This window comes from Onychostoma macrolepis, chromosome 07, assembly GCF_012432095.1.
Source record: "Onychostoma macrolepis isolate SWU-2019 chromosome 07, ASM1243209v1, whole genome shotgun sequence".
NCBI classification, from domain to species: Eukaryota; Metazoa; Chordata; class Actinopteri; order Cypriniformes; family Cyprinidae; genus Onychostoma; species Onychostoma macrolepis.
The window spans coordinates 27,566,236-27,636,584 of NC_081161.1; the positions used below are offsets into that span (position 1 = coordinate 27,566,236).

Here is a 70,349-nt window from a genome sequence, read left to right on the forward strand (position 1 = left end):
TAATTAAAATAGTATTAGTGCTACTACAACTAATAATAATAATAAACACATTTTTTCAATCTTTTATAGTAGTATTTATATACTATAAATACAGATTACAAACAATCAGTGTTTTTATATATCATTATTACCCTTTAATCATATACAAAAAATGTCTACTACCACTAATAATAATAATTAAAGAAATATATTAATTCATGAACTAATTTCCAAGAGCTAATTACCAAACACATGTACACACAAACAAGGCTAAAATGTGAATTTTTGCAGAAATGTCCCAGGTTAGAGATTACCTTCTTTTGCAAAAGTGTGTTTTATAATACAATTTTTCATCAAGGGCCACGGGAAGACAGGCCATGAATAGGAAGCTTGACACTGAAGGACACACAATAATGACAATTGCATCTTTTTTCCAAGCCTTTTTTTTTTTTAAACTGAAAATATATGGCACAGGAACTCAAAACCCAATAGCCACCAGGCTGTGCCAGCTTCAAGTTTGCTTATTTATTTTTTTAGTACTACAGAATGCCAAGACAAATTGTATTTACATGTTTTGGAGGAACAGTAACCAATGCCAGCACAGCATCATTAGCAGAAAAAGGGCTGTGAGAGCAGTGCTTCTTGAAAAGTTCACCTCAGCTGAATTTCTAAATAAGGTCCTTCATGAAACCGCCGTCATGGGTGGGCCGAGAGCCTGAGGTGCTTGGCCATGAGACAGCTGATCACTAGAGTGGGTGTAAAGCAAGCCCAGGGAGGCCACTCAAATAACCGCTTTGTTGCCGAATAAATGTCATTTGTAACTGGGCTTTCAATGGACCATTTGTCAACATGTTTACAGCGACAATTCCCGACAAATCTAAAGAGTGTGCTGGAAGAGCAGAAAGGGACTTAAAGTGGGGAGGAAAGAATGGCAAATGAGGGACAATAGTTCTGATTAAATGTTTACGAACAATTAAGAGGTTATTTGACAAAGGGCTGCTGGTACAGATGGAGAATACTTGAGGCATGAGTGAATATAATCTGCATATATGTATACATCTGCATAAATCTATAAAATGTGTGTGTGTTTGTACGTACTTGCAGCCAAGATGGACTACTTGAGACCACTTGAATTTCTTCAAACTCATTCTTAATGAGACATGTGTGTCATTGTTCAGTCAGCACACCATCAGATATTCTAGAAATCCTCTTCTTAATTTAATTTATGAAAACAATTGCTTGCATTTCTCATTTAGAGAAGTCTGTCCTGACTCATTCCTTATTCTGCACATATAACTCAGAGCCAAACCCTGGCCATTTTCATTTAGTCTTAAATTACATTACTTCACTCCTTATTTTATTTGCACGGCAAACACATAAATCTGGACTAACTAACCTACAAACTCTGCATGTGAGGTTATATTTTCCTTTCTAATGTCTATCCAAAGTATTCTTCTTGGATAAACATCATATTAGGGTGTAATAACAGCAGTTCATGGGACATCAATTCTTATATCATCAAATTAACCAAGTTTCTTGAAAAAAAAGTGCAGCGTCTGAAATATCTTAATGATTGGCATTAACTTAAAACACAAGGTGTTTTGCCAAAATGAAATGTATCAAATCTTAAAAGAGGCCAAAACAACAGAGAATCTTAAGCTGGTCTTGGCCTTGATCTAGTCTACCGTGACCATTGACCATTTTGGCTGTAATTAGAAATAATTAAAACAGGGATTAGAAATCGTAATGCCGGAACAAAGTGCAAAGATGTCCAATCAAGATAAATCCTTTTAAACAGCTGTTCAGATGATATTCACAACGAGAAAATCAAGAAAAAGTTCTCATTAAGCAGCAACCTCATACTGCAGCCTTTACGAGGCTCAAGGGATGAATTGATTTATTTTGCTGGACTCACAGCCATGAAGTGGTCAAACATATTTACTTTGACATTTAGTACAGCAGTTCTTCACTCCGACTACAGATGACTACAATCTGACTGATGCACTGTAAAAAATAAACTGCAGAGGAAAAAGTAAAAAATCCAAGGCTACTTTGTTAAGTAAATGCAAAATGCCTCACTCAGCCAATAAATTCATCACAATAACAACACATTTCTTGTTAAGCAACATAAAACATAAAATAATTTATTGTTTTGATAGCCATATATAGTCTCATTGGACACTTAATATTTCAAGTGAACTATTTTTCTGAAGGAACTACTATACCAAAAAGCAGACATATCCAGGATATAATTTTAACTGGTTGAGCAAACTGTAGGCCTCAACATTTGCGACATAAACCTCAAGAATGGTGACAATCCACAAATGTAAAAAGATGAGCTCTTTACATCACAATACAACATATAACTAACAATAATGACAAAATAACAATAAGTTTAAGTTAAATTAGTAAACAGCAAAACAATAACCCTGTTTTTTTGTTTTTTTTTTGCTGTTTTTTTTTATAAGTGAATTTAACCATCACAACATATTTTTTAATGAAACAAAAATCTAATAGTGTTAAATTATTAGTGAATTAAAGATTAACTGCAAGTCTACATTAACATAAATGTAAACAATATGAAAACATATATAAATCAACAGATCACCACAGTTTGATATTTTGGATGCCATATAAAAAAGTACAATTCTAATAGTTTAACTCTCACCCTCTTCATTCTCACTAACTTGTTCCGTATCTCCTGAGAGGATTGGTTAAAAAAAAAAAAAAAAACTACGTGTGTGTGTGTGTATGTGTGTGCATTTGCATGTGTGTGTATGTGCGTATATTTACATAAATGCACACACATACACACACTGATTTGACTGACTGCAGTCAGTGAGCATGTGAAAGGTGTCCTGTGATAGCACTGAACTCCCTCCTCCAGGCAAACAAGGACAAAGCTCTGCTAAACGCGACACTTCTCTTGGTGAACGGTTACTGAAAGACAAGTCAGTGGCAGTAGACAAAATGATTCCTGGGAGGAGGAAAAAAGGGAGTTTTCTCAGCAAGACAGGAACACGTCTCTTGATGTGTCTCAGTGCTCAGGTTTCCCTTGCACACAGAGGTGGAGACACTGAATGACAGCAAATTAAATTAATATTTCACCCCGAAATGAAAGCTCTGTCATCATTTACTCAACCGTGTAACTTTCATCCTTCAGTGAAACACAAAAGGTATATATTTGAAGAATATCATGGCCAATCATCTGAATAAGGACAAACAACACACACACATTTATAAAAGCATAATAAAAGTGCTACTGTATATTCCAAGTCTTCTGAAAATAAACTGAAGTCTAAAAGTAAAGTTTGAATTGATTTAAATCCACTTAAATATATAAATACTTAAATCTTGCCCTGTTCTTTAGATGAAGCTATTGTATGGCCACAGTATTCTTCAAAAATTCACCAAAGTCAATCAAACAGGTTTGAAATGACATGAGGCGGATTAAATGATTACAAACTGGTGACCATCTTCAACATAAAGTCATATGTTATTCATTAAACCGACAAACTTTGGTGGATCTTGAATGAAGGCCTCAGGCATTCCTGTGAAACTGTCTGTCCTTCGCCACAAGGCATCTCAGCTGCTCTTTTATACGCTGACCGTAAAATAGCAGTCATCTCCGCAATCTGCTGAGACGAAAGTGAAAGTGGCAAAGTAAAAGAAGAGGATGAAGAAAAGGAAAAGACACTCGCACAAGGATTAGGAGTCCTGCGAAGGATTTGAAACTTTCCGTCTGGAGACAGCAGACTGATGCTCCGTGTGTGTGTGGTAGGGGTCACAGGAGGCCACTGGGAGAAACTGAGGGACGCTCTCCAGGGCTTAGTGATCTGATGCCCCCCTTCCCTTTTAATCAAAGTCACACAAACCCACAATCAGGGCAGATTACATCAAGGGGAAGAGCTTGGCATTATTGTGTGGTTAATATTCCTGATTAGTTTCAATAAGGATCTGTGTTTCTATCCATCCTTCTGTCTCAGACTTCTCCATTTGTTTAGAAATAGCTCCCCTTACAGGGACCGCAGTGACAGGGAACATCACCCCCCAGTAATTGAGACGGACAGGCCTGTGCATTTTACTGCATCTCAATTTTATCATTACATATTGAATAAATATGACGGCACTACGAACTTGTTTTCCCCATAAATTAGGATGGGTGAAATGATATAATAATACATGAATGATAATACAAACACTGTCAATCCCAGTCCCCCCCCCCCCCCAAACAAGTTAATGCATGTATTATTATTTTTTATTCTTATTAGTCTACAATTAGTCTTTCTATTGTCCAAAAGCTATGTGCTAAAAAGCCCATTTCCACATTTGAGCAAAACATAATCAGATGATTGTGAGTTAAAGTGTGAGTTAAGTTGCAATTCAAGTTGCATGATATACAGAGTCACATTGTGAGAGTTAGTTGCATTATGAAATATGCAATAAATAATCATTTTTGGTATGTTTTATAAATTAAATGAAAACATAAAAACCCTCAAATTAATTAAACAAATAAAATATTGACAAATAAATAAAATATATATATATATATATTAAAATAATAATAAAATAGTTTATTAATATAAACCAAATCTGAAAACAATATATAAAAAAACTAAAATAAATAAATAAATCTCTCTCTCTCTCTCTCTCTAAAGTGAATTGGGCTTCCCACTAAAAGATATTGTGAGCAAATCTGAGAGCAGGAGTACACATTGTCCAATATAACCAAGATAACAGAGAAAAATCAGCAGACATCAAAGAGGCCTGCAGGCAATGCATGGTTGTTAATTTCGTAGAGTGAGAGAAAGGCAAAGGGAAAGAGAGGGAGAGAGAAAGCGATTCAATCACTTCAAAGCCAGCGGAGGCTTTAAAAGGTTGGTTTGTTTTGACGTGGATCTGCAGAGGTGAATGAGAATCAAGCGGCGAAGGCAAGACCACTTCAGACGTCAGATTCATTCTTAACCCGCCTCCACTCCGTTCTCTCCCTCTAACACACACATACACAAAACCAAAAAAGGACAACAAGAGAATTCAATAATGCCTTGGAGAATCAGGATTATCTGACAAGAAACAAAAAGAGAGAGAAAGAGAAAAGAGAAAGAGCGAGAGAAATCTCCTATGCTCTCGTACTGAATATTAACAGCTTTCTTTGAGGAAACGGCAAGTAATTAACCCATATAGTCCAATTCCAGGGATTTCTGCGGATATGACACTTTTTTGGCAGGAGACAAAGACTGATTCAAGGCAGTGTGCGTGTTTGTATAACAACAGGCTACTCCATTCAATACAGTAATGATGATAGTTCCCTTTTTGAAAGAGACAACCTATTTCTGTCAGTCTGAGGCTAAAGTAGGCTAAATCTCCAGAGAAGAGGGCAGCTGTGCAATGCTAGCAGGGTTAGTATAGCGCTGCTGGAGCCGCTCACTCCCGAGGAACAATACTGCTGTACTAAGGGAACAAAAGCGAGACGGTCTCTGTGTGAATTTTAATTAGGCCATGGGTGAGGCAGTACAATACTGAGGTCTTTCCCCATTTTGGATGTGTTTGTGTGTCACTCCTCCCATCTCAGTGCTTTGCATAAAAACAAAAACAGAAAGAGGAGAGTGGAGATCTCTCTCAAGACACCACAGAGCCTCAGACGCTGTTGTGAACTTTTCTCGACGGCTCATCATCCTCTGAACCAGGACAGGAGCAGAAATCTATACCAAAAGTTATCTAACAGTGCTAATTAATTTAGTGGTGTTATCAAATCAATATGCCATATATCAAATCCAATTCACATACAGGTAGAGCGGTGATGGAAAAAAAATAAAAAACAGATGTAGTGGCTATGATTTACATCTAATAACTAATTAGCCAATAGTTTAACTTTACTTTAACTTAACATCATTTAATAAGTTTGATTTTAATGCAAATTTCTACATATCTCTGTATTTAACAACAAACAGTAGTGTATGTATTAATCTGTACATATAACACAGTGTACTAAATTCATATGAAGGAATTCCCCCTATTGATTTTTTTACAGGTGTGTTTTAGCGTTGTTTTTTAGGGTTAACAGAAATGTCCATAAAATTACTGGATAATGTCAAAATAAAATGAAATAGTTACTGTACAGTCACAAGTGTAACCTTTTAAATTAAACTGGGGGGGTGGAAAATGTACTGCTATTGTCTGCCAGAGACATTATCCAGTAATTTTATGAACATTTCTGTTAACCCTATACAACACAATGAAGTGCAAAGTTCAAAAATATGGAAAATTCCTTCATATTGTGCCCTAATTTTACAGTGTATTTAATGCTAAAACAGACTTTTAGAATAAATCTTTTGTGTTCAAACAACTCAAACAATCAACCCCATGACTGTACATTATTTTTTTTCATAGTCTCCATATTTGATGCATGTTTCACCAACACATGAAAGGCATCAATCCCAGTACAGAAAAGCTTTTTGAAACTGATGTCCGAAAACAGAACTGTACTTAAACTGAGCTGATGGGATCTTTCAAAAGGTGTTGTTACCTTATTGAAATGCCCTTGCAACAAACAGAACATAATTCTGTAAAAAAAAAAATAAATAAATAAAACAGTAAAAACTCGTTAACCAATTAATTGCATGTTAACATCATATATGTAATTTTACTCTAAAATACTGTCAAATGTATTGTTTTTTTGTTTTTGTTTTCAAGAAAAAACTATAAATGACCATATAATTTATGGTGAAAACAGTAAAAGGATATTCTCCAAAGTCTCTGCGTGACACCACAAATTGTTATATTTTATATAAATAGTTCTGCATTTTATTTTTGCCTTATGTATATTAAGGTGGTTTGTGTTGCATTTTATATTATTTATTTGTATTTTTTTATTGCACTATTTTGGTGTTATGCGTTACCCTCATGGTGTGTGCACGAGTGGCCTTGTTTTATGGACAGGTGACTTACAATGAACTCTTATTCATGATATGGTTTTCTATTGTACCACCTATATTATTATGGTGGTTATGAGTAGATTTTAAGGTAAAAAGCAAGATTTTGGTAGTTCTAGTAGGCTGGTAAAAGAAGGCACCAATATGCCCTTCCATAAACATTGTCACCATATTTATTTATTTTTAAATTTAACAGGATTTATTTTTTACAATGCCACTCCATTGAGCAAAACCACCAGTAACATATACAATACATGCCTGAAACATGCCTTCATTTGCAGGCTGTCCAACACTCAAAACTCTCTAAAACACACATACATATTCCTCCAGTCACATCAGTGTGGTTTATACAGATGTCAGAAAGGCAAGAGACAATGTACAAAGCTGCTTCAAACAAAACCACAAACAAATATTAAGATCACAACATCTAAATGGAAGAACTGTGCTGCTCTTCAAAACGGGAGCAAACATCACACTTTCAATTCTGTGTCTTCGTCTGCCAAAGAGCAATGGCTTGACATTCACAGAAGAATCTCGCAGCTTTTCATTACCAAAGAGAGTTGAGAGAGTTTGTGATCTTGGCGTGATATTGTTGTATAAGGGGATTTCGCTCCACCCTCCCCTGGCACACAGACAGATTACACAGTGATTATACGCAACTCAATATTGCATGACAACCTCCAGCGCGTGAGGGGTTTACCATCATGTTTCATTCATTTGGCTTGAATGAAGCCTCATTTGAAGCATCGGAAAGCTTAAGATTTATGTGAAATTCATAACGGAACAGATGTCCTCTCGAATTTGCTTCTCCAGAAGAAAAAAAATACAAAAATTCTGAAAATAAGCCTTGATTGCCTCAAAAACTTAAACATGTTTAGGTCTTAACCCCAGAGGGCTTAGAGGTTATTTAGTTGCACTAAGAAGCAAAGCACCATGGGGAATATCCAAATGACAGATTTATATCAATGCCCTTATTCTGCCCTGCCTCAGTGCCTTAATCTGACTTTCATAATGCTTGTGTGCGTGTGTACCTTTGACTAAATTTTAATGAAGAATGAGAATCAATTAGTCAGTATATCTTCCTCCTTTCAAACATTTTTTTGAGAGCTTTGGGTGTGATACTAGGACTGTTGCCGAAGGCCAAAACCGAACATTGGTTCTTTTCATAGCATCTCTAGAATGAGCCTACTGAGAGTTTGATACCGTGACATCACACACAGGATGAAACTGAAACTAAAAACTGCTTTTTTCCCTTCTCTTCCTTTATTATGCACGTCTACACAAGGTGTCATCTATCCCTCTAATGATTTTAGTGAAAGCGAGATTCACTTTAAAAGGAGTCAATCCCTCTGGTTGGATTTTGTTTCAGCTAAAAATTCTTCTGTCCCTTTCTCTTCTGCTGTTTAAGTGTGACTGGCATTTTAATTACCTGCACAGATTGTTATGCTCATCAATCATCTCTCAGCAACTGAATTGTGATGACATCACTGACAAATCCCTAAGTATGAGATTCTCACTTCGAGCTTCATAAAGTCCTACATCAAAAGATGAAGTGGTCACTGCAACCAAAACAGTGCCGGCTTTGCTCAGGATGTTAAGAAATATCAATTTAACATGAAGGATGGTCAGTGACAAGTGTGACCACCCATAATGCACCATCAGTTTAAAGCCCAACACGTAAATAAAGAAAAACTGTGTGTGTGTGTGTGTGTGTGTGTGTGTGTGTGTACGTATGTCTGCTTATATTTGTCTGTGTTTGGAGAACAGCGGAAGCTAGATTAAGAATTTGAAGGGCATATATTGTGATGAAAAAATGACTAATACTTTAAATAAAGGCAGGCAGTGGAAAGGAACAGACTGTAATAAGCAGTAGAGATAGATTTATGCCTATTCCGAGAAAGGCTGAAGGCTCTTATTGAGCACATTAAAAGCCCTTTTAGCCTATATCTAATATGCAGTCTCTCCATAATTAATTTAATCCAATAAAGAAAATGATTTAATATTTTCTGCTGCTTTCCATGAAGTGAACTATGAATCCAATTTCAAGTCTTCTGATTGAGGATTCTCTGTATTGCAGCTAGCACACCGACCTCATTCTGGACGTCTTTGTTAACACTGACTGTGGAAAGAAGCGCATCTTTCTCTGCCTATTAAACAGCTAGCGAGCGCCTAAGCTCCGGAAAGGAGTAGAATGAAAATAGAGAAACAATAAAAGAAAATGCGAGTTACTAAATCACATATTGAGGTAATGTATAATCTCGGCTTGTCTGGTTGGTTCCTGCCAGAATATCTTTGTTTTGCCAGTGTGCGGCTCGACTCCAGTAATTGAAAAACCAATTCAGTCTGTTATTTATTTATTTATTTATATATTTTCTAATGAAAGTCAAAGTCTGCTCAGAAGGTGGGTGAGTGGATAGAAGGATAAATGAAAGGTGATGAGGAGAACCACATTAATCTTTGTAAAATTACAAAGAAAAATAATATTTATCTCCATAACACCATTCAGAGTCCTGCATACAGCCTGCACCCAGTTTTCAGAGAAAGAAGAAGTAGTGCCATCTTAAATGATATCTCCTTTGAAGCCTTAAATAGTTTTTAATTCACAATGATCTCGCAATCTCTCCGCTTCCTTGTCTCTCTCTCTCTCCTTCTCACTCACTGGTTCTTTCACTCGTGTAGAAACACTTGAATGAACCCATTAGCCCGGCCGGCTCTAGTACTGAAAGGAGCTGGGTTGAATTTAACGGAGCATTGTGCGCAATCGGCCTTTAATCGACTCTCTTCAAATACGGCAGCTGTTTTCACCGTGTCTAATTCATAATTACATCTTCACAACAAGTGCTACACATTCTCTTGCACTCATTCATCTGAACTCTGAGTATTACATCCAGCACAGGTTCAAAAAAGTCATTAAACCCATCTTTGAAATACCTTGTAAATGATTATTTTATTATTTCGCTCCCCCTTTAGCCAAACGAGGCGACGGTTGAGGGTACCGTGGAGCATAGTGATGAAGGTATGCGTGCATTTCCCTTTAAGGGTGTTGATTTTCTAATAAATGGAAGTGGAGGCAGGGTCAGGAGCCGGGGAAGGGTGTGTCGGGTTGAGTTAGGCCCGAGGGGTGAGGTGAGAGGTGAGAGGAAAGGAGACTACAGGCCTTGGCCCAGAGCCAGGGTTAACTGTACCTCTCCATTCTCTTCAGACCAAAAGTCATCCATCTCTCCCTCTCTCCGCTGACACCCTGTTTATTCCCTCATTCATTTGTCATGTCCCCAATCAGCTGGATGAATAGAGGCACTGCCTCACTGATGTATGGTCTTTCTAACTAAGACCAAAAGAAAAGATCTGCGACTCAACTTCTCTCTTGTTTTTCCTCTGTCCCTTCTTTTCTAATCACCATGAGCAAGTTGTTTTGTTTTTTGTTTTTTTTTTCTGACCAAGAAAACGCTCTTTTCAGGCAGGATCGCGGCTGTAGGTCATTTACAAAGAGAAAGAGAGAGACAGAGCAGTCTGGCACCCAGGATGCTTTGTTTGTTTATTTGCGGTGTTTAAAACAAAGACGGCATGGCGTTGAGAATCTCATCAGCAGGAAACCCCCTTAGAGACACGCAGCATATTCAAAGGCATGCAAATGACAGAGCTCAGAGCGGGGGCTGGGTTCATTTTGGAACTGCTTAATTACCTCATTTCTAAAATAACTTGTGCCTTGTTTATGAATACAGCGCATGTAGGTAATGGCTCTGGATTTTTTTGCATTTCACATTGTTACACTATACAGACAACACCCACTTCTGCCCTGGCTTTGACACCATAAAAAAACTACTTGGAAGAATTAACAAGAACAATGATCTGGTGAGCGAAAACCTTCACACTGTAGATAAAAAATGAAATATTATTGTACTTGGGTAAAGGGATGGAAAGTTTAGGGAGCACTGACTGATGCAGAACTTACTGTAAATACACATACATTAATGATTCTTTTGTTAAAAATATGCCAGGATAATTTCACATAATATACAATAAATCTGCTCTGTATGTTGTAAATATTTTGCATAAACATGAGAACAAAAGTTATTAAAATTCTGTAATTATTTACTCATCCTAATGTCATCCCAAACCTCTATGAATTTTCTTCTTTAGCAAAACACAGAAAAGGGTATTTTGAAGAATGTTCTGTCTGTTTTTGTTCATTGAATGAACGTAAAAAGAGTGCAAACTAACACTAGACCTGCACTGATTTTCATTGTATATGGACAAAATATTTTCAGAATATCGTCTTTTGTGTTTTACAGACTAAAGTGGGTTATACAGGTTTGGACTGACAGTGAGTAAATGATTACAAAATTTTCATTTTAACTAGCTATTAGGAGTCAAAACCTAAAGAAATAGGCAAATGTATAATATTAAACAGTGTTACACTCCAGTGCTTCGCAAAAATGCACAAGAGAGAAAGTGCGAGTGATATAGAGAGAGGGAGGGGGAGGTGGTGAAAAGTGAGAAGACACCTTTGAAAAGAATCAATTACAGTAAAACGCATCAGAATCACTCGTGCATTTAATACATCTCATATCTGAGCGTTTCAGCCCGTTCCCTCACGCCTGCTGCATCAGCCTGGCCCATCTGCGCTGCTTTGCAAAGTAGCAATATTTTAAACTAATATCAATGCATTATGAGCCAACAAATCCTTTAAACAGCACATTAGGATGAATTGTTGCAAGGCTGTGATATCAAATAACAGGTATCAGCAGCACAGAAAGCCCCTCATTTCTCATCTCTGTACAACACAATAGCACATTTGGCAAGGTGAGTCAGAAAGAAAGAGCGAGAGAGGCAAAAATATGGCTGTGAAAGTAAAGTGATCCTTGTTTTTGCATTAGCTAAACCGACAGCACTTGTAAATGAGTCACATGGGTGAGGATTATCTTCCAGTGTCAGGATACGTTTACAAAATATGTTGTGCTAGCTGCTGTTTACAATACGTTTGATAGAAGGGAAAAAAAATATTTTCGGCTGCCACTCGCCGACGTTTGTGGAATTTTCCCCAACGTCCCAAAAATGATGTCTGCCCACGGTGACCCCAATCAGCTGAAAATACATGTTATTTAAACTAACATCCCTAATCCAATGTCAAAAAGAAATAACACAAATAAGTAATAAAAAAATAAAACCCGCAGCCGCTGACTAAATCTTCCTTTTCATGTCATCCGTTAGAGGACAAGTCATGTTTATTACCGACTAACAAGAAGGAGGACAGGGATCAGAGCTGTGACCTCAGAATAGAATGACAGTTTTCATGCTTTATTCACACTGTAGACATGCTGTAAGCCTGTAGGGTCCCTCACCAAAGGCCTACAGGAACACTTGTTTGTTCTTACCCACGTCCCTGGTGACACACAAATATTTACCCTGATACACATTTCAGACACTTGCTAACGGACAATGTCAACATGTACGACAACCAGGCAAAAAAGGGAAAACGTGATATAATGCTATTCCCTCTCACTAAGTAGGGGAAGATGGAGTGCACACGCATTGAGACGTACATGCAGTTCAGAAAAAGGACGCCCGTTATTATCAAACAACTGCCGCCTAGCATCCAAGCCGATCCACGGCGTCTCAAAATTAAACTAACTGATCATTCATTACCTGCCCGCAGCTGTCAAAGCAAACAATGAAGGTACGGTGGAGAATTGATGACTATTTGGAATGCATATGGGCAAAAAGGCTTCAATTTAGTACTGTGGTCTACGTGGATGAAATGACAGTTGTGATTGATTTGACACAGCAGTCCAGATTTATCTTGCAAATAGAGTAATGGCCGTTGAGTGGTATGAGCGCGATCTGGTGCCGAGCTGATAGCGCACAGAAAGAACAGAAGAGCCGAGTCCCAGCGGCTCTGAGGCACATCATGAGGAATCTTCGCTAAGTGTCGTTGAACAGATTGTCTTGGTCAAGGTTATGATGCTCTCATAAGTCTTAAGGAGTGTGTGTGGCACTTGGCTGCCTCCCCCTATCACGCACCCACCCGCCAGACGACCCTCCTTACAAGGTGACCTGAAGAAGGGGATAGAAAGTAAAAGACTAATCAGCATTTTCCATGGGAGGCGTTGAAATTGGGACAGAGAAAATTAAGTGGATGCACTTGAGAAGTGTGGCTCGTAGCAGGAAGGAAAAAATTAAACTCGTCCAGTATAAACAAAACACACACACACACACACAAACCAAACCAACCATTTTCCATTTACTGTTCACTGAACTAGCTCTGCAGGGCTGAGGATTGTGACACTTTTTTTTTTGGAATAGAAGAATTAACGCACACACACTTTCACACAAAAGAGTCACATGCAAATGTACAGCATGTCGTCTCAAAAGAATGAATTTCCATCACACACCATCGCCCCCTAGTTCCGCTCGGTGAGTTGAACAGGCTTCTCTCAATACATTTATAATTGAGGGAGTGTTTCTTCACGAAACAGCACAAAAAAAAATCTTCTCTCTGCTACATTTTAGTCTTCTTCCATGTTTTATTGAATAACGGGGGTGGGGCAGAAATGGCAACACAAAAGAAATAAAAACAGAGGATGGCAATCCATGAGTGCAGCCATTGATGATGTTTTGTTTATAGCTTCAGCTCCTTGAGAATAATCTCAAGTGTCTGAAGGGAGAGTGAGTTTCACTGGTATCTGTCATTCGGGTGTCAATCCAACTGGCACATTTTTACACTCCGCTGGCACACAGGCCTCACCTGCGGACACACACACACACACACACACACACACAGCACCCACTGACTGGCAGCATTTATACAAGAGCATGCTCAATCCATAAAAAGTGGATTAAGAGAAAACAAAGAAAACGACATTAATTCTAAACATCTAACCGCATATGATTTATTAAGTGTACTGTTTATCTGAACTAGATGGTGGACGATCTGTATCAATCTAAGACTCGTTGTGCATGTTAATACCGTTACGCAGTTAGATGATTTAGGCGAAAATGAATGAGTCATTGAATCATTTATTTAACTTATTCATTCAAACACAGTGATTCATTAACAAAACATATGGATCTTCATTCAAAAATACTTATTAATTCAGGAACAAAACACCACAATTGCGTGCAAGGATGCTAACTGTAAAGTTTTAATAATCATTCTAATTCCATGAGAATAGAGGAGTTCACGTCACAGCTATAACAATAACGACACAGAGGAATAATATCGTTGAGTTTGAGCATTTAAAGTGACAGACAAGGGGTGGGCGATATAACGGCAGACACAATTAATCACTAGAAATTTGTCAGCTGATCTCTATTGTGGTTACACGCTCACGTGACGTTGCTGTGCTACGTGGTCATGAAAACGTATTGTTATTTTTGCTACTTAATAGGCCTTGAACGGTTAAATGCACACACTTGTATGTGTCAAAATGTCAGTCTTTGCAAGTATCCATGTAAACACGGTAATTTAGGCCTTAAGTGAAAGCAAACAGCTGAGGAAGAAAACGTGTAAAAGTATATTGATCCAAACAGCTCTTAAAGTGACAGCTAAAACACTTTTATAACTTTAATAAGACGAAATATATATTTAATTTATACAGTGAAGACATTTGATTACTTTATACAATGTATAGCATTACTTATTTGTTCTACTGTAGTTTTTTGTCCTATTGCTTGTAATTTGTTTCTTATTCTTATTTAATCACTGGCTGTTTACTTGTCTTCAATGAGCTTGAGGTTTTGTTTGTTTTTAATTTAGGTTTTAATTAGTTTTTTGTGATATTAACACTGGTTACAAAAAATATGAAATTTTTATGGTATCAACATATTTGATATCAAGACCTTATTTAAAGGGAAAATAACTAATGTCATGATATATACCATTACCGTGAAATAAAATTCCTCATATAGTGATGTTGGTCATATCGCCCACCCCTACAGACAACAAAAATGCAATGCATGCTTATAATAAACAGAATGTTGTCATCTGTTGGTGTAGTTAACATTATAGTTGTCTATATAGTTATCATGGTGTGAATGGGCTCTAAAAGATGAAATTGTCATAATTTTACAAGCTTTCAAAAACACAAATAATCCATACTAAGAGCATGAACTAGACAGATTAGTATAACACATGTTGTTAACGTTAACGTGCATATTAATATGTCATGAGAATCATAAGGGTGATTAATGGAAAGGTTCTCAAACAGACTCAAAGCTCTACAGCAGGCTGTGTCGTGATATGTTGCCTACTGATGAGACCCTGCATGTTGCCTGCTTGAGTCTTTCTATCTGTCTACCTGTCTACAGAAGCCTTTAATGCATAATATCCAGCCTCTCACTGAGGTGTGCAGGCTTGTCTCTCTCTGTCACATGAAACAGGCACGCAGCTTAACCAGGTCAACTTAAACCAGCTTTACTCCTCCTTAGATTTCCAATGCAGGCACTCATCACACCAGTGCTTTCAGTTTCCTCCTTGACTTTCTCTCCTCTACCTCCACACTTATGCTTTGTTTATGAGAAATATGGCATCAGAGGCCTCACATGAGCACGGCTGTTCCTTAAAGCTCCATCTCGACCTCCGTCTCGGCTGGATTTTTGAGCGAGACAGGATGTCTACCTCTGCGTGAATCCTGTGTAGTACACTTAATTCCCCGCAGAACACGGCGAGCAGGGGCGCTTCGTCAGGGGAACAGAAAGGCATTTGAGAGCAGATTAAGAATATGAACAGCAATATTCCCGTCGCGGCATCTGCATGCGCTCAGGATTACAGGGTTCTGAGGAGATTACTGGCAGGGGAAGAGAGGTTACAGGTTCGGAAAACTTTTCACTCTCACCTACGGTATGGAGCACTCACACACACAGACATCCACGAGTTTCATTTTCAGATTAATTTGGGTTTGATATCACTTCTTGAGTTTGTGTCATGCCACATTCCCAGTATGATTTAGGCCCCATCCACAAAAATATGACATTTCTCTGCATTGTGGCCTCCCATTCACATAAACAGTGTTTTAGGTCACAAACAAGCCAAGACTTTTCAAATCACTGTTTTCCATGATGCATATGGACAATATATGAACACAATTTGCACATGGCAACAGCTGTTTATAAATAATGCTTTGGAGTTTGAAATCGACAGCGAATGCTGGTTTGTTGTGGTCAATGGTTACAGGATCGTTGGCATTTACATGACAAATCAGTTGATTAATCATTACACTGCTATACAGAGACACGTACTGTAAAAATTGGTGTTTTTATGTTTGTTTGGGTTTTTCTTTTCTTTTTTAATAAAAGTTTTACGACATAATATCGCCTATACCTGGCCTGGAATGAAAGATCTAAAATGCTGTTGGCATGGATAGGATTTCATTAAATTCATTCATTCATTCATTAAAAAAGTAACATTTTCAGAAATATCCTTGGAAAAGTATGTAGCCCTGCACATGACTTGCAGGTAAGAGAAATATACAGTATACATATTAACGATTAATATCTTTTCAAATGTAATGTGTGGGGCTCCATAAGAAATACTTAGAACAAAGTATTTAAATGACAAATGTAAATGTAAAACTTTTTTTTTTTTTTAAACAAAAAAAAACATGTCTAATATTTTTTACTATTTTTGAAATTTCTTGGTTTATTATTAAAGACAATAGTTTTCTACCAAGCCATCACATTCATATTTAATCTGCTTTCACCAAAAACATCTGTAAAAGTGGTGGTGATATCTTTAGATAGTCCCTTGACATACAGATCAGACGTGGTTTCAAAAGAACTTTGGAGATCAAATTTCAGATGTGGCGATTACTTACAGCCATCCGTCATCTCACAGACAACAAAGAGTTTGTGTACATCACGACATAATTGCACACACATGTCCAGTATGAGAAGTTGCCTGATCTGTCGGCCTCACTTTCTCTCTGAAAAGCCAGTGTTTTTTTGTTTTTCACCTTTTCTAGTTTTGCTTAAACTCATTTATAGGTTTGAAACACTATATACGTATGAAAAACTATGGAAAGACATCAAGTGACATTTTTTTTTTCTTTTTCTCTTGTGTACATGGAGATTGTGCCCATTTTTTCCAAGACGTAACTGTCAGCTTTAATTGTATTTTCTGGCATGTGGTGTTAACTTCACCACTGGCCCGTCACTTGGCCAACAGCATGCCACGCGTGCAAAGCAAGCACAGGAAATCTGTCCCCCCAGGAGACAGCTAACAATGCTACGACCAGGCAATTCCCCTCTGCACCTTTCGTGTGAGGGAGCATACACATATCACATATTCAGCCGCCATGTGCAATCAATTACAAGTCTTAATGAATGCCAGCCGGGAGTCACGATCTGCACAAAAGTGTGCGCGTGTGTATATGTTTGAACAAGCACTTCGCCATGAAGTCTGTAAGAAAATGAAGGCCCCAAAGGCTCATAATTAAAAACTTATTACAAGGAACAAAAAGAAAACTAGATCACGAATTGATTGGTCTGATTTCTAAATGATAGAGGTGAGACAGAAAAACAAAGATGCAAAAATAGGATTCGCACGTGAATGAAGACAGACAGACAGACAGCAGGCACTGCCACTCCCAAGACACAAGTGTTAACCTTGTTGCTCATAAGGAGGCCATATGCATGCTGAGAGGAAGGAAGGAGGGTGGGTGTAACCCAGTCACTCCATGCAGGGTTGAAGTGTCCCTGCCAGTCTTTCAGCATTCAATGAGAGGCCCAAGAGACACTCAACAGGGACTTTCCTGAGGAGTTTCCGTGCCCTCGGCTTCCGAAATGCACCCAGTAGTCATCAATTAGCCTGACAGGCCAGATCTAAACTTGAGCACGCACATAAACTAAGACAGTGTTCAACACAGACTGTTCCTAATGGGGTTCGATAACCTTAACTGATACTAGTAAGGTTCCAGCAAGCATAACAACATGCATTTTAAAGCTATTCTAAATAAAGAACTATTATGTCCAATTTGGCATGAATTATATATTTTTTATTTATAAAAATTTTATTTAAATAGCCTACTGCATACAAAGGAATAATTAATATTTCAGCATATTAGAATGTTTTCTGAAGACGTGACACTGAAGACTGGAGTAATGATGCTAAAAATCTTTAGCTTTACCATCACAGGAATAAATTACATTTGAATATGTTTTAAAACAGAAAACATTTATTTTGAAATTGTACTAATATTTCACAATATTACTGCTTTTACTGCATTTTTAATCAAATGAATGCAGCTTTGTTGAGCATAAGATTTTTATTTTTTTTTTTTTTCAAAAAACAAAATAGATAAATAGACAGACAGACAGATAGATAGAATAATAATAATATAATTTCTTACATAGGCTATCATAAATTGCTCTTAACCATTACAATTAAATTCTGTGGTTACAGCCCCTCCTTAATTATCCGTAGGATTAGAGGGCAAAAGTGATCCAAAACCCTTCCTAAATAACATCCAAAGCTCCATCAGCTGATACATCTCTTCTCATAAAGCCACGAATTTATCATTATTGAGATAATACGGAGGATGAATTACCCAGCGTGCATGAGCCTTGTGGGGCCTGACCCGAGATCAGTCCCAGATGAAAGGAACTGGAGGGCTCAGGAATTCATTTTCATATTGCAAATGGCCATCCTAATCAGTATGCCTAAAGTGCCTCCGACAAGACGTTTATATCTGCTAGAGCTGCGAACTGCAATGAGAATATTAGTATACGCACATGACACGTAACAAGAGACCAGACTTGAACAGATTTGACTGACACCAGACTTATGCTGTCGCTCGATCACTTTACGCTATGAATGAGAAGCTGATTTGCTAATCGCAAAAGACCTGGTAATGCAGCAAAGGACAGAGGTCACAATTGGATTGACCCTTGCTTTCTTTCTTTAAACACCTCCAGTTCCCCCATTTCTCACACATGCATACATACATCTATGCACACTTTCCTGTCAAGACGGATCCCCTTTCAAGGGGAAGGAGCTTTTAAATGATTTAGCACTATGATCCAGAGACATTCCAAGCAATTTCATACACCACTGATATTCACAGTGCTGCTCTTAGGAAATGTCTGGGCATATGCTACCCCCACCATTCACACACACACACACACACACACACACACAATAGAAATTGTGACATTGGCGTGAGATATAAAAAATAATGCAGGGGATTATGTCCTGATACTAGGCCTTATTTACTCATAGATGTATTAGGAAAAACACCTGCCTCCTACTCCAATAGGATCAAGAGATTAATCTTACTGAGACTTAATACATACAGATGGTCAGACAGGAAAAATTAGAAAAATATGAAATGTGAATACATTCGTCTTGTATAATATGAAATATGATTCATCTATTGCAGAGATTATAGCTTGATGCATTGGTGTACTTAACAAGGAGACAAAGTTAATTTCTTCATAGGCCAAATGTTGCTGGCAAGATCCTAGAATAATAATGATTCTTTGGGGAATATTATATAAATTAAACTTAAGCCGTCTTCTCTGTTTGCATATTAATGGCTGCTGGTGCAGGGCTGCTTTTGATTCATAGGCTGTCAGATCCTCGTGCAGCTGCCACACAAACATCTGACAGCTCGGAACACAACATTTATTTATTCAACACAGAAACACACACACCTTTAATTCTGGAGACACCCTACACAGCTCATAACAGGGGCCTTTTTCAATCTGGGTCTTTATTCTACATCTAAAGGGAGATTACAGTTGAAGAACTGATCTCCTTTTACTTTACTGATCTAAATCTAAGATGCTGCAGTGACACTGATCTACTGCCGTTGCTTACGGTGTCTTATCGGTGGAGACCCGCTGAGAACTGAGATTTACTGAAGTACTTCTTCAAAAGAGCAAATATAGTATTAGTAGAAAACACACAATTGCTTAAGGCAAGCATTTTCAAACTTTTGATGGCAAGGACACCAAAATATGATGATCCCATAGAGATTTCCTAAAATATAACGGCAGTTACATATTGTTATGTACAACAACCCAATTATATTGTGTGCAGACAACTGTGTGTAATATTCTAAAGACAGCATGTTGTCCCTTAAATAATTAACTGTTATATTGTCTCTACACTAAAGCATTAAAGTATTAAAATATTAACAATTCATTATCCATTTTTAGATGTATAAAACTGAAAAAAAAAAAAAAAAAAAAACATTTACAATTTGGTTCAATGTAGGTTTATGGCACTTTACACAAAAAATATCACATTTTCTAATATAAAGATATTAACTTTTTTAACCTACAAAATATTTACATGCTGGATGTCATAGTGGTACAGAAAAAAAATAGCAAAAGTTACACCAATACAAACTATTTTGCATGTATTACACAATGTTGGAAGGAATATTTACCAACAAAATTATGCAGATATATATATTTCAATTTTTTATTTTTTCAAATTAGGGTATCAACGGAATAAAATAATTACAAATCAATCTCACGACTTCTGACTTCAGTCTTTAGAAAGCAGAATGAATCAATAATATTGAATTCTATAAATGTGTTAAATTATTGTGATGAACATTTCATCAATATCTTCAGTTAACATGCTAGACAGACCTAGAAAAAAAAGTCATGGTAACACTTTATTTTAGACCTCTCATTACACTCCTTACAAAGCCACTCTATCAGCACTCTTTCACCCATAAGTCTTTGGTACCTGTGGTCTGAAAAGTTAAAAGTGCATCTGTTTTACCTACATACTGAAATGTGATCCACTAGTGTTGCTTTGTGTCTCTCTACCCCCGCCCCCGCCCCCACAACACCTCATGGGCCTCTACTTCCTGACAAAAGTCCTTCTCAATATCCTGAAGAGAGAAATAGAGGGTAGCGAGGGCTGTGAGTAAGTGAGAGAGACAGAGAGAAATCAAGAGCGAGAGGGAGAGGAAAGGAGAGAGATGGCGTGCCAAGTAGTGCTCACAAAAAACGAGGAGGCCGTTTAGATCACAGGCAAAAGGAATGAGGGGAGGCAAGATGTCTGTGTCCATATAATCAACATCCTTACTCCCTAAACACATGCACGTATCACAACAGAGGTGCTAGTTTTATGCAGACGCCACACTGCTGTTTTCAGTCCACACGAAAACCACTAGCGTGACTTACTCGTTCCTGTACCATAAAAGCACCCAAACTACAGCCTCTAGGCTGGATATGGAACAACATCCAACAAGAACGTACTCTGGTCCCATTAAAAAAATCAGCCTAATAAAGTGACAAACCAAGAAACTTCCAAGAAACAGAAACTAAAAGATGTACTTTAGATTGCCGCTAGGGGGCAACACTCATTCAATTCAATGACTTGCCAATCAACATGTTACATATCAGATATGATGAAAAAAAAAAAAAAAAACATACATTGCACAACAAATCTACTATTAGAATTCAAATATGTAAAATAGAATTTGTAGAATTACATACGCTGTAGAATTTTGTTCTTTTTTTAATCTTCAGTCAATGTTCAATGAAATTTTTCGTTTTAAACCAATCTTTAGTTATAGTCAATGTAAAATTAAATATAGATTGCATCTCTGCATAGTTTTTATAAATACAAATATTTATTTATTTACTTATTTTCCCCAGTTGTTTGTATATTTCACAAAGGTGATCAACAGTTATATCTCTCTTTGTATTAGTATTAAGGCTTAGGTTTAAAAAAAGTGTACAATGTTGTAAATATTTCTTCATAAGCAAGTTACATTAAGCAAGGTAATTCTGAAAACACTGTAACTGAACTTGAGTGACAGTATGAACACACAATCTGAATTTTGTGTTTAATCCTATCATAATTATCAGAACAGTAAAGTTCCTGGTTTAGACACAAATATAAGAAAATAAATAAATGTACTTAAATGTCAAATCCATATTTGTACACATTTATGAAAATCTGCTCTTTGGTGTAAGGCCATCTGCGTGACAGATACAAATCACATCAAATGAAATCCAGCTCTTACTGCAAGCACACAGCCAAAGCTGATTAACTGTGCTTACCTGAACATATTACAACAGCCCTCAATCAAGGACAGCAGGACTAAGCAGAAATAAGACATTTTAATCTGTGTGGGAGACAAACGTGCTGCAAACTAATCTAATATCACACATAAACATACACAGTTCATGTGTGAATACTTTAACGCCAGGTAGGTATTAATGTCAGGTAGACATTAATGTAGTTACAGCTAAGAACAAGCGCAGAGTCCCTGCTGAGAGAATACACACCTCCAATACATGCTGGGGGAGATATTTCTGAGCACTTGAGCACACAGAATGGATGGGAAATAGAGAATCAGGATGGACTGACATGGTAGTGCTGCCTCTAGAATCTTTGGTATTGCATCCCATTTAAAATGATATTTCACTGATTCTTGAGTACTACTATAAAAAAATTTAAAAAAGAAAAAAAGTTCTAAAAATAGTGCACAATGTACTGTATTAATATAGGGGATATTCTGTATTTATTTATTCATTTATTATTATTTTACAGGTGTTTTACCCTGTATTTTGAATTTTGCACTTCACTACGTTGTGTTTTAGGGTTAACGGAAATGTCCATAAAATTAGGCTGGATAATGTTCTGGCAGAAATTACCAGTACATTTTCAAATTTTTTCATTCATTCATTCATTCATTCATTTTACAGTTTAGGACAAGACAGGATACATAACTATAAAATCTTAAAATGAAAATATAAAAGTTTTTGAATTAAGGAATGGTGTTCCATTCATTATTTAGGCTATTTCTTCTTATTAAAGGAATAGTTCACCCAAGAATTTAAATAATGTCATCATTTACTCACCTTGTGCTGTTCCAAACCTGTATAAGTTTCTTTCTTATGTTGAATGCAAAAGAAGATATTTTGAATACCCAAACAGTTGTTGGTCCCCACTGACTACCATATAGGGAAAGAAATACTATGGAATTCATTGGGGACCAACAACTGTTTGATTACCAGAATTCTTCAAAATATCTTCTTTTCTGTTCAACATGAGAAAGAAACTCATCCAGATTTGAAACGATATGAGGGTGAATAAATGATGACAACCATTTTTGGTTGAACTCTCTCTTTAATATTGTCAAATCTAGCAGTAACTTCAATAATTCAATCTATAGATTAAAAAGTAAATTAAGCAACTGCACATTTTGATTAAACACAAATTTACATAATTTTCACTTCTGACACATCTTTATATGATGTGATAAATGAAAATGAGCAGAAGTCAATCTGTTCTGTCAGCATGGTGGGGGAAAACAACAGTGTGAATATTTTAAAGTAACTAAAAGCAATTTGAGGTACATATGAATATTTCATCCAAATGTTCACACACATCTTGATATCTCTTAGAGTAATTTGTATGAAGCTTGTAAAAACATCAATATTTCAAACTGGTAAAGGTTTTTTTTTTTTAAAGGGTGATTGGGGATGGTAGTCAAACCTATTCACACCACCATCTGCAACAACAGCACATGCTCTATTATGAATATGTCTGAGTTTGAAGTACTGTTGATGAAGCACTGTTGCCTACTAATCTAAATGTCAGTTCCGGTCTGATTGCTCAGTGATGGATAAGTGTATATGTGTGCACGTGGAGTGTTCCAAACAAATGCACAGACTGCAAACGCAAAGCAATCAGTCGAACTTGTTTCCACACACGCCGGTAGAGAATACGCACACGCGTGTCCTATAAAGACACAAATCATTTACATGCTCGTCTCATCAAAGGCAGCTCCGCTCATCTCCGCCGAGATTTTCCGCCGATCAGAGTGCTCCGGTTGCATCTCCAAGCGCGACGAGCTAACCTTTGCGACTGCCAAGAAATGTGATTAATTTTTTAAATACAGCTGTTGACCTATTATTGAGACGGAGAGACGCCACAGGAGACACTCCACGCGCCCACTCTGTCATTATGGAACGCGTTATTCCATCAGTGTTTACAAGTTCGCGCTCAAAAAGAAACGCGCGCGGGAAAAAAAAGTGGTAAATCAAAATGATTTCACAAACGCTGTTCTGGGCCATTTTCTTCAACAAAACGCCAATCAAACAAAAGCCCGTGGAATCATCCTTTCAGAATTAGCTTTTGAGAGTAAAATAGTAACAATAATAAAGAAACAATCACTCCAAAGCGTTTGAGTATAGCTTGTTAATGCGCTCATGAATAAATTACGCTAGAGATAATGGGTTTATGATCAATAATTCATCCTAGTGTTTCTAGCTCTGCTCTATAATATGTGTCATGCAAATATAAGGGCGTGTACTTCACGAAATTATCTTAAAAGATACATAACAAAATGCGCCAAACCTGTTTATTCATTCAAAGATTTCGGAGTCCTTTTTGGTATTAACAGGCATCTTTCTGTTAGCTGAGGCGGCTCTGAGGTGGTTCTTTGCTAGCTCTAAATTCTATACAAAGAAACAATGCCTTATAAAAGCTACTGAAACCTGTACAAAATATATAAATTAATAAAATCTTAAAATGCCATTGACATTTTTCCCAGTTATTAAATATTTTAGCAGGTAGCCTATAGAATTTGAGTTATCAATTCCATTTTATTAGATGGAAATTGAAAAATCAATTTTTTTCAAAATCCGGTAAACCACAAACAACTAAAGAAGTCATGGGGCCTTCAGATCTTATCTTGGACAATGGGGGCTCCTAGAGTCAAAAAGGTTGAGAACCACTGCTTTAGGCATTAAAAATGGCATTATTCACCTACAATGTTCATTGAAACAAGGACTGATGAGAAGTTCTCTTTAAAAAGTACTTGCTAGTGCACAAAACCCTCTCCGAATTGACGAGTATGCGAGTGCGAGTGAACTGCCCTGAAATTCACTTTGTAGGTCAGACTTGTACACTTGCCCTTCATCGAAAAATTAATTCACTCTGTTGTGAGCACTTGTACACTTTTACATCCAAATTGGAACAGGACCACAAATGTCCAATGTAGCAGGGGTAGGTCACAGCTCAGTGGCACATATGAACACGGTCAGAACATGTCCCAAACGGACTGATGTGTTGACAGATCTTCTGACATGACCCAGATGAATCCCCAACACCCTGCAGTACCCCCTCAGAATCAGTTGGGCCTGTTGACTGGCCTGATTCAACCAGCTGGGACGTCTGGAGTCAAGAATCATACTGGTGGTTCAAGAGGAGAAGTAAGGGCCAGCTGGATGTGAGAGAAAGAGGGGACGAGGACAGTCACCAGCCTCATGTAGCATTCCCCTTACACTAGTGACAACACGGAAAATGTGAGAGGAAAAGAGAGCGAGATGGCCCTTGAACAGACACAGACACTGGCCCTAAGGAACTAACTAGAGAGAAATGCCAGACAGAGTGAAATATGATGTTTTCACTTTGTCAAAGGATTTTCCGACTCCTACAGAGTCATCTTATGAATGTAGCCTATTTAGTTTTAAACTCTGCCAGGGTTGTTGATTAAATGTTTTATCAACCAACAGATGAATCAGTTGTGCATTTGCATTCTGGTGGAGGAAGCGATGGGGGTTGGGGGGATGGGGGCGTTGGAAAGCATCAGCGAGAGAGAATCAGAAAAGGAGAGAGCAGGCTATAAGTAAAAGAGCTCTGGCAGCCAACAAATGCAGAACAAAAGAAACAATTTGCATACAAATCAAAGTTTATCATCTCAGTCTCCCTATGCCTGTTATGCATTCATAAGCGCAGATGCTTTCAAAGCCCTGAGAGAACAGGACACCTCTATTCGCTGATACAGGCCAAATGTGGATTTCGTCATATAAAAGGAGGAGGGAGAAAGAGGTGAGAGAGGCACAGCCAGACAGAGAGAAGAAGAGAGAACGAGACAAGTGGAAAATGGTTTCATTTCTGTTTACGTTCCTGAGCATGAAATGAGATGAACACTTGCGCATCACAGTCAAATGAACATAACACTCTTTCTTTCCATCTGCAAACACCCAGCGATAAAAAATTAACTCCTCTCAGTGCAAGAGAATTGACAGGTGAGATATGCAGTAGAAATCCTTTTTGAGAGCGTTCAGCCTGTTCGATTTCAATGCTAAGTCCTCCAGCTTTCTCCTATAAAGAGACCACATCAATATTCTGTCGACTTTAATCCCTCCAATGGAGTAAAAGAGAGACGTCAAGAGGAGTTAGAGGAAATCCAGGGGCGAACTGCAGGCCTGCTGAAGCTCAATAAACCCCACTGAGGACACATCAAAGTATGTGAAGGCTTATGTCTGCCACCAGAGGGCACACTTACTAAGGTTTTGATTCACAGATCCCTCACAGTATTTTTGTAACATTAATACCAATGTTAATATCCTATGATTACCATTAGTTACTAATTAGTAATAGAAACATTCAGGTGCACTTTATACCAAAAAATCTGCTATACAAAAATACAAATGACAATTGACTCAAAATAACAGCTCATACTTAGACTTAAAGGTTACAGAGAAAAAAAGAATGTCCGGCTTTAATTTTTGTCATATGCAAAGGAGAGGAGGGAAAAAGTTGGGGGGGGGGGAGGGATGGTGCTATGAAACTTTTCATTTCATCATGTATTTTTACGAATACGCCACCAGAGGGAAGACCTTTCCTTTCTTTGAGTCATTGAACGTGGTCAAGCCTGTCTGTCAAAATCATTACAAACATGAAAGTACATGAACTCACATGAAGTACACTTGTAATAAAAAACTTTTCTAGATGGTACCAAATAAGTGTTCCTTGGCTTATAACAATAGCAGAACCCTTTTTGCTGCTAAATAGAACCCTTTTTTATAAGATTCTATGAAGCAGCATGCTTTGAAAGTGCTATATAGGACCTTAATATTGCTATAAATAACTTTAATAATATATTATTTTCATTAATATTAGTATATTTGTATTATTAATATCAGTATTATTTATATCATTACATTTACATTTAGCAGACGCTTTTATCCAAAGCGACTTACATTGCATTCAAGTTACAGTTTTTACATTTTATCAGCTCTTGCTTTTCCTGGGAATCGAACCCATGATCTTGGCGTTGCTAGCGCCATGCTCTACTATTTGAGCTACAGGAAATATCATTTTTATATATATATTATGTTTTTAACCCCTCTATTTGCCTGTTCTTATCTTGTAGGCTCTATTAGGGTTTTGAATACATTTCCACTTTAAGTTGCTTAAAAACAGCAGTTGTGTCAATTAGGTACTTTTATTGATTGATTGATTGATTGATTGAAATGTGAAATTTTAGCAAAAATGGCAAGTGCTATAACAACAGTTATAAGTACTTCAATAAATGACAGTCAACACTGAACATGAATAATGCATAGAACAAGAAATAAAAACAAAAAATAGATAAACAAAGTTTCAGTAAAAGATTTGCACAATCCTCTATGATGCCTTTAAATTCATCAATATGTGTGAATTTTGGTGTAATTGAATGGCATTTTCTCTCTGCAGATGATGAGGTTGTGGGATGTGACAGCATCTGAAATGCAGTGTGTCTCTTCCATTTGTTTATGTAAAAACAGTTTTGTTTATGAAGGTCAAAAGTAGCAAAACTGGACAGTGTTTGATCCCTTCGCAAAGGTGAAAGTGATATTAAGTCATGAATTAACGTTAATGTTTTTTTGTTGTTGTTTTTTTGTGACAGGGTATGTTTATGCATAAATCCAATTTATCTTTTTTTTTCCTTTTTTTTTTTTTTTCAATCTGACAATATAATATTGAACTTGAATTCAATATCTATGTTACTTACTTGAAGATACAGACATGCTGAAGATGTTAAAAAAAAATAAAACAGGTAGGAAGCCAGTTAGAATTTGAAATGTTAAATTTACTAGCATCTTAAGAATGAAATAATTTACCTGTTGATAGCGTGCATGTAGCTGGATGTTCGAGTCCCAGCAAATCGGTAATGAAGTGGCTTTGACAGTTACAGATTTGAAAAACAAAATGCAGGATTAAAAGAACCCTAAATTATAACACAAGAAACCATTTCAACAAAAAAGGGTTAAAAAATGACTGATATTGTGTGGTGTAGAAAATGTACTTGCCATGCAAAAAAATCTTTCTCTTGATTAAAATATTCAAATAATCGTAGGGCCCTTTATAAATACAGGGTGTCATTAGAAAGTATGCTAAATTTGCTAGATTAAGGGGGCAGCCACACTCACTGACACATCTTACCCCATGGTCTGCTGTGCTAATCAGACCTAGGATATCTGACATTACTCAAACCAGTTATACACAATATGTAAGGCCTCCACCACAGCCTTGTCCTCCATGTAGCCTACACATTTGAAAACCTTTAGCAAAAAGAAAGGGCCTGCTAGTTTCAGCAAAGCATATGTAAATTAGATAGGCCACTGTCTTACAGCTAATAATGCAGGAGACAGAAAATTGTGTCAATACACATCTGAGGTTTAATCTGGTTACCCAAGTTTTCTTTTAAGAGCAATATTTCCCAAGAATCTTTTAGCCACGTTTGGTCCACGTTCAGGCCAAAGCACGATTTCTCAAGCCAACTCGATAGCTACTGCAAGGTTACAGCCCAGTTATTGAGCAACAGACAACCAATCATAAACTATGCAATTCTTACCTCACTAAATGTTCATGTTTTCTTTGTACACTCTGATGAACTTTCACGCGCTCTTTAGTTTCAGAATCTGACAGGAAAAATACTCCCAAAGTGACAGCAAACAAATCAGTTTGTTGATTGTTTCTGCTGTATTCATTTACAGGAATTCACTCGCTGGAAGACGCTGTGCTGTTTGTTTCCAGCTGCCGCGGTAAATCACTTGCTGCACCCCCATTGGTAGTCGCTGTATCTTCGCTGCTTGTTACTTTGCCACATCTGAAATGAGGTCTAGTCTCTTTGTAGCTGTAAATCGGTATGAACTCCCGTTTCGGAGAGTTAATTGCACTTTTGCAAAGATACACTTAACAGCCGTTAAAACAGTATTTCGAGGATTCGTCCAATCAATTTCATGACCTTATAAATTATGCAAATTATAACGTTATGCCTTGGGTTGCAAATGTACAGTATAAACTCTTGAGAATAACCAGGGGTTAATTATTTGCCCAGGGTAAAATGTGAACAGTATGAAACACGAAAACTCAGAGTAAAGAACACAATTTCAAGTGTTTAAAACCGGCTGGCCTAACTTAAAACTTCAAGCCTCTCTGAGTGGATCCATGATGCGCGCGCGCGCGCGCGCTCCCGCTGGTGTCTCCTATTTCACTGCTCTCCCAAATTCTTGGATCCGGAGGCTGCGCAGTCTCACTGTCTCAGCTCAAGCCCCAGCATCAGAAAAGTGCGTGTGCAAGCAGAACCTATTCCACAGACCACGAAAGCAGGATGTGTCGCTGAGGAAAAGAAAGAACGTTTGCAGTGCAGTCAGAGAAACTTGGAGCTCGGAGAACACGTCTTCAAGGCCTGTTCCTCACCTTATTTTTAACACACGGACATCTCGGAACCGGACCAAAATGATGTGCTTTAAGTTTTTCAGCTGTAGGCATGTTGTCCTCAAAGTTTTCCTCGTACAGTTTCTTGCTTCCTTGCAAACTTTTGCTGCGCCCTCACCCATCATAAAGTTTCCAGGCGATGATACTTCTTTCACAGACAAAGAAGTGGCTCTGGTGAGTGTATTTTCATTTCGCTGAAAGAATAAAGCAGTTGGATAGTTAGCAAGCTTATTGTTTTTCTTGGATAGGCCTATGTATAATAATTATTTCCTTTAACAAACACATATACATATATATATATATATATATATATATATATATATATATATATATATATATATATATAATACATTTGAAATATATATATTATTAATTATTATTATTATTATTTTTATACTATATGTTAATTCTGGGTATTTGCACATTATTTATTCAGCCTTTATTCACTGTTGCAATATCTATAGAAAATGTAAAGCACAAGTACACTATATGTTTACATGGTGGTTGCGAAAATGTGGAATGTGTTAAACAGTTCCAGTAAAGTTGACACATCTCTCTCTCTCTCTCTCTCTCTCTTTCTCTCTCTCTCTCTCTTGCTCTCTTTCTTTGTCTGTCTATCTATCCTTACTAATCTTGTTTACAGCACTACTTAAATAAGTTCTATGGCTGCCCAAAAGACAGGTGTAATCTGATGGTGTTGAAGGACACACTGAAGAAGATGCAGAAGTTTTTTGCCTTACCTGAGACTGGAGAGATTGACCAGAAGACGGTAGAGATCATGAAGAGACCACGATGTGGAGTTCCTGATGTGGCCAATTACAATTTCTTTCACAGGAAGCCCAAATGGGGACAGAAAAACGTTACCTACAGGTGTGTGTTTACCTCAGACAGTGCTGAGCTAAGTCTTCTTACTGTTTGTAAGTCACTTTAAACCTTTAATATGCATTTACAATCCTGCCAACACCAATGTTTTAGTATTAAAAGTGTGATATTTTATTAGTTAGAGAGTGAGAGGTTTGTGATTGCAAAAAGATTTTTAAAAAGAAACATATGGACCATGTTTGTGTGAGTCAGTAAGCCAGTCAAAAACAGAGAGCACAATTAACATATCTTTAAAGAATGTTCCCAGCGGGACCTGTGTTGTGGCTGTGTTGAAGGTGGAGCTTAAAAAGGAACAACAAATCTAAATGTATTAGGTTATAAAGTTGTGCTGACTACAGGAAATGCTAGAAATGTTTGGCCATGAATGAATATTTACTGTCATTGAAGGAACTGGCCAACAATCAAACACAAACAAGTGACTTTTGTAACAAAAAGGACAGAGTTGGGATCTTGAGGATATTTACTGGCCTACATGTCCTCACAGTGTTTAAATGAGTAATGACCACAACCATTATGTTACTTTACCAGTAAAGTTTTGAGGCTCCCTATGCTAATTTGTGGAAGAAATGGCTCAGCCTTAGATTTTCTGCCAGTGTCAGCGTTGCTAATTTAACAGGTATTTAGATTTAGAGTCTTCATAAAGAAGTTTATAATAAGCCTAGCTCCTCATTAAATGTTAATTAATATTGAACAACACAATTAACATAATAATAATAATAATTGTAATAAAAATTGTATAATCAGGTTGGCATTTGCAGACAGTTTATCATACATTGTTCTATACATTAAGTGAAGCTGTGAAGCTTCCTACCTGTGAAACTAACCAACTCTGATTCTCTGTCATAATTGGTTTTCAGTTTCAAACTTAGGTATGCTGCCTTCAGTATGTGAATATTCAAAATATCGTGCTGTATTGAGGTCACATCTAATTTTCACAACTCATGTTTTCCCGTTTTTGTCCACTGGAAATATTTTTTTTTGGAAAGACATATTTTCAGTGTTTCATCAGCTGAACAGATTGTACTTATATCCCTCACAACCTTTTCATTTGTGGAAAATTAAAGGTTTGGTTTGGTTTCTTCCACGGAAGAAAGAAAAGCATACAGATTTGGGATGACATGAAGATGAGTAAATAATGAATGCATTTTCATTTTGTCTCTTTGTTTTATCTAACTAAGGTCCATAGGCTGACTATTTTGTCTCTTTGTTTTATCTAACTAAGGTCCATAGGCTGACTATTTTGCAGGTTGAGTTGTAGAATGCCATTGTCCTTGTAGATTGTGCTGTGGTTTGGCACTAGAAAATAGCATAGCTGTAGTATTTCATGTGTCTAAGATACATGCTCTGGTAACTGCCACAAGTGCATTTAGCATTTGCTAGTTGCTTTGTGCACCTGCAAAAAATATTAAAGGGGTGGTTTATTGCAATTTCACTTTTTTAACGTTAGTTAGTGTGTAATGTTGCTGTTTGAGCATAAATAACATCTGCAAAGTTGCAGCGCTGAAAGTTCAATGCAAACAGAGATATCGTCTTTCAAAATTATGGAAGTTTAATGCCTACAAAAATGGCTGGTAAGGGACTACAACGAACTACTTCCCGGGTCTGATACGTCACTGACCCAGATAAACCCCGCCCTCGGGAACATGTAAGAAGGGGGAGAGGCCATGCTGCGCTGCTTTAGAGAAGAGGAAGAGAAAACTAGGGGTGCACATAAAAATCTATTCATATATGAATCACGATTCTGTCTTCTAACGATTCTAATGGATTCACAAGTTTCAAAATCAATGTTATAAAACAGCCGTTCTTAATACTGTTCCTCACATCGCCCTGCTCTGCATCTCTCTCTCTCATTCACATCGTCAGATCAGCTCCATTTTCACATAGCAATGAGAAGCGTTATGCATGGACGCGTGTGCGGTTGCCGTACTGTATTAAAGCTTTAATCAGAATAAAGCCGTATATTAAAAGCTAACATAAGTAGGTAGCATTATAACAGCGTATCTAAACATATGAGACAACAAACAAACAAACATACCATTAAGAGCCGTGCTTGCACAGGTTCTGTGCGATCCTCTTCACTAATATCCTCTGCGTCTCAATCGGGCTCAAATTGATAAGCAATATAGACGTTTCTATATTGTTATAAATCACTGTTTACAATACAACTGGAGCACATGCCGCTGAGCTGAGGGGCGGGACATTTAGACGCACGCTCGGCGGTTTAGTGAATCACAACACGCTGAGCCAGCTAACCAATCTGAGCCCATCACGTATTTCTTAGGGAGGGGCTTCATAAAAACAGGAAGTAATCGAGGCGTTTGTCAGAGAAGGGACAGAGCGGTGTGGAATAAAGGTAAATTATATGAAAAATAATGCGTTTTTAAAAAAATGAAGCATGAACACATGTTAGACTGCACCCCATAAACACAATCAAGCCTAGAAAAAAAAACAGTAAACCACCCCTTTAAGCATTTCATGAAGTTCTTCAATTTCTTTTACAACCTAGGCTGCCAATTCCTTATTGTACATTGTAAATGGCTGTGTTTTTTGTCAGAGGCTAGCAGTATCATCTGTGTATTCCAGGGTGGTCAGAATAACAGTGTTTCACCCCATGCTGTTCTGGGACTATTGAAGAGCTTCTCATACTGATTATTATTAGAGAACCTTTTTAGTTTTTGTACCTGCCAAATTTGTTTGATGTTGCTCCATTTTTCTGTAGGGACCATTTCAGACTGCCTTGTAATGCCAGAACAGGTTTGGATTTGACAGTCCTGGTTTTGGTTTGAATCGGAACTCCCTCCCAGAAAGAAACCAGACCATGCTGCACACCAGCAGGTGATCAGTGTAACCAGCTGTCCTCTGATCGCTGTGTGTGAGTGATCTGTAATAGCTTGATGATGATTGGACTGAGCTGGGAGCTTGGACATCCCAATGTCTCTTTGTGATCCAAAAAAGAGTTGGTGGCAAACCATTGGCAGGGGAAAAGCATAGGAAGCATCCAAAGGTCTACTGCATATATGATACTTGAGTTTGACGATGCCATTGTGGAACTTTTTGTCTGACCTTATAAGCATATGCAATCTTGAGCCACTCAAAGACATGAGAAAAAGCAAATGCAGTACCCACTTATTTACTATAACAATATAACAAATAATTTCATAAATGAGTAACATAGAGATAAACAAATATTACATAAATAGGAAAAAAACAATTGTATCTTCTACTGTATATTTCCGTATTTCATTTTCTAGAACAAATGGAATAATCAACTGGAAATTATAAATAAAAAGGAAGGCAATATTGTTTTCTTCTTCTGCAGGATCTTAGGGCACACCCCAGATCTGGATGAAGAAACAGTTGATGATGCTTTCTTTCGTGCATTTAAAGTCTGGAGTGATGTCACACCTCTGAAATTCAACAGGATCATGGATGGAGAAGCTGACATCATGATTAACTTCGGCCGAAATGGTATTCAAGAAAATCTTTTGTCTATGTCTTTCTATAAAATATGTTTCTATGTAAGTTTCTGAACTACTGTGATGTAAATGTACAAACCTCAGATTCATTTTTTTCCCTACTACTAAGTCACATACTAACCACAGTCACTCCGGAAAATCCTTAGTATAAAGCTTCCTGCACCAGAGATTGATTTTCATTGTGGTCTTTGGAAATACCATCATGAGTTCACAAGGCAATTACAAAAAAAATACAGTATTGTCACAGTGTAAATCTTTCCTGAGCATGCTGTAGATTAAAAATTGTGGACAAAATCTAAAGAAGATGAAACTGTACTTGAGACCTATGTTAAAACTATGCGATTACCTACCCAAAACACGAACCCTGGTATGTTGGATTAAAACAAATATTTGAGTTAAATGTGTTCTATTTGTTATAGAACATGGTGATGGTTACCCATTTGATGGGAAGGATGGTCTTCTGGCTCATGCATTTGCTCCTGGACCTGGTATTGGAGGAGACTCTCACTTTGATGATGATGAGCTGTGGACATTGGGAGAGGGACAAGGTATATTAGTTGTCTTGCTTCTGGTAACTTGTTACCTCTTTAAATTCAAATACCAGTTTTGTTTTGTTTTAACAATTTAAATTTTACGATTTCACAATTGTTTATCAAATGTGATACAGTGATTTCTTTCTCTATCTCCCTCTTGATTTAGTGGTAAAGGTGAAGTATGGCAATGCAGAAGGGGAGTTTTGTAAGTTTCCATTCTTGTTCATGGGTAAAGAATACACCAGCTGCACCTCTCAGGGTCGAGATGATGGGTTCCTATGGTGCTCTACCACATACAACTTTGATGAAGATGGAAAGTATGGCTTCTGTCCTCATGAGCGTGAGTACCCTTTTTGCCAAGTTTTAGAGTAAAATATGACACTGTTGTCATCCAAAGTGGTGCAAAGTCTCGGACTTCATTTGGGGAAGAAATGTGTGTGACACATCATGACTGTCATAATCACTGACTCACTGAGTTGTGTTCCTTCCTGTGTTGCAGTCCTGTTCACATTGAGTGGAAATGCAGATGGAGCTCCTTGTAAGTTCCCCTTCACATTTCAGGGGGAAAAATATGATAGTTGCACCACCTCAGGCCGGGATGATGGGTACCGTTGGTGTGCCACTACCGAAGATTATGACCGTGACAAGACTTATGGATTCTGTCCTGAGACAGGTCAGTCTATAAATTGTAATAAGTCTCAATCCAGTCCTCAATCCAGTTTATTTAGATTTCTTTGAAAACCAAAACTAAGTATAAATTATACTACCATTCAAATGTTTGGTTAGTAATTCAGATGATTGTCTGTAAGAAATTAATACTTCATTAAGCATGCATTAAATTGATCAAAAGCAATTTGTTACAAAAAAGTAAAAAAATAAATAAATAATCAGATATTATTTTGAACTTTATATTAATCAAAGAATCCTGAAAAATCAGGATGGTGTTTTAAAAATGAGGCAGTTGATATACAGTATATATATATATATATATATGTGTGTATGTGTGTGTGTGTGTGTGTGTGTGTGTGTTTGTGTGTGTGTACACACACACACACACACACACACATATATATGAAATTCATGTCCCTGTTACACTTTTACACTAAGTGCAAATAGCTATAGATTCTATTTACACCTAGCAGGATTTTTTATTTACGTTTTATTTATATTACTTATTGCAAATAGTGGCAATTATCTGCACCTCCCTATTGTAGTACATTATAAAACAGTATACAATAATAACATTGAGTGTAAATTATAATTTGATTGCAAATTATTAAACACCTTATTGGGACATTAAATCCCTCCCTACACCTACTCTAACCCTATCCGATACTTTAAGTTCAACTTTTAGAATATTCCTTCATTATTATTGAAAATACATGCCCTTCCGTCGTGATATCTGATTTGAGAATGTAGGGGGAAAAAATGTTCAGCAAAACGCGGATTCACCTTCTGCGCCACTGGAGCTATTATTGAAAGATAGTCTTCTGTAATTCTTTGTAATCACACGTTGGTGGGCGGAGTTAGTGTAAATAACCTCTGCCAACAAGGCGGCCTATTTCCATTTGTAAATAGATACTTTTTATTTGTGAACTGATGTTCAGCTGTTCTTTTTAATAGTCAACTTATTTCCGGGTCATCGTTACAAACATTTGCTTACTTACTTACTTATAATTAGTCAATAACACCATAATTTTCTTCATTCAGACCGAGAGCTCGCACAAAAACAAGATGCGGGAGTTATTGCAAGAACCAATCACTTCCAATCTTAACCGATCATGTCCAATTATAGCGCGATGGAGGCATTGCCTCCTCACGTGACTTTCCCCCAATCATCTCAATGAGCCTCCAGAAAAGTCACAGCACGCTAAGGGGTCTCTGTAGAAAGTCAATGGACTGAAGGGAGACAAGCCTCCGCTGTAACTTTACCTGCGGGTGTTGCTGTTGGACAGTGTTACTTTATAAAAACGAGTGAGTTTTAGACTTTTAATATTATATTTAGTCATATTTGCGCTGTTTTATTTTTGTAACATCGATTATTTTCTCATCCAATTTTGAGGAGAGGAGACACTGCCTCCCTTGCTTCCTCGGAGGAAATGCCCGTTACTCTTAAAAACATGTTACAGAATAGTGCTTTACAAACCTTGCTATAAGCAAGCCAAAGGTGGAAGTGGCAAGAAAAAAGCACATGTAAAACAACAAATGTTTAGATGTTGCTCAAGACATTTTACCATTCACAAGCAATAACAAAGCTAATTGTCGGGAGTTGTTACAATGACTTTAAATCAGTAATGTATCTGTCTATGCAATTGGTTTTTAAGGTCAGTCAGTCTTTAAAGCAGTTCTCCATTCACTCCACTCTCCATTCACGCCTCAGTTTCCAGCAGCCTGTAAAAGTTTTTTTTTTTTTTTTCTTTATTACGAGATCTTTTCCATTCTGTTACTGATCTGGCATAAGCAAGTCAGGAGCACATAACTCCTCATCTGGTTGTAATTCCCTGGGAATGCAGCCCTCTCTTCCTATTTGTGTGTGTGTGTGTGTGTGTGTGTGTGTGTGTGTGTGTGCGCCCGCAGAATAAAAGAATCACAAAAACAAGTCCAGTATGGTGCAAGCCATCACTTTAAATTGGAGCTTTGGACCACAGTCCCATACTTGAGCTGAACTTTAACAAAACACAGCTCTGTTTATGCCATGAAACTGGTGTGTCCTTCATTTTGAGTCTATCTAGTCAGTGTGATTCAGTCTGTTGAGTCTGTGTAATTGAGAAGGACTCCTCCCTGATGCTTCTCTTAGCTCCTGTAGTTTTTCTTTAGGTTCAAATGCCATGCTCTAATATGTGGGTTTACCACTAACTACAGCTTGTGTTATAGCTTGTGACATCATATTTGAAAAACAGATACACACACTTAATCGTAACTGTTTCCATATCACTGCTTCTTTTGCTTCCTTTGGTATTTTAGTTGTTAAGCATTTTTGTTATTGTTGTTCTAAGCTGGCCCTTTTTCATGTTTAGAATGCTGTAAGTCATACTTTTTAAACTCTCTATGCTTTTATAACACCAATTTTGTCATTATCAACCTCTAAAGCTTTTGGTATTTGTTTAAATGACACAGCCATGTCAACGGTCGGGGGAAATTCGGAAGGTGCACCCTGCGTCTTCCCCTTTAAATTTCTGGGCAACTCTTACGACTCTTGCACCACGTCAGGACGCAGTGATGGGAAGATGTGGTGTGCTGTCACCAAAAGCTTTGATGACGACCGCAAGTGGGGCTTCTGTCCTGACCAAGGTGGCATAGAGATATTTTGTATCAATATTTCAATATAATTTGTAGCATGCAAAAAATATTTTGTTGTTTTGATGTCATTAAAAAAATGACTTTTTCCACTTTCTGTCTGTCTTTCTTGTTGTGATGTTATACTTGTTATGCAATTATAGTAAGATTAATAAATTGGCCTCTGTCTTTTTCTCAGGCTACAGTCTGTTCCTGGTGGCGGCCCATGAGTTTGGCCATGCCCTGGGTTTGGAGCACTCTGAGGACCCTGGAGCTCTCATGGCACCCATCTACACATTCACCAAAATTTTGAGGTTGTCTGATGATGATGTTAAAGGCATCCAGGAGCTCTATGGTGAGTGTGAAGTGTTGAAGACAGAATTGAATTTATCAGATTTATTATATTCACTATAATTGTTTATACCGATGTTGTGATGATTATAATAATTTTTCTCTTCTTTATTCCTCTTAACACTTTTCTCTGTGCAGGTGTACCTACGGACAAACCATTGCCCACTGATCTCCCACCGGTCACGCCGATGGATGTATGCAATGAAAACATCATATTTGATGCTGTAGCCCAGATCAGAGGAGAGATCTTCTTCTTTAAGGACAGGTAACTAAGGACACCCAATTCACAGAAAGGCCTGAATGTTAACCTTATTCCCAAGGTGAATTGAAAATAACAGGGTATATTCAGGCAGGATCATAGTATTGCTTACTTTTGGCTTTTTGTCCACAAAACAGCTATGCAATAATTTGACCGGTTGAATAGAGCACCATGATACCAGGCACATGCAACTGTGGGTAGCAGTTATTTCATTTTAGCGCTTGCTGGCAGGGAATACTCAATTCATCTGTTTGCAGTGGTTTCAAAATCTTTCTGCTTGCATGCACAGGAAATGGCCCCATGGCCATCTGGGGAAAACTTCATGACCCAGTTTATCTGCCTATTAAAAAAAACTTCAGCATATCTTTTTGAAATCATTATGAATGGGAGTTATGGCTTTATAGTGGTTGGAATAACAGGATGACGATTTAAACAGGAGAAGAATCATGCTGATGCTTTAGCCACATTGTTAGTCCAGAATTCAAATTAATTCAAACAAAGTAAGTGGTGGCGAGAGTGAGTAGAGAAGGGAAAGTCCAAATCTGATCCCACATCCCAAAATCAAAATACCTCAACACAGACATTACCATATCAGGGGCATTTTTATTCCTTTGAGTACATTGTTTTTGTCTGGCTGAATTTTGCTAGGATGATTTAGTGGGAGACTAAATTCGCTGACTGCTTTAATGTAGCAAATGGTCATGAGAAAGTAAACAATTTACAAATCGCTGACTATAGACATTAGTACTTGTTTTTAAAGTGTTGTTCTATAGTAGACTTAAAATTTGGAAACAACTATTTGTATCCTAAAATCAACCCCTAACCAGTATTGGAACAAATTTACCTTAAAACAATTATTCAAGAATCTCTCTTAGAGTACCATTCAGAGTACCTCTGGCACAGTATTGAAGTTGCTCGAGTTACCTCGTTATGTGGGTGACTGAGAAACAACCTAAATAAATCAACACACATGCATTGCGTCCATTTAAATATCAATTACCATTTTGCTAATTTGTTTTTCAGTTTTGAAATCCCATTCATGCTCCACACTTATTACTTGCATAATCAGAGGTACAGTAAATATCATAAATGTTAACATTTTGGAGGGTTGTCCAAAACAAATATATGGGGAGTATAAAGAGTGCTGTCATTGGTTTTCACCAACACGCTCATGGAGCAGGAGCTCTGGAATGAAAAAGAGCCAGCCACTATTCTACACACACCTCCGGTTTTAAAGCTGACTGCTATGCGGTTACAGAGATCATCACAGGGCCACACACACTGAAAAGAGTGTATGCTGGGCATGAGTGTATGTCTGTATAGGACTCTTATACCCTCTAAGCAAGATCCCGAATTACTGATCTAAAGTATCCAGATCATGTTGATTCCATAAATCAAAAATAAAGCCTGTCATTTCCATTATCCTTACAGTCCTTTTTCTCCATGATGGAGGAAAATGAGGGGAAATGTAATATTCTAATTTTTCCCCCCATCATCTGTAACCCAAGTGCAGTTTATTTACAGACGTGATCTAATATACAAACATAATCCGAGAATTGACTTGACTTGACTTGAACAGACTTGACTTGGCATGGACAAACTAGACTCACCGACAGCAGGTTACAACATCAATACACGACAAGAGACAAGGCAACAAATGGCCTACTAGATGCAAACAAAGAGGATCACATGACAAGAACCAACCAATGGGAAACAAGACACATAACCTGGACAACCAATCAGAACATGACGCAATGAACAGAGGAACCAATAGCATGAATACAAGAGGGCAAGGGAAGCATGACACTAACAGCATGAATCAAATTACAAAATAAAAGACATGAAAACCTAAACCCAAACAAAACCCAAAAAGTCCAGGAGGGTGGTGGAGCAGATCGGGACTGTGGAGCAGTAGAGGGCCAGGGCCATGGAGCAGTGACAGACTGTGAAACAGTGGAGGTCCTGGACCATGTAGGAAAAGCAGACTGTGGAACGATGGCGGACCTGGGCCATGGAACAGAGGCAGACAGTGAACCCGTGGAGTAGAAGTCCGCCATGTCAGATCCAGAGGAGCATCGAGCCATGGCGGAGCAGGCAGAGCAGGGAGCCACCACGGCGGATCAGGCGGGACTGGAACACAGAGCATAGAGAGGTTAACAACGGCCTCTACTGCCGTAACAGGACAAGGAGAGAGTTCATGGGTGGACCCCTTGGCAGTGACAGGACAGGCAAAGAGTTCATGGACAGCCTCCATGGCTGTAGCTGGACAGACTAGGAGTTCATGGACAGCCTCCTTGGCCATGACAGGACAGACTGTGAGTTCATGAATGGCCTCCGTGGCCGTGACAAGGCAGTCAATGAGTTCATTAACAGCCTCCGTGGCCGTGACAGGAGAGACCGTGAGTTCATAAACGGCCTCCGTGGCTGTGACATGGAAGGCGCAGAGTTCATAAACAGCAACAGCAAACAGAAGCCGCCGCCTCCTCTAGAGGTTCGCCACCTCTGGAGGCACTGGAGTGGATTCATGGTCAGGAGAGGCCTCTGAGGCAGACTCGTGGACAGAAGAGGCCTCAAGAGCAAATTCATGGACAGGAGAGGCCTCTGGAGCGCAGTGTGTAGCCCACACGCTCAAAATGGCGACCGCCATAACCGGAAGCACTGAGGTCAGGGGAACAGTCTCTGTGACAGCCAGTGTTGAGGCCCTGGGGATGCCAGCTGCTCGCACCGACATCAGTGGTGGGTCCATCACACTGGCAATCAGTCCTGGCCCGCATCCGCAGGAGCTTGGGTACTATAGCCCCCTCCTAAAAAAAAATCCTTCGGGGAAACTTGCTTGGCAGCCGTGGCATGACGAGGCTCTGACGTGATGGTCGTGGCGTGCCAAGGCTCAGGCATGGCAGCCATCTTGGCTGAGGAATCAGGCGTGGCGACCATCTTGGTCAGGGAATCAGGCGTGACGGCTTGTCGTGAGCAGACTCTGGAATGGTGGCCATGTCGTCACGAGGCTCTGGAATCATAGCTGTGACGTGACGAGGCTCTGGACGATCAGCTGAGATGTGACGAGACTCTGAAAGATCAGCTGAGATGTGACGAGAGTGGCAGCCATCTGCAATGAATCTCTTGAATGGCGGCCATGTTGTGAAGAATCTCTTGAGTGGCCGGCATGACGTGAGCAGGCCCTGGAGTAGCAGACTCTGGCTTGGCAGACATGATGTGATCAGGCTTTTACTTGTAGACATGACATGAGTAAACTTTGACTTAACTGGCATGATGTGAGCAGGTCCTGGAGTAGCAGGCATGACATGAGTAGGCCTTGGAGTAGCAGACATGACATGGTGGGTACTGTAGGATAGTGGCGTTCCTCATCCACAATCCCCACAGTAAACGAAGAACCACTTAAACGGAGTGCAAAATCAATATATTTATCCAGAGTCCAGTGAGGAGTGTGACGTGGCATTAACTGAGATATTTCCTTTTTGAGGCCAAAACGGAAAATGTCTTTCCAAGTGCCACATCATTAAAGTCTACTAAATGGCACAGTCCACAAAAGTCCTCCACAAATTCCTCAATGGAGCGGTCGCCTTAACACAGTCCAAGGAGGGAAACTGCTGGGTTCATGGTACTGGTCACGTATTCTGTAACGATTCAGTCCACTGAAGGCGAGTGTAGTGATGAACCCAAGTGCAGTTTATTTACAAACGTGATCCAAAATACAAACATAATCCGAGACTTGACTTGACATGAACAAACTAGACTCACCGACAGCAGGTTACAACATCAATTCATGACAGGAGACAAGGCAACAAATGGCCTACTTGAAGCAAGCAAAGAGGATCACATGACAAGAACCAACCAATGGGAAACTTTCACGGGACGTGGTTGTAGCAATCAGCGCACGACGAAGGAGTAGACGAAAAGGAGTCTTTTAATAAACATCAACACACAATTTCCATTGAAAAACATTAATAAGAGACAAAGACTGAACAGAAACAGAAGGCTTATAAAGACAGGCAAACTAATGAGCAAACAAGATGAATGATACAAGACAGGTGATAAGAATGAATGATAAATAACTAATGAGAACAGGGACTACCAAATAAGGGCAGAACGGAACTAAACAGAAACATACACGTAACAGAAACAAGACACACGACCTGGACAACCAGTCAGAACATGACACAATGAACAGAGGAACCAACAGCAGGAATACAAGAGGGCAAGGGAAGCATGACACTAACAGCATGAATCAAATTACAAAATAAAATACATGAAAAACAAAACCCAAACCCCACATTACATAATCACACAATGTTTACATTTTATCAATGTTTTTATCCAAAACTATTTATTTGTTTGTTTGTTTGTTGTTTTGTTTGTTTGTTTGCTTAAAATAAGTCTTAAAATTATTATTTATAACAAAAATGCTTATAAAACAGTAAAAGTCTCAATCACGCTACAGTATGCAATCAAATTATTGATATTTTGTTGCATCATGGGATGTCTGGTGATTTCTGCCTATGGTAGGTCAACTTATAAATCAATCTTCTCCAAGTGTCTGAACCTCTTTCCATATTTTCGCTGATGATTATTATTTGCCTGTGCAGGAAAGGAGTCAAATGGTTCAGCAGTGGAAATGTCATTATTATAGAGTTATGATCAAATTACAGCGTAATTCTGTGAATCTGAGAATCCCTGGAGCTGCAAGTCTCACTTTACTGTGTGGGCAAAATGACTTGAGATCTCAGATATTCACCAGCTGGATAAATGCGACAGCTGTTTAAGCCATTTCACAGAGAAAAAGAGAGAAGAAGAGAGTAAGGCCAGAGAGCGCACCCCCAAAAGGTTCACTAATGTTTTGTTTATTCAGCTGCACCAGAAAGTCTTTATTTTATCTAATCTTTGGCTCAGATTTATAAGGCATTTGGTGAAATGAATTCCTCTTCTGTCTCATATCTTTTCATTACTAAGATAGCTGCAAATAAGAACTGAACTCAAGTAGTGTTTTAACTACAGGAGTGTTCTGTTCTTACATGTTTAATTGCATAGACAGAGAAGACAGGGATGTTTTGAAGTGTTTTCAGCTGGGCATTTCAACTAAGAGCTTTGAGGGTCTGGATGGACGAGAATTGTAAGGTGCCTTGGAAATCTATAGAGACCGCATTGGTATAGCCTAATAGGCTTCAAGATCTTCCATATACAGATTTAAAAGGCAAGAAACTTAAAGTTAAATTTGGCACTATACTTGCTAATTGTTTGGCAGTATGGAAAAAAGCAGAGAAAATGTTTGAAACGGTTCCTAAATTTCATGAATTTCATGAACACCCCCATAATTTACAGACTTTCTTTGACATACACGTCTCTTTTTTTTCTTTATTTGAGATTGAGATCAGCCATGAAGGCTTACGGAGTTCCATGGAACACATCACTACCTTCGCACCCAATGGCAGGATTGTTTGATCCTGCAAAAGAGTCTAGAGGCCTGGTTTCAAATATTTATAGCTCTCTTTTAAAAACACAGTGTAAACCTTTGTCAATTGAGGTAGTGTGGGAAAAGGATTTAGAACAGGCTGGACTTCGTCCTGATTGGCTTACAAATAGTGAAACATCTCGAAATTGGAGTCACCAACTTATTCATTTTAAAACCATCCATAGAGCTTGTGTAACGCCATATAGATGATACAGAGTGGGATTAAAATCTGATCCTAACTGCACTATAGGTCAAAAATCTGTAGTTGGTACAATGTATCATATGTTGTGGGAATGTTCAGTAATCAGTCGTTTTTGGACTCAAGTTTGTCAGGACTTAGAAGAACTGATTAACTGTAAGATCACTCCGGATCCTTGCTTGTGCTTGCTGAATGATGACTCTTCTTTGAACCTTGGCACAATGGACAAAAGGACTCTTTTTTTTCCAAGTTTCACTGCAGCAAAGAAAACAATAATCGCACTTTGGTGGGACACTAAGGCAGACATCTCAAGACTGTGGTTATTGAATATGCAACATATAGTTAATATGGAATGTGCTTTAGCTAGATTTAATAAAGCTAAACCAAGAACGGTACAGGCCTGGCAAAGAGTTGTAGAATCTATCTATGACCGGTTCATTGGGTAGCAAGATGTATCTCCTTAGAATTGTGAAGTACTCATATCTAGGGTATTACTATATCATGTAATATTCATCTTCTATGTAGGTAGTGCTGACAGTATTTGTTTATTATCTCGGTTTTGTTCGGCTCTTGTTTACTTTTTTTTGTGTGTTGTTCTTTTGAAAATCTAATAAAAAATAAGCTGAAGAAGAAAAATAAGCTTTTCAGCTGAAGAAGTGGAACTTTTGGGCAAAATGTTTGATAAAAGTTTGGTTCTAACTTGGTGCTGTGATCTGAAGTTTATCATAAAGTGAAATAACTGCTGACAGAGGCTGTGTGCTGCTCACAGATGCTTTTCTTCACTGCAGTGAGCTGTAATCACTTGAAAGTCCTGAGATCTCTGTCTTCTTCTCTGATGATGAACTGTTTTGGCCTTTTAAAAAATAGGTCAGTGGAAAGAGGTCCGGGGTGGTTGGTATTGTTTTTGTGGTTTATTCTGGGGCAGCAGGCAAGTTTGGACATGTCCAAATGCCTCTTAACTCATTCTTCAGCCATAATAAGAAACATCTGCTCAGTGAATCACCTCATTGTAGCTAGAGTTCGGCACACGCTGTCTCTTTCTATCTTGCACTCTTAAAAATAAAGGTGCTTCAAAAGGTTCTTCAAGCAATGCCATAGAAGAACCATTTTTGGCTCCACAAAGTCAGTCATTCAGTCTAAGGTTCTTTAAAGAAACATCTCTTGCTTACCTTTTTATAATCTGAAGAACCTTATTCGCCACAAAGAACCTTTTGTGAAACAGAAAGGTTCTTTAGATGTTAAAGGTTCTTTATTGAACCATTTAGACAAAAAGGTTTTTCTATGGCATCGTGAAGCACCTTTATTTTTAAGAGAGTACATGTTTATTTTTTCTCCCTTCTCACTCTCGTTTACTCTTTCTCTTTATACTTGCACAAGCCCTGTCTAACTCTAGCCCCTCCTGTTACAGATTCCTCTTCAGGACTGCTGATGTCAGGAGGAAGCCAACAGGCCCCATGCTGGTGGCTACATTTTGGAGTGAACTTCCGGAGAAGATTGACGCAGCTTATGAGAATCCTCTAGAGGAGAAGACGGTCTTCTTTGCAGGTAAAAGACAGAACCGGGTGTGACACTAATGTTTGATGGCAGTATATACAAAAACACATGAAATGCCAAGAATAAATCTTGATCATAGAATTTGATCCTTAACAGGCTGCAGAACACATTTTTATCAATTTAAATTAGCACAGAACCTACCAAATCTAACATCCACACATTTACATGGTTTATCCACAATCCATCTCTGAATACCCACACTCTTTACATTCTGGCATTAGAAACAGAGATGGGTTATGGTTTATATATGTCAGACTTGAGAATGGAAAAACGCTTTTGGGACCTGGTATAGGTGGAATCCAGTGATGAATAAGTCATGGCACTGCCCTGTGAAGTCTCTTGCTATTAACAATACAGAGGATAGTGATGGTAATCTTAGTGAAACCTTGAATGACCTTAATTAACCTTAAATGATACTGCTTTATTTTACTTCTCATTTGGTTATTGTCTTGTATTTTTACAAGTGGTGTATAAAGTACCTGAAAGCCATAATTAAGTAAAAGTACAGATATCTTACCAGAAAATGACTTTGGTAGAAGTTGAAGTCACCGTTTAGAATATTACTTGAGTAAAAGTCTTAAAGTATGTGAAATTTAATCTTAAACGTACTTAAGTATTGAAAGTAAAAGTACAAGTAAATGCAAAATAGAAAAGAAGCAAATAAATATATAATAAATGTTCATACACGGCTTGGGTAGCAAGATTGTGTTCAGTTTTATCTTCTTCCATTTTGTATTTTTGGGTAAGAATAAGAAGCATTTGATCCGGTACTTGGTGTCTTTCATTCTAACATAAGAAAACATCTCTGGAATCTGCATCTAAAATAGCATTTAGGTTTATCTACACAGTTTAAAGTATCTCAGAGAGGACATGGATGCATTTAACCTGCACAGTTACAGATGGAAAATAATGTTTTGTTTTTAACATAAAACGTTAAATGCAGATATTTTAAATGATTTAAAACATGAAAAAAATTGTCAAAATGTGAAATTAAAACCGCAAGAAGGTGGCAGCATGTGACTGCTAATGAGTGAGTCATTGAGATTCAACCGATTCATTCAAATGGCTGATTCATTCAGGAACAATGCATTTGACTGCATTAATGAGTGAATCACTGAATCATTTATTCAACCGATTCGTTCAAAAAGCTGATTCATTCAATAAAACACAGTCCATTGCTCAGAGATGCAAAACAGTGCTGTGATCTTTGTTTGGATATCCATTGGCAAAATTGAGCAAAAACAAGCAATATTATGTCTAAAATGATTTACACATTGATTTATTAGACTAGTAAATCAATGTGCGTGCACTCTGTAAGTTCTCATATCATTACAACAACACTTACGATACTGTTGCAGAATATATACTGTATATCGCACACCCCAGCCCCGACTTTAACTGGAAAAACGAAATTATCCGCAATTGTTCGTCAGACCTGCTTTCCTGCAGTCCGTGTTCTTCTGACTTCTGACTATTTTATAGTAAGTAACGAATATGCTTCAGGGAAATGTATCTGAGTAAAAGTATACATTTTAATTAGGAAATGTAGTGGAGTAAAAGTAAGCTGGCTGAAATATAACAACTCAAGTAAAGTACATACTCCCAAAAAATACTTAAGTACTGTAACAAAGTATTATTTCGTAACTGATTTTCACTGTTTTGCACCCTGTATGGGATAGTGTAATGCTTGCCAGTGGACTTCAGTGACCTGTTAAGAACTGTCTATGTGTCTCTCTTAAATTCCCATTTGTATAAACAAGTTGTTTCTCTCTCTCTCTCTTTCTCTCTATCTTCCTAAATTTTTTCTCTCTTCATTTTCAAGAAGTTTAAGGTTTTATGTGGGTATGTTTCTGTCTCTTGTTTAAAATGTACTTATTTACTTACTGAGAAACATACACCACCATTCAAAAGTTTGGGGTCAGTATGTTTGTTGGTTTGTTTATGCATATATTCAGTGGGGATGCATTAAATTGATCAAAAGTGACAAATACCTTTATAATTTTACCCCCAAAAAATGTTTTTTAATTGTATGCTGTTCTTTTGAATTTCTATTCCTTAAAGAATCCTGAAAAATGCATCATGGTTTCCACAAAAATATTAAGCAGCACAACTGTTTTCAACATTGATTGATAATAATAATAATTTTAAAAAAATGTTTCTTGAGCAATAAATCAGCATATTAGAATAATTTCCAAATTATCATGTGACACTGAAGACTAGAGTAATGGCTGCTGAAAATTCTGATTTGCCATTACAGGAATAAATTATATTTTAAAATGTATTACAATTATTTTAAATTGTTATAATATTTCACAATATTAGAGTTGTGCCATATTTTAATGTAAAAATGCAACAGTGGTGAGTACTTTCATAAGTGAGCACAAAAAAAACTTTGAACGGAAGTCAGTGTTTCCACTACATTCATTCTACCGTGGCGGGCCGCCACACCAAAAGTCATCCCCGCCACGGCTGCAGCTTCTCAGTGTCAGTCTTGTGTTTGTCTTGTGCCTTGTTCCCAAGTGCTCCCAGTGTTTCCATGCCCTTATTTGGTTAGTTTCCTGTTATTAGTTATTATTGGTTAATTTTTGTCCAGCCTTGTGTCTTTAATTATCTTGTTTAGTATGATTATTTAAGCCCTGTGTTTCCCTGTGTCTAGCGTCCTCTGTTATACATTGAACAAAATTATAAACGCAACACATTTGTTTTTGCCCCCATTGTTCATGAGCTGAACTCAAAAATCGAAGACTTTGGGTGAATCCCATTTCTCTGTCTTACCCCTTCCCCTTACCCCTTCCCCTTAGTTTTGCGCGTTCACGTGAGAGAAAGGCTATCCCAATTCTCGTTTTGATCGAGGGGTAGGGCTAAGGGGAAGGGGTAGATACCCCTTAAAACCAAGCATTTTCGCGAGCTTACTTGAAACCGAGGGGTACCCAGAACACACTGCGCAACCGGCAACAATCAAGTATTTTCGGCTTAAATAATTTATTTAAAAATTACGACAGTCTTGTTTTGTGCTCTAGACAGTCCTGTACATATATATTTGCCACCATGTTCTTAATTGAAACGTTTTTAAAAAATCGCTAGTTTGCTACGCTAACGTTACATTGCTGATTTGCACAACAGTCCCGCAGACTAGCCTTGAATGGACTCCATGCATGTCTACAGTTTTAACAAGTTTGTAAAACGATCCAAAGTTCGTGATCAACACTTGTCGGCTCTGGTGACGTAGCAGCCAGCTAGCGACAGTGTATGATGACGTAACCGTAACCAAGTGGTGTCTCATTTCATAGGGGTAGCCACCCCTAGCGCCACCACTCGGTTTCGAGGGACAAGGGCTAGGGGTAAGACGTAGGGGAAGGGGTAAGACAGAGAAATGGGATTCACCCTTTATCTATGTACACAAAAGGCCTATTTCTCTCAAATATTGTTCACAAATCTGTCTAAATCTGTGTTAGTGAGCACTTCTCCTTTACCGAGATACTCCATCCACCCCACAGGTGTGGCATATCAAGATGCTGATTAGACAGCATGATTATTGCACAGGTGTGCCTTAGGCTGGCCACAATAAAAGGCCACTCTAAAATGTGCAGTTTTACTGTATTGGGGGGGGTCCGAAAACCAGTCAGTATCTGGTGTGACCACCATTTGCCTCACACAGTGCAACACATCTCAGAGTTGATCAGGTTGTTGATTGTGGCCTGTGGAATGTTTGTCCACTCCTCTTTAATGGCTGTGCAAAGTTGCTGTATATTGGCAGGAACTGGAACACGCTGTCCTATACGCCGATCCAGAGCATCCCAAACATGCTCAATGGGTGACATGTCCGTTGAGTATGCTGGCCAAGCAAGAACTGGGATGTTTTCAGCTTCCAGGAATTGTGTACAGATCCTTGCAACATGGGGCCGTGCATTATCATGCTGCAACATGAGGTGATGGTCGTGGATGAATGGCACAACAATGGGCCTCAGGATCTCATCACGGTATCTCTGTGCATTCAAAAGGCCATCAATAAAATGCACCTGTGTTCGTTGTCCATACCATACGCCTGCCCATACCATAACCCCACTTCCACCATGGGCCACTCGATCCACAACGTTGACATCAGCAAACCATTCACCCACACGACGCCATACACGCTGTCTGCCATCTGCTATCTTTGGTGATGCAAAACTGATTGTTGCAGCAGCTGTGCGGGTGGCTGGTCTCAGACGATCTTGGAGGTGAAGATGCTGGATGTGGAGGTCCTGGGCTGGTGTGGTTACATGTGGTCTGCGGTTGTGAGGCCAGTTGGATGTACTGCCAAATTCTCTGAAACTCCTTTGGAGACGGCTTGTGGTAGAGAAATGAACATTCAATTCACGGGCAACAGCTCTGGTGGACATTCCTGCAGTCAGCATGCCAATTGCACGCTCCCTCAAAACTTGCGACATCTGTGGCATTGTGCTGTGATAAAACTGCACATTCTAGAGTGGCCTTTTATTGTGGCCAGCCTAAGGCACACCTGTGCAATAATCACGTTGTCTAATCAGCATCTTGATACTCCATCCACCTCACAGGTGTGGCATATCTCGGTAGAGGAGAAGTGCTCACTAACACAGATTTAGACAGATTTGTGAACAATACTTGAGAGAAATAGGCCTTTTGTGTACATAGAAAAAGTCTTAGATCTTTGAGTTCAGCTCATGAAAAATGGGGGCAAAAACAAAAGTGTTGCGTTTATAATTTTGTTCAGTGTATGTCATTCTTGTCTTCCTGTGTTGGATTACCTGGTGATTGTATAATTAAATATATTGGATATTGAAGAGTCTCCGTGCTTCCTCGTTCCTTGCTCCAAGCGTAATCTTGACAGAACAGCGGACCGAAACAAAAAGCGAGCGGCGCCTTTTTCTCCCGTGTTTTTTTTTTTTCATTTTTAGAAGTTTTTTGTTTTTTCCTGTTTTTTTTCCCCCGTGGCATGGAAGCCGCACGATTCGCCGCCCTAGCCCGCAGAGATCTCCCTTTCTTCGAGTACCATCACCCCCATGGACCTCCCAGACACCACCGGACTGAGTTGGAGAGAAGGGATCTTCAGGTGTCTGGGAAGTGTCCGGTCCCGTGTCAGAACCAGCCCGCCGTCAGTCCCGCTGACAGTTCGTCAGTCAAGTCTGTCAGCTGTTTGTCAGTCATGTTTGCCAAACAATCTTCTGTCCAGCCCGTTGGATATGAAATCAAGTCTATCATCCGCCACTGTTCGCGTTCGGGTGAGGGGGGCTGGTAGTATGGCAGCATGGCCCCGGCTGTAGTGGCCGGGACGAGGCTCCGCCATGGCCTCCTGTTCTCCCTGCACCACCATGGCCTCCTGAGTCCCCCAAACCTCCATGGCCTCCTGAGTCCCCTGACCCGCCATGGCTGCCCAAGCTCCCTGCTCTCCCCTTGGAGGCCGTCTGTCCTGTCTCCATGTCCCTGTCCCTTGAGGCCTCCAGAGCGACCACCCCCCTTCCCCATTGGATATTGTACAGCGTGGGACGCGCCTTTCGGGATGGGGGAATACTGTTAGTCTTGTGCCTTGTTCCCATGTGCTCCCAGTGTTTCCATGCCCTTATCTGGTTAGTTTCTTGTTATTAGTTATTATTGGTTCATTTCTGTCCAGCCATGTTTAAATAAATTATTATTTAAGCCCTGTGTTTCCCTGAGTCTAGCGTCCGCTGTTATGTCATTCTTGTCTTCCTGTGTTGGATTCCCTGGTGATTGTATAATTAAAGTTATTGGATATTGAAGAATCTCTGTGCTTCCTCGTTCCTTGCTACAAGCGTAATCGTGACACTCAGTGACATCGTTGTAATGCTGCTCACATCATTCACAGTCGGGTTATTGGCAGAGAACACAGAGCAGAATTTGAATATCGGCGCGGGATTGCGGGTATTGCGCATTATAGTACTCATTCCCGCAGGTTCTGCGCTTATAACACGATGACAGATGACGGAATGTATCATTTGCACGTGCTTTTGAGTCTTGCTCATTTAAAGTGAAAGAGAACTCATTCGCGCTCGCTCTTATAGACCATTATAGCCCACAGATCTCGATGAACTAAGGAGAGTGTCAGCTTTTAATAAGTATTAAGGGAGTTTGCAAATATTCTATAATACAACAGGTCAAAAAACAAGTTGTTAATATTAAGTGACTTGCATTGTCTGGCTATAACTCTGTAGGGAGTGAAATTTAAGGTTAAAATGAATGTTCTATAACATAAATAAGATCTAGAGGTAATATCTCGAGAACAGAGACCCACAATTAGAATCGCGGAAGAGAATGGTCTGCACGCAGTTGTGAGAGCGCAGAGAGAGAGAGAGGACGACGCGCACTGTGTAATCAGATGTGGCTAATTCATGATGTTCTCCTCTTTATGTTTAATAAATTAAGTGTTATGATCTGCCGAGCTCCCTGTCAGTGTCCTTTTTGTAACAAAGCCAAGAACCCACGAGCCAGCGCACGGTTAGAACGGTGAAGCTCGCATATAGAAACTACGCGTTTCACTCTATTGCCTGATTTTGCTTCATTTCATCAACGAAAATAGTACCAAATAAAGTAACAGCTCAGCCGCTGCACATCTCAAAGCAAACACAGCGGCGTTTCATTCATGAATGAAAGTGCATGTTTAAATGAATCAAGTGAGTCAGTGATTCATGATTACCAATTCATAAAGGGAGTCACTTGCTTCATTCCTGAATGAATCAGCCGTTTAAACGAATCAATTGAATGAATGATTCAGTGATAAAATCTGGCATCTGCCGGCGGTTTTAGTATCATTGTTAACGTATCATTTCAGTTATATAATGTTCATTTCAGCATTTACTAATGCATTATTAAAATCACAAGTTGTGTTTGTTAACATTAGTTAATGCTCTGTGAACTAACATTAACTAACAGTGAACAACTGTATTTTCATTAACTAACATTAACAAAGATTAATAAATAGTGTAATAAATGCATTGTTTGTTGTTTGTTCATGTTAGTTAATACATTAACTAATGTTAACAAACGACACCTCATTGTAAAATGTTACCAATATTTCTATATTCATAATGTTATATTTAAAACATTAATTTATTAATTTAATTGCACTCATGCCACCTCTGAGCCTCATTAAACATCTGAAAATGTACCTACAAGTCACTTTTGTGTTCTTCTGTGCCACTGCCACCTCTGTAGTACAAATTTGTTTTTTTATTGATACTAATTTCATATGCTTGCCAACTTATTTGTCGTTCTCTACTTATTATATTGTTTTAATTAGAAATTTTAAAAAGCTTACAAAAATATATATATATTTTTTTAATTTGACATAAAAGATGACATACTTTTAATAAAATGTGAAAAATGCCATTGCAAAGGCAAAACGAAAATGCCCCTGTAATTCACTTTAAGGAGTCAAATATCACCTCATCAGGGCTTAAAGTTCTCCGGCACCGTGCCGGATCTCCGGCGTGCAGCGTTTGGCTGCGGAAAAAATAATCCTACATTTTAAAAAAAAAAAAAAAAACTTGTTGATATCACTTTCGACATGAGTTCGCCTAATGGTATGAGAGGAGTACAGCTTTCACTCTCGACCAAACTAACATTATCAGCCAATCAGAATGTTTTACTCTTATAAACACGAGACGAGCATCGCAGCCCTGATGAATGGAGAAGTGCGACAAAAAGCTGCGGGGCGTAATGGTCAAAGATGTCCATCTAGCACATATTTACATAGAAAAACTAATTAAAAAGCAGCAGAGCTTTGTAAACAGCTCAGAGTAATCATATCATCTTCATAAGAACGATATGATTCCCAGAACATATTTACCGGGATTTTTGAAAAGGTCCTGTTCACACATGATCTCTTAATGCTAACTTGCCGGTAATTTATCACTAAAGACTGTATGTGTGAAAGGGGCTAAACTCCTCTGTATATGCTGTGAATTTGAATTAACGTTCATCTGGGAAAACACTGTGCTTTATCTCACTAGATTTGTAACGTAAATAATTGATAAACCTTTATACAAGAGAATACATCAACCTATGTCTAAATATGCCATGTACATCGTGATTTCAAAATAAAAGTTTATGCATGAGGCTAGATATTAAAATGTAATGGATTTAAACATTGTTTAATCACGCTGTAAAGTGAAACGTCACCAGGCCGTACTGCAGGTATTTGTTATAATACATAATGTACTTAAGTTGGTTATGTTCATATTATGTATAGGCATATTACATTATGTATTTTAACAGTGTTGTTCAATAAAACCATGTAATTACTTGGTTTTGGTATTTTATTTGAGCCAATTATTATTGCCTCATCGTTAGTTTATATATAAATAGTCATACTAAAGCCTGGTTTTCACTTAGGTCTATTTGTTTTACTAAAAATATCAATTAGGCTACTCAATTGTCAAAATAATCAGTAGATTACTTGATTACCAAAATAATCATTAGTTACAGCCCTAGATTAGTTAAAATATTTCTAAATACAACTGCATTGTTTTACTTTTTGTAATTAAAAGACAAATATTTTGTCATTGAAAATTTCTTAAAAATAGTATTAAAATGTCTCTTTCTACTGAATCAAGTATCTGTATTCTGTCTCATCTCATGAGCTAAGTGTATTGGCACACCCCTAGTGTCGATAAGCAGTGATATAGCTCATAATTTTCCATGTGTATGATACAGCTTTCATTCTTCAGGCCAACCATATATTCATGAAAAAAAAAAAAAAAATCAGTTTGAATAAGGAAAGCACTAACTGCCACATATCTTTTCAAAAGTTGCCACAGTCATTGCATGCTTTGCATGTGCTGCCCCATCCCAAACTTCCCGCCCCACCCCCAGAATTTTTTTTTTTTTGCTTTAACCCCTGCCTCATATTAGGAAGGCTAATTTTTTATTATTGATCAGAGGGTGCTCCTAATATATTTTTTAAATTAGGAGGACAAGCACTCCTAAAAAGAAATTAAGCATAGAGCCCTGTGTAACAGTATATTAGAGCCGTGCATGAGGTCTTAAAGAGACAGCAGCCTAAATAAACCTGCTGCTGTCTGTCATTACTGTCTGTCTGCTTTCCTGTAGCTCAAATAGTAGAGCATGGCGCTATCAACGCCAAGATCATGGGTTCGATTCCCAGGGAAAGCAAGAGCTGATAAAATGTAAAAACTGTTACTTGAATGCAGTGTAAGTCGCTTTGGATAAAAGCGTCTGCTAAATGCATAAATGTAAATGTAAATTACTGTCTATTTATACAGTGAAGACTATCCAGTGTTATTTTACAGTTGAATAGATTATTCAGTTTCTGTTGTAATTCAGTACCTATATATTATAGTTAGACCTAACTGAAAAAAAAAAAAAAATACTGCTAAAAGGACTGTTAATTTAATTTGTATCTTATTGTTTTTGTTTGTGCTATTGTCATTAATTTAAATGTTCTTATTTTATTATTTACTATGCACTTAGAATTTAATTTGTTTAAAAATAAAACGACGAGTCCACGTGATTCTTGGGTGGGGAGGGGGCGTGGTCCATGGAAAATAGTCCTGCCACCACAACTGGAAAAAATCCTAGAGGAAACACTGGAAGTGTATGTCAGGATTCAAGTTTTTGTAAATTTCTGTATATATTGTATATTATAAATATCATTTGTGTGTGTGTGTGTGTGTGTGTGTGTGTGTGTGTGTGAGTGTCCCCTCCAAACACAATTTATATTTAAAATATTTTAATTGTTTCTCTAGGTGATGAGATGTGGGTATATTCTGCCAGTACTCTGGAGAGAGACTATCCCAAGAAGATCTCCAGCATGGGTCTTCCGTCAGATTTGCATGCAATTGATGCTGCCTACGCCTTCCACAAGAGCAAAAAGACTTACTTATTTGCTGGAAGCAAGTTCTGGAGGTAATCTACTTTTAATATCTCGTAGCATTTGTGGGTTTTATAAAGTGTGTGTTCACTGTGATTAATGAGCAAAATACAAGTGTTCCTTAAAGGGATCCCTGGGTATTAAGACTTGTATGGCTTAATATAACGTAAATGATGTCACTTACTTAAATATGTAGTAGAAAAACCATTAAAGATTTATGTTATTTTAAAAAATCACATTGTTTTATACATATTTTGGACTATGGGGGGGGCGCCATTATTCTGATTACATAAAATGGTTGCACTCGGTGAGCTACTAGCGCTACCTGTTGCTATTTTTACTACAGCACAACTCGAAATAGACTACTAGGAAAATAAAATGATGACAACAGCTACTGAAAGAGCTTACAGGTGGCGATGGATATAAGTTCAGGTTTAAACCAAATGCTGTACCATCGATTTTTCATCACAAGGAGTCTAAACGCCCCGGATCTCGTGGGAAATCCGCGCTGAGAAACTCCTCTAGCGGCCGCACGTCATGATTAGCGTCAGCATAGGATGGCATCTAGCGTTTCTTATCTCAGCCGTTTATAAGCTTTTTCAGTAGCTGTGGTCTACTTAAAGACTCAAAGGCATCAGGGCTAAAGTGGAGAGAAAAAGGAAGCGGGTCTTTAGGAAGTTTTACTCCTCCACAGGCATCTTCCCGTTCTTTTCTCCTCTTCTTATCGCTAGGAAAGCAGTGAAGTCTTACATCGCTTCTCATTTTTCCCTTTGACTGGAAATTACAACCAAAAGCCACACAATGTGGTATCGTATCAGTATTTTATTGTCTGAGTTGTGTATTCTGAGTTGTGTTGCGGTAAAAAACCAAAGACTATTGAAATAAGCGCCAGTAGCTCACTGAGTGCAACCATTTGACATCATCAACGCAGAATGTACTGTGCACATAAAATAATGGCGCCCCCAATAGTCCAAAAACGATGTCGATTTTTTAAATAACATACATTTTCATTGTTTTTTTACTACATATTTAAATAAGAGACATCGTGTACGTTATATTAAGCTATACATGTCTTAATACCCGGGGATCCCTTTAAGAAACTGAAGTAGAAGTAGGTAGTTGTGAATTCTGAAATTCTTTTTCAGAGTTCCACAAATGTAGAAATTATTTTTATAAATTATAGCAGACTTACAATAATGTTCATACAGTTACACTGAATATTCCCCATATCAAAGTTCGTGAGAAGCCTGTGTTTTTCCACTAAAGTATAGGCAATTTATACTGGATATAATAAGAGACGAGGCTAAACTGTATATAAATGAACTCACTGTAATTTTTGTTATTTATTGTCTCAGACATGAGAGTTACTGGAATTTACACATGCTTTTAAAACTACACACCTACTGAAGAAGTGTCAGTTAATTTTAAAGTTAAGGAAAAGCAGAAATATGTTGATTTATAATGTAAAATTTTTTCCATTACTTCTCAGATACAATGAAGCCAAGAAAAAGATGGATCCAGGCTTCCCTAAAATTATTGCAGATTCTTGGAGTGCTGTCCCTGATGACCTAGATGCTTCTCTCAGCCTTAATAGTGATGGTAAGAGACTAATGGCCAAGTGCTTGGCTTCAGATCTAGCTTTGTCTGTGGTATTCCTCTGCAGAAAACCTGACCTCTACCCTGGATTAACTTTGCATCTTATTCCTTTCCACTCTCTCACCTGCATTCTGTTAGATCTCACATATATTACTGATTTTCTTCAATAACCACTTGCATTTTAGTCATCTGTGTGTGTGTGTGTGTGTGTGTGTGTGTGTGTGTATTGGACTAAAGTGGAGCTTGGTAGAGCATTCTTGGCAGTTAACTCCAACCCAATTACTGCTGGCTTTAGGCCTTCAACAACAACAAAAAAAACCCTGGCTATATGGTTCCCCCCTGATCAAGATGAGGCATTTTTTCCAGTAACAGCCTCTGTCTAAAGAGCACATAAAAACTCTAAATGAGAGAAAAGCTTAAAAGAGAGAGGTTAAGGATATATAACAGTTTTACGGAAGGTGTTCTAGTTTTGTTTAGATTTACTGGAATTTACTTTACATACATTCTTTTACGACCACCTAACTCTTTCCTCTGCTGTCACTAACACACATTTACACTCATACAGGTATACACTCACATGTACACACCTCATAGAGCAGGCCTGTGTGGAGTCTAAAAGGTTCCTCTGTTTGTAATTAGGCTGTTTGGATCTGAGCAAGTAAAAACAGCTTGTCTAGGTTGTGAATTAGACCCCACTCTCCAACATTTGAAAGATAAATGGATCCCTGATTGAAGGATAAATGGAGTCATTGGTTAACTAAACGATATTAAATTTTAAATTAAACTGTATTTTATTATATATTAAATTTTATATATATATATATATATATATATATATATATATATATACAGTCATGGCCAAAAATATCTGCACCCTTGGTAAATATGATCAAAGAAGGCTGTGAAAATTAATCTGCATTGTTAATCCTTTTGATCTTTTATTTTAAAAATTCACAAAAATCTAACCTATCATTGGATAGAATTTAAAATGGGGGGAAATATCATCATGAAATAAATGTTTTTCTCTAATACACATTGGCCACAATTAACGGCGCCCTTTTATTCAATACTTTTTGAAACCTCCATTTGCCAGTTTAACAGCTCTAAATTTTCTCCTATAATGCCTGATGAGGTTAGAGAACACCTGACAAGATCACTGCTCTGGCTCTTTTCTTAAAGCCACTTCACTAATTTGTGAAGCTTAATTATCTTTTGCTGCGCATCAGAAATATATTCTTTGGTTTTTCTCATTGTGATGGATGATTAAGGGAATTTGGGCATTGTTTTCCCTCCTATTTATATTTCTGTGAAACAGGAAGCCATGGCTGGATAATTTCATGTTCATAATAACCCTGGAGTGCTCAAAATTGTGAATATGAATGGGAATATACTTCAGAGATATTTTACTTATAAGAATTTCTAGGGGTGCCAATAATTGTGTCCAATGTGTATTTGAGAAAAAAACATTTATTTCATAATGATATTTCCCCCCATTTTAAATTATTATTATCCTGATTAATTTTCACATAGTATACAGTGGTGTGAAAAGGTGTTGGCCCCCTTCCTGATTTTTATTTTTTTTGCATGTTTGTCGAACTTTAATGTTTCAGATCATCAAACAAATTTAAATATTAATCAAAGATAACACAAGTAAACACAACATGCAGTTTTTAAATGAAGTTTTTTTATTATGAAGGGAAAACAAAATCCAAACCCACATGGCCCTGTGTGAAAAAGTGCTTGCCCCCTAAACCTAATAACTGGTTGTGCCACCCTTAGCAGCAACAACTGCAATCAAGCGTTTGCGATTACTGGCAATGAGTCTGTTACAGCGCTGTGGAGGAATTTTAGCCCACTCTTCTTTGCAGAATTGTTTTAATTCAGCCACATTGGAGGGTTTTTCGAGCATGAATGGACTGTTTAAGGTCATGCCACAGCATTTCAATTGGATTTAAGTCCAGACTTTGATTTGGCCACTCCAAAACCTTAATTTTGTTTTTCTTGAGACATTCAGAGGTGGACTTGCTGCTGTGTTTGGAATCATTGTCCTGCTGCATAACCCAAGTGCACTTGAGCTTGAGGTCACAAACTGATGGCCGGACATTCTCCTTAACTATTTTGTTTCACATCTGTTTATGAATTTCTTAAGATCGCGGAATGATGTGTTGCTCTTTAAACATGCTCCACTTTGTCAGACAGGTTCTATTTAAGTGATTTCTTGATTCAACAGGTCTGGCAGTAATCAGGCCTGGGTTTGGCTAGTGAAATTCAACTCAGCTTTCTAAAATAATGTGGTTAATCACAGTTCTTTCATGACTTAATAGGAGGGGGCAAGCACTTTTTCACACAGGGCCATGTGGGTTTGGATTTTGTTTTCCCTTCATAATAAAAAACTTCATTTAAAAACTGCATGTTGTGTTTCCTTGTGTTATCTTTTGATTAGTATTTAAATTTGTTTGATGATCTGAAACATTAAAGTGTGACAAACATGCAAAAAATTTAAAAATCAGGAAGGGGGCCAACACTTTTCACACCACTGTGTATATATATTTTCATTTCACATTTTATATATATATATATATATATATATATATATATATATATATATATAATATTATTATTATTATTTATTTTATTTTATTTTATTTGAAAAAAAATTTTGAGCAAATACCATTACATTGTTAGAAAAATCTCACACATAGGCTGTTCTTTTGAACTTTCTATTCATCAATGGATCTTAAAAAAAAAAATCTTTTTTTTTTTTATTTACACTTTTTTATATTTTTTCAGGTCACAGCTACTTCTTCAAAGACTCCCACTATTTCAAAATGGATGACAGCACTCTGAAAATTGTCAAAGTTGGGGAGATCAAAAAGGACTGGCTACGTTGCTGAACATCAGCAGAACATTCAGCCCTGGCACTCTGTGATGACCTACATCACTAGATAAACAAGGCCAATGTTACCTTGCCAAATGACAACATTCAAATTTACCATTCTGCCCCTCCTGGTTAGTCAGAGCCTATTAGATTATAACCTGTCCTTAGCTAACCAGAGAGGCCTTCACTGCCTGGACCATCTCTGCATGCCAAACATAGGCAGAAAAGACCGTAATTTTTGTTGTTTTGTCATAACGTGATACTTTTGTTCATTTTTTTTATTATGAAAGGGTTTAGTGCAGCTCCTACCCCTTAATATAGCCTACATGTATATCATCAGATTTAAAAGGACTTCTGACATTTCCCAGTTACATGTAAATGTGGCAGTTGTGTCAGCGAGATGTATCTCCTTTTTTTTTTTTTTTAATTTGCCCAGAATAAATTCATCCAGGCAGGATGTAAAAGCACAAATTTTTGTAGTATTGATATGCAAAGATTAAGGACTTAATTCATGTTTTATTTTGTAGTAAATAATATCCAATAAAAACTTCTGCATGTAATAAGAGGACACATTTTATACATGATAATTGTGTAAAAACAGAGACCAAACAACTGTCAAAGCACATCATTTTTGTTAGTCTTGTTTCTTTCTTCTCATGGTACCGAGAGATTCATGGCACGGGTTGCCTGAAGACTGTATAGGGTGTGTTGCATGATGGACTCATGTCAAGCAAGTATCATGAGATTACTGATTAATAATCATTTGTACTCTTTTTATTTTATTTTATTTTATTTTTTTGTAGTTTTTTTAAATGACATGCAATCTGTTTATATTTGTAATGTTTTGTTTTTATTATTTTCTATTTTGCTTTGTGCACTTTGTCACTATGTCTCAAAATAAATATTAACTATCCCTTACATGTAATTTTGTCATTCAACTTTTCAATTTTAACATAGTTTTTGTAAAGCATTGTACTGTATCCTGTCAATGATTCTTTGACTTCTTTCACATCAAGAAAACAGTATATGGTTCCCATTATTAAACACCTTAAAATTACTCCTCACATCTAGATAAACAGCGACATCTAGTGGTTATTGTATAAAAATCGAGCTCTCAATATGTTTATGTACCATGTATTTTACCCCCCATTATTGATCTATGAGTTTTTTAAAAAGTCTTCTATTGTATTTTTTGGTAGCTTCTATTGTATTTTTTGGTAGTGTTTTCTGGCTGAACTTAAGAAATTCGTCGCTGAAAACATCTAGGATTTAGTTTTGGTGTCAATGAATTGTAGGTAATTCAATATGTACTTTATTTTACGTCCTTTGTGTTATAAGTAACCCGTTACAGTTGTGCTGAGTGAAGAACAGCTTTAAACGATTCAGTGCGTGTCCGAACTGTTTTGACCCGTTTTAACACTGCGGTCAAGCCAGCCGCGGTTTGAAAATACTGCCAGCCGCACTTTTTTTTGTTTGCGCGTCTAATCGCGCACTTACGGTACGGGTTCTGGAGCGGTCAAAATGGATGTAAAGAAGCTGTCATAACGCGTTTCCTTTGTACTTTTGCTGATATTTTCAATAGATTGCTGTTCACGGTGACCAAAAATATGTCTACATTAAACGTAATTTAACCCTAAAAAGACCATAAAGCGACATCAGAATTTGTATTTATTGCTGTTTTATAATTTTATATAATGACATAATACAATTTCAGGATTTTATTAATGACTTGAACATTGAATTAATGTTTGTGAATACATTTTTGTTTGTACATTAACATTTGTATTGTACATTTATTAATATACATCATTTATCAATGTTACTATCTATCTATCTATCTATCTATATATATATATATATATATATATATATATGTGTGTGTGTGTGTGTGTGTGCGCGCGTTTTTGTGAAAAGTCAGGACATAGATGTGTATAATAACCATGTCCCCACTTTTCAAAACGCTTATAAATCATACAGAGTGAGGTTTTTTGGGGGAAAGTTGAAATGCACAGTCTCCTGTAGGTTTAGGTGTAGGGTTGGTGTAGGGCAATAAAAGTAAGTACACTATAAAAACCATTACGCCTATGGGATGTCCCGTTTTCACAAAAACGAACATGTGTGTGTACCTTTCAACTGATACTTGTTTAGAGTGACTATTACTGTATTAATTTTCAAGATAAATCTACTGTACAATTTCTGTACAAATTAATGGCAAATCACTCCAAATCTCAATGTGCATTCATACATTTTCTCATAAGCACTTACTCGTAAAAAGCTGTCCTTAATAGGTTTGCTCATTCTCACAATTGATTCCTGTTAACAGTGACCCTGACTATTATTGTAATAATTTTCTAAAATTTTTACTGTATGGTTTTGTAGAAAATTAATGGCAAAATCAGTTAAAAAAAAAAGTGCATTCTAGCAGTTGCACCATTACCCATTTTCAAGCACTCATAAAAATATGTCCTTTATAGGTTTGCTCGTTCTTCCAATTGATTCCTGTTCACAGTGATCCTGACTATTACTGAAATAGTTTTCAAATATTTTTACTGTATAGTTTTGGAGAAAATGAAAGGCAAATTCCCCCCAAGCATTTAAGTGCATAAGCACTTTTACACCATGTCCCATTTTCAAACACTCATAAAAATCGTTGTTTTATAGGTTTGCTCATTCTTTCAATTGATTCCTGTTCACAGTCACCCTGACAATTACTGTATTAAGTCTCAAATATTTTTACTGTATAGTTTTGGAGAAACTTAATAGCAAAATCACCCCAAGCATCTGTGTATCCTTGCACTTTTCAATCAAGTCCAATCACTCATAAAAACCTTTCCTTTATAGGTTTGCTCGTTCTTCCATTTGATTCCTGCTCACAGTGATCCTGACTATTACTGTTATGATTTTCAAATATTTTTACTGTATAGTTTTGGAGAAAATGAAAGGCAAATTCAACACAAGCATCTAAATGCATCTTTGCAGTGTTACATCACATCTAATTTTCAAACACTTCTTTGTTTTATAGGTTTGCTCGTTCTTCCAATTGATTCCTGTTCACAGTGATCCTGACTATTACTGAAATAGTTTTCAAATATTTTTACTGTATAATTTTGGAGAAAATGAAAGGCAAATTCACCCCAAGTGTGTAAGTGCATTCTAACAATTTTACATCATGTCCCATTTTCTAACACTCATAAAAATCTTTCCTTTGTAGGTTTGCTTGTTCTTTCAATTGATTCCTGTTCACAGTGACCCTGACTATTACTGTATTAATTTTCGTGTTATTTTACTGTGTAGTTTCTAATAAAATTAATTTTTTTAGTGCATTCTTGCATTTTCAAACACAAAGTTTTCATTTTTTGAAGGTATTATTGTGCAAACGTATCATGCTTATAACCATATGAAACTGAAAAGCCTCGGTTACGTACGTAACCCTCGTTCCTTGATGGAGGGAACGGAGATGTTATGTCCCCATGCCACAACCTTGAACCAATCGCTGATGCCGGGACATGTTCTCGGCTCCTCAGCGTAAAACCTGAATGAGTGGATGCACGCTGTCACCTTATATACCCATATGCACGAGGAGTGGCTCAGCATGCAAAATCCACTAGCCAAATTTCATTGGCATTTTTAGGGGTTTACTTGGGAGCCCCAATCATCTCTGAGAGAAGAAAGGCAGAAGAAAGGCATCCAGTATCCACTGGGCCAACCTCTTCTTGGAGACAGCCTTCCTTTTCTGCTGACCTACATAGCACACAAGGAGCTGCTCAGAACTTCAAAAGCTATGAGTGCGGTCCACGTATATGCTCTTACAGGACCCAGCAATGCCAAGGCTGGATCTGCCTCCTCCGGGGGCAGCGATTGCAGGTTCACCACCTGGTCTCGGAAGGGAGTGGTGGGAACCTTGGGCGTGTATCTAAGCAGGGGTCTCAGGACAACTTAAGAGTAGGCCGGCCCGAACACAAGACACTCTTTGCTCACTGAAAATGCTTGGAGGTCCCGACCCTCTTGATGGAGGTGAGAGCAATCAGGAGCACTGTCTTAATAGACAAATATTTAAGCTCAACCGATTCCAGCCGGTCAAAGGGATCCCTCTGAAGTCAAGCCAGGACAACAGAGAGATCCCAGGAGGGCACAATGGGTGACCTATAGGAGGATTTTATCTTCTGGCACCCCTCAGGAACTTAACAATCAGGTCATGCTTCCCCAGGAATTTGCCACTGCATCATGCATCACTTTCAAGGTGGAGGGTGACAGCCTACGCCCCCACCTTTCTTGCAGAAAAGAAAGTATGACTCTACTCAGGCATCTTTGGGTGTCTTCTCGGGGAGAAAAACACCAGTAAGTGACCAGACTCCACTTAAAGGCATAAGCTCACCTGGAAGTGGTAGTGTCTACCATAAATGTACAATACAAGTGCTAATGTACAAAAAAAAAAAATTATTCACAAACATTAATTCAATGTTCAAGTCATTAAAAAAAATCCTGAAATTGTATTATGTCATTATATACAATTATAAAACAACAATAAATACATATTCTAATGTCGCTTTATGGTCTTTTTAGGGTTAAATTACGTTTAATGTAGACATATTTTTGGTCACCGTGAACAGCAATCTATTGAAAATATCAGCAAAAGTACAAAGGAAACGCGTTATGACAGCTTCTTTACATCCATTTTGACCGCTCCAGAACCCATACCGTAAGTGCGCGATTAGACGCGCAAACAAAAAAAAGTGCGGCTGGCTTGACCGCAGTGTTTTAACCCGTTTGTTCAGCCCTTTGAAAAAGAATCGACTCAAATGAGTGATTCAATCTCGAGTCGAGCATCACTGCATCCAACCGGCCAACGGAGCACTCGATGCTCGGATGTTTTATGACTTATGGTCAGAAAAAAATGTTTCTCAACCCCGTGTACAATAATGCATCAGTAAGATTTCATTAGGGCTTGAGACGCAACTGGTAGCCTGGCTATAAACTGCTAACCTGTAGAGAATAACAACTAGGGCACATTTAGTGGCTACTACATGGCTAATAGGATTATGTCAGTAAGAGGTGGGGTGTAAACACACCGGCTCTGTCTCAAAAACCTACTGAGCTACCCCGTTATAAAACGTTTCAGGACGTTATAAACGCATTTCGGGGCAGCCGGTGCACACACAGAAACTCCACTCCACTTTGCACGCGCCTATGATTAACAATTGCTTTCTAGTTAGGCAGCTCACTTGATTGTGAAACACATCCGCAGACCGCTAGGGCTCAAGTCATGTGTGAGGTGGTGCTTGTGGTGTGTAAAGAGGAAGCGCTTCGCTGACACACGGAGGCTTGGACACATGAAGACGCTGCTGCTGTGATGAGTGAAGATGCCTCCGCAGAGAGTGTTCGCGCTGCCCAGACAGCATTCCCTGCTGCTGCCCGCAGTCATCAACCCGTTCGTGCACGACCTTAAGTTAACCAAAGCCGATAAAATCAAAGTGAGTGCTGCTCTCCATTTATGACATGCCTGTCAATATTATTCTTCACTGACGAGATTCAGGTCTTCGTAGTGTTAATGTATCCACTTATATTTAAATTGTCTATGATCCGTTTCCCTCTATTCTAAGTATTGCATGAACTCTCTTATTTTCTCCTTTCTGATAATTCTTACAGTAACTTGGGTGAACGGGGAAAAGGACTAGCAAATGCTGTCAACAAATGTAGAAAATGTTTAATTAGTGAGATTAGTAAACAAATGAGAAATGCAATTCCTTTTGTGCTGTAGAAAATGATGTTACGTCTTGGATGTTACAATTTTAAACAGTGTTACCGTTTTTGTAATTCACAGTTACACAGTTACACGTTACAACATGTGGTAAAGAGAATGTTATAAATATTGCATTTCTGATCATTTAAATTTAAGATGTTTTACTACAGTATGGAAAATCAATCTAATAGGCCAAGATAGTGGAAAATTAGGGTATTATGGTATGCTTTTAATTGTTGAACACAATAAAGATCTCTGACACTATGTGTTTAAAATGAGCTAGTTTACATGTCAGTGTTTCTCAACCTTTCCCAACACAATATGTGAGGTAACCCAACCCCCCTCTTATATGCTTAGCTATTTTAGGTAGACTATTTTTGACTGTAATTGTCAAAGATGCTTTTTCAAACTATTTCGTTTTCTGATTCCAGACATTTAAAAAAGTGTAAGTTCTTCAATAAAAGTATACAAATACATATTATCTTTATTTATTTATGTTTATTTTTTATTTGAGTTTAGATTATTTATATATATATATATATATAATACTACAGGGCTTTTCCAGACAGGTCTTGACTGCATTGCATGTCCACATAATACTTTTAAGTCATCCTGTAGCCAAGGATAGATGTTGTGCTGGGTTATTTGTATGTTAGATAATAGTTTATGAAATGTATTTAAAAATATATCAACTACGTTATACTGTATTAATGTAGTGTGTCAATTTTTTTTCTTATCTGTGTATCTAGTGTTTTCTTCTGGGAATCATCCTTGTGCCGCTCCGTGGCATTTTCTTGTTTCTCGTTCTGATGGTCATGTGGCCGGTTTCTGTCATGATAACATTTGGACAGTCTCTGAAAGGAGCAGTGGAGCCCATGACTGGCTGGAGAAGGTAAATACTGATCCCTGTTCACTCACGTTACACACAGATACACACCACCTCCTACATTTCAGCTCAAGACTAAAATATACCTTTTTATGTGTTTTTGAGCTACTTATTCTCCTGGCCTACTAACTAAACTTGACCGTCAGCACATCAAACCTTACTCCTTAACCTTACAGATAGCGCTACCTTGCTAAATGCTAAAAAGATAAGCATAAGCTAATAGTGATTTGTCAGGAATCGTGGGGGAGGAGGAAGGTGGGTCTATGTGGTTTTTATGTGTGTTTGTTTCCTTCTGCATTAATAATAGATGTGAGATATGATGATGTGAAATTTGTGGTTTGCATATCAGCAGTTACACATAATTGCTGCATTACAGAACCCCTCCATTCTGTTTAATTCATGCTTCTCTGTCAAACAAGCCACATGGTTTCTTGCAAAACGGCTCATTTTGCTTTTCCTCGTTTCTTCTCAGACTGACCACACTGATCAGATTAATTAAGTTTTAGCGTAGGAGGTAGCACGGCTGTTGGAGGGATGTGGTTGTTCTCTAAACTGATGCAACAACATGCTGATCTGACACCTGATGAGCACACAATGTCAATGCCGTTAAAGCAAGTCTTTTGTGCTGTGTGCATGTGTCAGTATGTTGGTCTAACTGATGTCAATACCCAGTATGATTCCTCATGTTTCATGTGTTTGTGTTTGTATGTGTGATCGCGTACAGGTTCATGCACAAAAGAGTGATGACCTTTCTAGGCCGGCTGTATTTCTTCGGCATGGGCTTCAGGGTGGTGGTGAAGGGGAAGCAGGCCAGCAGTGTAGAGGCCCCCATTCTAGCTGTGGCCCCCCACTCTTCTTTCTTTGATGCCATTGTCTGTATTGAAACTGGTCTACCCTCTACTGTTTCCCGTTTGGAGTCCCTGGAAGCACCAATATTTGGCAGTATGGATATTTGCATCAATATCGGTCTACACAAAAACAAAATCTAATGCCTAATTATTTCATAATGTCTTCCAGTAGCTTTGAATATGTATGCTTTGGTTATCAGTTTAGCTTGTTACTGTGAAATTGTGAGTACCACAGACAACACAAAGAAACAAACCAAAATTAAGCCAGGTCAGAAAGAAAAAAATATGATTAAATATGTAATATTGATGTTCAATTTGTATGTGTTATTATGACTATTATCATTACTTAGCATTTCCTTTATTCTTCAGGTGGTAAGATTATATTATGTTCCCCAGGGTTTTTGCGCTGTGTGCAGCCAGTGCTTGTTTCACGCAAAGATCCAGACTCTCGTAGAAACACTATTCTTGAGATTGAGCGGAGAGCAAAGTCAGGAGGACACTGGCCACAGGTGAGTGTCTCTACTTCTAGCATCCTAGATGTCTGTAACACCACTAAATGTGAAACCAAAGTAACAAACAAAGTGTATTCCACATTTTGAAAGCAGGAAATTACTCTCAGACCTGTACTTCCCCAGCTAGAATTAAGGATGTCCGGTTCCCAAACAATGTTTGGTGTCAACATTTTGGATTTTTAATTAGTTTCTCCAACTGTATTATTAAGAAGTAAATGTTTTTTTATCAATCAAACTGTGATCTGTGATTTGTATCTATCATAAACCTCTATGATACAGTAGCTATGGTACCACTGAAAATATAACTGGTGTTATTTTCTTTTTAGGTGCTTATTTTTCCTGAAGGAACATGTACAAACAGATCATGTCTCATTACCTTTAAACAAGGTTGGCAGATTGTCTTTATTTTTGTTTGTTTGTTATGTAGAAATTCTAATAATTATGTACATTAATTATAACATAGATACTGTAATATTACGGATTAATCTGTTTGAGATGTTACAGATACAGTAAACATACAAATATACTGTGTTGTAGCGAAAGTCAGTACATAATGAAAATTGTGTTTGAACTGCGCCGTATGGAAATCTTGTCGTCTGTTATCAGATAACTCATTTTCCTAATGCAAATGTATACAAGAGATGGGGAAAAATAAACTATCTTGGTATTATGGGTTTCCAAAGCTTACAGTTTGTTTTGGCGGACTATTAAAAAGTAGAATGAGGTCTGCTGAAGCCAGCAAAACGCAGCACATAAAAGAGAGGGAGTATTGTGTCTATGAATAGGTATTATCCACACCACTAAGACTGTATCCCTTTGAGTCTGTGACATTTATTTAAATATATTTCCAAAAAACAAACGAGATTTTTTTTCATTAATTTTGTGGGTCAGAGTGATGATATTTATATTGTGTAAGATCTATAGATTTATTTTTTTTCTACATTCAGGTCACATCATTAGGACAGTGTTTGCTTCATTGATAATCATTGATTGGCCGCTTGAGAACCTGTCCGATAGCTGTGACCTGATATGTAGGGCATAGTGTGATCAATGGAGTGTCAGACAGGGATTTAACAGCATTTTGAAGCATATGACTCCACAAAGAAAACAGATGGAGCTCTTGTACCGAGCAGTTTTTCATGAGAATGAATGAAAGGTGCTTATGTGCTACTCTCTTTACCTCCATAGGTGCCTTTGTCCCAGGGGTCCCAGTACAGCCTGTTCTGATCAGATACCCAAATAAACTGGTCAGTATTAATTCAACAGAAGTCCTATACTGTTGTCATGATGCCTCAATTTTTGGTCCCGAACACAGTGGAGTAACAATAATTTATGTAAAATACAAATCCATAAATAACCAATTAGAGAGTACTATAGTAAACCATAAAATTAGCGCACAAATGCATACCTAGAAAACTAAAGGCTCGGCAAGTATGTCAGTTGAGCACTTACATAATCTGCTGCTCTTGTGTGAATAGATCAATGTACCTCTTTAAATGGAAGATTTCTTACAAAAGTGTGTCTTTTTAATACTTCTAGGACACAGTCACATGGACATGGCAGGGCCCAAAATCGTAAGTAGTAATAAACATAAACAAAGCCAAAAGTATTAACACAGCTGATGAAATGCTTCCACGATTAGGTATTTTCCAATCACTGTCACAAGGAAAAAGTCATTATAATTCAGATTCACATGCCAGAATTTAATATTATGTTGCAAGAAATACTCTTATGAGCCAAAAAGGACATTTCATTGGTTTATTGGCATCTAAGATAAGACAATTTTATATTCAAACCAAATGGCAAAATAGCATGCGGTCTGACTAAATTCTCATCTTCCTCCTTACATGTTGTGACATCTCTGCATGCGTAGTGTTGCAGATCGCTTTCTTAGATAAGCTTGGTTTTGAGACCCTTTTTTAGTATGTCATACAAGAAATGCAGTTGCACAGTCATGCATATAAAGAGAGCAATGCTTCCTGAAATGCTGTTGGTTTGGAACCTCACCACCAGTTCCTGTTTTAGGGCCAGACTACTGCTGCTCACACTCTGTCAGCTCTATACTACAGTGGAGGTTGAGGTCTGTGTATTTCATGATATATACTCAGCTTTTTGCACCTTTAATGAAGAAACATGAATGGCAAACCTAATCCCACATACTACAGGTGCTGGTCATATAATTAGAATATCATCAAAAAGTTGATTTATTTCACTAACTCCATTCAAAAAGTGAAACTTGTATATTATATTCATTCATTACACACAGACTGATATATTTCAGATGTTTATTTCTTTTAATTTTGATGATTATAACTGACAACTAAGGAAAATCCCAAATTCAGTATCTCAGAAAATTAGAATATTACTTAAGATCAATACAAAGAAAGGATTTTTAGAAATCTTGGCCAACTGAAAAGTATGAACATGAAAAGTATGAGCATGTACAGCACTCAATACTTAGTTGGGGCTCCTTTTGCCTGAATTACTGCCTCAATTCAGCGTGGCATGGAGGTGATCAGTTAGTGGCACTGCTGAGGTGGTATGGAAGCCCAGGTTTCTTTGACAGTGGCCTTCAGGTCATCTGCATTGTTGGGTCTGGTGTCTCTCATCTTCCTCTTGACAATACCCCATAGATTCTCTATGGGGTTCAG

At 37.8% G+C, this 70,349-nt stretch overlaps 2 protein-coding genes and 1 non-coding gene across 3 annotated transcripts in view; all 3 read left to right on the forward strand.

Moving 5' to 3' along the window:
- The first annotated feature begins 29,157 nt into the window (after window positions 1–29,157).
- Window positions 29,158–60,630, forward strand: mmp2 (matrix metallopeptidase 2). The gene is made up of 13 exons (XM_058782998.1): window positions 29,158–29,550; window positions 30,020–30,246; window positions 33,578–33,726; window positions 34,154–34,282; window positions 34,434–34,607; window positions 34,767–34,940; window positions 37,385–37,558; window positions 37,743–37,898; window positions 38,033–38,159; window positions 45,228–45,364; window positions 55,114–55,273; window positions 56,728–56,837; window positions 59,625–60,630. Exons 1-13 carry the CDS (start codon window positions 29,398–29,400, stop codon window positions 59,726–59,728), a joined length of 1,974 nt encoding a protein of 657 aa, XP_058638981.1. The 5' UTR covers window positions 29,158–29,397; the 3' UTR covers window positions 59,729–60,630.
- On the forward strand, window positions 54,446–54,520 carry trnad-auc (transfer RNA aspartic acid (anticodon AUC)). The gene has a single exon. It is a non-coding gene; the product is annotated as a tRNA-Asp (tRNA).
- Window positions 60,631–64,731: 4,101 nt separating the features above from the next.
- lpcat2 (lysophosphatidylcholine acyltransferase 2) overlaps window positions 64,732–70,349 on the forward strand; it is a 10,663-nt gene continuing 5,045 nt past the window's right edge. Inside the window, exons 1-8 of the mRNA XM_058780487.1 lie at window positions 64,732–65,183; window positions 66,202–66,344; window positions 67,063–67,280; window positions 67,583–67,695; window positions 68,025–68,085; window positions 68,887–68,945; window positions 69,238–69,272; window positions 69,724–69,778. Of these exons, the coding sequence (XP_058636470.1) occupies window positions 65,073–65,183; window positions 66,202–66,344; window positions 67,063–67,280; window positions 67,583–67,695; window positions 68,025–68,085; window positions 68,887–68,945; window positions 69,238–69,272; window positions 69,724–69,778 (795 nt within the window). The 5' untranslated portion in view covers window positions 64,732–65,072. The remainder of the gene's footprint in view (window positions 65,184–66,201; window positions 66,345–67,062; window positions 67,281–67,582; window positions 67,696–68,024; window positions 68,086–68,886; window positions 68,946–69,237; window positions 69,273–69,723; window positions 69,779–70,349) is intronic.

Coding starts and splice junctions, on each gene's coding strand:
- mmp2 (XM_058782998.1), top strand. CDS start 29,398: ATGATGTGCTTTAAGTTTTTCAGCTGTAGGCATGTTGTCCTCAAAGTT. Junction 37,559..37,742: donor GGGCTTCTGTCCTGACCAAG/GTGGCATAGAGA, acceptor TCTTTTTCTCAG/GCTACAGTCTGTTCCTGGTG. Junction 45,365..55,113: donor GAAGACGGTCTTCTTTGCAG/GTAAAAGACAGA, acceptor TTGTTTCTCTAG/GTGATGAGATGTGGGTATAT.